Below are 60,948 nucleotides of genomic sequence, written 5' to 3'. Positions count from 1 at the left end.
CCTGCAGACGGGCTAGATGGTGCATTGCAGATAAACGGAAAATAAGTGCACAGGAAGACACACACGAACAGCCGAGAAAGACTCACTACAGGCGCTGTCTTGTGTCTTTCTCGGCTGTTCATGTGTGTCTTCCTTTGCGCTTATTTTCTGTCGATCTCAAAAGGGTGGGTTCTCGGGCCAATGTCAATGTTTTTTCTGCACCCGATAAATTCTCAGAACTCTGCCACATTGTAAACTCCAGCAACGCAAGGAAGGAGAGCTTTACCAAGAAGCGACAAAAACGTTTTGTACCCTGTAGCAGCAATGTTGTGTACAGATTTCCGCTATCTTGTGGCAAGCACTACATGGAGCAAACTGGCCGATGCCTTAATGACTGGCTATGGGAGCATAACAACGACGTGAGCATCACCGCAACCGGTCATCTGGGCATTCATTGCAGAGACTGCACGGAAGAAAGAAAAAAGATTAAGGAAGCATCTTGCTATCCCATTTTCAGTCAGTGCAGCGTGTTGTCAGATAATCGCACAAAACTCACTGGAGAGATAATTGAAGCCCACGGAATCCACAGATTCAAAGACAAATGCGTAAGCGTTGCCTCAACAGCTCTGTTAGAAAAAGAACTGTGTTTGCTTGAAGATAAATAGGAAACACATGCACAGCTGTTCATGTGTCACTGTAGCCCTGTGCTCAGGTGCGGGTCATTCCCACCAATTTTGTGTGTCTGTGTATTATTATTTTATATTGGTTGCCGCCGTACTCCATACTTAAGCAGTGGAAATCGTCTCAATAAAACAAGTTGTAAGTCAGAGCTGTGTATGCGTCCTTGTTCCTTGCACTGTTAAAAAAGAATGTCACACCGACTTGCCCAAGTTCCAGCAGTATCTTTAGCCTATATTTATGTCCACTGCAGGACGAAGTCCTCTCCCACTCATCTCCAATTAGCCCAGTCTTGCGCTAGCCAATTCCAACTTGCGCCTGCAAACTTCCTGATTACATCAACGCATTGACTGCCTTCTAATGAGCTCCTCCCAGACATGGTGCCGTTAAAGGGCTCACTATTTGATTCACCGTAGGGGTGAGGCACTTGCATGTTGCATGGTCAAGTTTGAATTATCCAGTGAAGGCGAACTTTATGATTTAAATAACGAAAGTTTAGCCCATAGAAGTGTGTGGGTGCCAGCCAGGACTTTTGGTTGGGATTGAATTGTTGAAAAAATTGAAATAACCGGAGTCAAATCAACGGAAGTGTACTGTATCTATATAAAATAAATTGCAGTAGCGACAAGGGAACAACTTTAAAGATTTGTTGCAAAGGTTTATTTATTGAATTTGGAATGTCAAGCATCTTCTGTAGACTTTTGTTTTGATTATGCCGTAGTTTAGAACACATGACTGAATATTACGTCATTTGATATTTACTTCAGTTTGAATTTCACTATTTGGAATGTGTGCTCAGCTGCCATCCACCGCTAGCAAGCTCTTCTCCTCCTCTACCCTGGCCGTTGCTGTGATAGAGCGCATATGCGGGCCACGTACTCTGCATCTGGGAGGTAATTTGCGGCAAGCACAAAGAGCGATCCGCTTTGTGTTGGCGGTCGCGTAATCTCAAGTTCCCGACACATGATAAACCGAAAGGCAGCACAAAGCATTCACTCCAGGTATCCTTTGCCACACTAGCCTTGCAACAGGTTTCTTTCTGGGAAACGGTTTGGGGGTTTCTTGTGTAGCTTCTTGTCACTTTTGGGTGGATGACAATTTTTCCTTTTATGAGCTTTTCTCCGCCTTGCAAGATCTGCAGTACTGATTTGACATATTCATTGTGCCTGTCCTACGAGTTGCAGATTAATTCACCCTCGTTCTAGAAGCAGTCTGCTAGTCTCCTGGTTAGCTCGGATGGCGGAAGGCCCTGGACCCTGACCCTTTTTCGTTTTTCCTAGTGCATGATGTGCACAGCACTGTTGTGCTGTACACATAGTGGATTACCAGCTAGCCTTCTCTAATCAGTGGGAAATCTGATGCATATAGGCAATTACATCAGTATGGTTTTATCTGAGCTAATGTGCTTGCTGTTGTACAACCATATATTGTGACTCAACCTATGGTGTGAGGAAGCAGCTTGCAACCTAGGATTCGCCATGGCAGCTTGTCTTTTGCCTTGTACCAGGAAACACCGTTAGCAGAAGCTTGTGGAGAAGCATAGAAGCATCATGGAGGATGAGGAAAATGACTCCACTTCTGGGAGCACCGTTGAGGTGGATGACGAATTCCGTGTGCCCAAGGCGATCTGGAACAAATTGTACAGGTGGGGGCACTTTTTTATTCCTAAATTGACTAGATTGCAACAGCATGTCAAAAGGTAGGCAATGTTTCAACGGTCAAGTACAATTGGACAGGTAGGGGCACTTTTTTTATTCTTGAATTGACTAGATTGCAACAACATTTCAAAAGGTTAGGCAATGTTTCAATGGTCAAGTAGTACTTGTTTTCTATTGGGCAACCTTATGAGGATGTTTCTGACAGCTGACTTCCAGCAGTGGCGGCCTCTACTGTCTCGGCATCCTTGTGAATAGCCAACATCAACATTCTGCAGACGATCTGCTGACGGTCGTGTTCGCTGATTCTGACCGTCAAGAGGCTATCAGATTTTTCTGTAAGACGGCACCAACATAAAGACTTTATGTCGATGTCTTCATGGCTGCTGTGGAGTTTGCATCCACTGATTTCTGCATGTCTTGCCAGCTTTTTTTATCTGTTTTACCCTTTTCTCAAAAATAATTTATTTTTGCCTGGTAATGCATTTTATTACCCAAGTAAATTGTAATATCGCTCGGTGCATAAATTGTAGGTTCTGAATTAGTGCGCCCCAGGCTCATGCATTTACTGAGTTCTCTCTAAATAAAATTTATTCTACTCTTGCATACTTTTCTTCTTTTCCTTTGCACATCACACAATTAGAGCCCCCAAACGACATGAAACTTGGCAATTATGCTTCAATATTGTGTCAGTAAATTGCGGAGATTACAAAATAGCAGACAGAAAATAGCATTTCTGCATGTTACATTCAATTTATTTTTTGGAATCACATATTAAAAACGAAATTATGGGGTTTTACGTGTGAAAACTACGATCTGATTATGAGGGCAAACACAGGAAAGGCGGGAGATGGAAATTCAAGACGATGAGCAAAACGAGAGCAAGGCATAAGTAGGAGCCATTTCAACAAGTGGACTTGTCTTCTACAAGGCGACATAGGCTTTCCTCACCACAGTATATATAGGTGGGGTTCTTCTAAAGGGGAGAGGGCGTAAGGATGGTGGGAGTGGAAACGCGCAAACGTGTTAGCGGCGAGGGTGTCGAATTTAGAATAAAGGAGTGCTTCGCCAAGGGCCAAGGACACGGCCGTCTGTCAATCACATGTCGACACCTGTGCGTCAGCTGGCATGTCAACGGCATGCACAGCAGCCCTCTGTGATGGACATGGGCTATCGTGTCTCTGAAAGAGGTAATAGAATGACTGTTGTAGTCATCACCCGCGACACTGCAAGCAAGGAATCCGTGTCTGACAAGCGAAACGAATAAGAATCAGCACTAAGGGCCATGATTATATCCACCACCTAAATTACCTTAAAACAATGTTAGCAGAAAGAAACTATCCACAAGTTGCTCTCGATAGAGCTTATGATGTCGCGTCAAGATTGGAGAGACAGTCGGAATTAGCGAAGGAACAGCCTACACGAGAACCTGACAGACCGCCGGCCTTTATAACAAAATATTCGAATGCACTTCCAAACATGAACATCCTACGAAAATATCACACAATATTATTACGATATTGTTGGGAGATACTCAAGAGACGAGCCGCCGCGAGAACGATGACGAAGTGGATCTGTGCCCTTGGCGCGAGTGAATGTCGGCCTGGTGCTCTGTCTCCAGTCCAGTGTAAATAGCCTGTAAATAGCCTCTTCCGTCTGTGTCTTTCTACACGGTAACATTCTGGTGGAGGTGAATGATCCCCGTCCTTGCCATGGAACACCGGAGTGGTCGGTACATCGAGCCTGTCACCATGCTTCCCGGTGACGAGACTGCCTCTGCAATGGCTTCGGCTTGTCCGACTGCTGCAATCATCACGGTTGCCCAATATTGCGACCCTGGTGTGTTCTCTGGCCTGCAGGGACAGGACGTTGACAAATGGATCAAGCTATATGAACATGCCAGCGCTAATAACAGGTGGGACCCAACCATTATGCTCGTCAGTGTCATCTTTTATCTCGGCGGCACCCCACGCGTGTGCCACCAGACGCATGACGACGAGATAGCCAGTTGGGACAGTTTCAAAGCAAAGCTATGGGAACTGTTTAGCAACCCCATTGGCCGCAAGGTTGCCACGAGAAAGGCTCTTGAGTCTCGTGTTAAGACATCTACAGAGTCGTACGTTTCATACATCCTCGACGTCTTGGCTCTATGCCGCAAAGCTGATGATGCTATGTCTGAAGCAGATAAAGTGTCACATGTTCTAAAAGGCATCGCCGCCGACGCTTTCAATTTGCTTGTTTTCGGCAACGTCTCGACAATCGACGCCATCATCAAAGAATGCCATCACCTTGAAAAGCTAAGAGCCGCCGCATCACACACCACATCACGCGGCTACCCAACACTGCTGCTACGTCGACATGTGAGGGTCGACCATGTCAGGCCACCACCTGAGACGATGTCACCCATATTGTTCGCCGCGAGCTTGAGGCCTGTTCGCCAGCTTTCACTGCGACGCGTCCCGATCCGCCAGCAACCAGAATTGCGATGATTCAGGCCGTCATCCCACAGGAATTTGAGAACGTGGGTCTGAACTCCGTGTGTTCAATGTCTCAAGCCAGCGCTCCCCAGTTCTCTACCGGCCCTCCCCGTCTCCGGCAGTCCTTTTCTGCCATATCTCGCCGTAACCCGTCCGAATGGCGTACCCCTGATGACAGGCGCATCAGCTTCCACTGTTGTCGCATCGGCCACGTCGCTCGTCACTGCCGCAACCTATGGCCACCACCTCCTAAGACATACGCTGCCATTTATTCCCGCACCTTTGGACCTTCTGTTCCCTATGCCACCCGTGATGAACCCACTGCCGCTGATGCCCCTGCTCCGAACCTTCGCTACAGCCGTTCGCCCTCACCTGGATGCCATCAGTCTCGTTTGCCCCAACCCCGGCGCTTCTCTTCGCCACCTATCGCCTCCTGGACCCAGCCGGAAAACTAGGCACTGCAGCTTCTGGAGGTGAAGCTGCATTGTCGACCCTGCCCTCAAATCTTCTGCTGACGTATGCTGACCTATGAACCAAAACCTTCTTGACGTTGACGGCTATCCTGTCACTGCACTGATCGATACAGGTGCACATCTTTCTATTATAAGTGTTGCCTTCCGACGACGACTCAAAAAGCTCGTCACCCCAGTGTCGGCACGCGTAATCTATGTCGCGGATGGTGGTACTGTGCCTACCGTCGGCATGTGTACGGGGCGTGTCAGCATCGCCGGCCGCCACACTTCCTCTTCACCGTGATTGCTCAATGCCGCCACGACCTAATTCTCGGCCTCGACTTTCCCTCCGCACATTCTGCCCTTATTGACTGCTCTGCCAGTACCCTTCGACTTGAGTTGCCGATTCTCACAGAACCTTCTGACGCACCCTAGTGCCGCTTACGCCCCACCGTCTTTTTTCGCCTGCCGCCAAAGTCAATAGTCTTTATTGAACTGTTGTCTTCCGCACCAGTTCCTGATGGCGAGTACCTTGTATCTCCACCTCAACTTAGATTCTTTATTTCAGACTGACGTAATTTACTTAGATTTTTCAAAGGCTTTCGATCGCGTCCGTCATCACCGACTAGTGTCCAAACTTTCATGCCTTCACCTCAACCCACTAATCCTATTATGGATCATTTGCTTCCTGACAGATCGCCTCCAGTTTACCTGTGTTGGCGGTCGCTGTTCAGATACAACCAAAGTAATATCGGGTGTACCACAGGGATCCGTCCTCGGCCCACTCCTTTTTCTAATATACATTAACGACCTCCCAACAGACATATCATCCACAATATGTCTATTCGCCGATGACTGTTATTTACTGTCGTGTCCCTACTAACACTGACCAATCCATTATGCAAAATGACTTAATTTCTACTGACAAGTGGTGCTCACGCTGGATGGTGGAACTAAATGTCTCCAAATGCAAGTTAATGCATGTATCACGTAAACGCTTTACATCCAAATTTCGATACTCTTTGGGCTCTGTGAATGTATCTGAGGTTGACAGTTACCGCTTCCTTGGCGTTATCATCACTAACAATTTAAATTGAAGCATAACTGCGAGTCGGCCTAGTTCATCTTAAAACTTTTTGTGCCCAAACAAACAGGGACGAAGAATAGGGGCAACACAAGGACGAGCGCTTTCTAACAACTGGTTTTATTTTTGAAGAACCACCTGCTTAAATACCCACAGATCTGCGCGATCAAGTCAAGCGAGCACGTCAATAGTACATATAACACTTGTGATAAAAAGACGTGGACAAAAGCCACCCGGTCAACATAAAAGCAGCAAGGTGCATAAAACAACCACTTACAATAAACTGCATTGAAGATGTGATGATAGAAGCGAATTTCTTTATCCAACAATGAAACAGAAGGATGGCTGATGCATTTTTCTTTTTGTTTTTCAATCCAGTGTGCTATAGGCGTGCTCTGTTGACTAGATCGCGCAGATCTGTGTGTATTTAAGCAGGTGGTTCTTCAAAAATAAGACCAGTTGTTAGAAAGCGCTCGTCCTTGTGTTGCCCCTATTCTTCGTCCCTCTTTTTTTGCGCACAAAAAGTTTTAAGATGAAACTAAATTGGTTGAACTACATTCTACAAGTAACAGCCGATGCCTCAAGATCCCTTAACTATATTAAAAGATTCCTATCCTTGTCTCCTCCGTCGATTCATAAACTAGCAAATGAAATTTTCATCCATACCAAATTAGAATATGCGTCAACAATTTAGAATCCACATCAAAAGTACTTGATTGACACTTTAGAAGCTACTCAAAGTCGTGCCTCCTGCTTTATCTTATCGAATTATGACAACAATATCGGCGTTGCTAACTTGAAGTTATCTGCTGGTCTACTCCTTTCAGCAGCAAGATGCATAATTTCGCAACTCTGCCTATTCCATAAATTGTACTATAACTTTCCTGACCTTCATTCCTCACTTTTATTTCCACCCGTGCGCCCATTGCACTGTCTATTCAATTCTTTATGTATCCAACGCCTTCATGGTTCTACAAACGCTTTCAACAAATCCTTCCTTCCCTTTGCAATAGAACAAAGGAACTCGCTCCCGGAATCCATTGTTGTGGAGCGAAACCGTTCGAAATTTCGAGAGTTACTAACCACCCATATGTGCAAGTAATTATGCAAAAACCTGTTGTTTTTAGTGTCTTTTCAGTTGTTGCCTTCTTTTGCCTTGTACATGACCATTCCTTCGATGTTTGTATTGTTGTTTTGCCCTCCCCCCTTATGTATTACCCCCCATTGGGCCCTTAAGGGAATAATAAATGATGAGGATGATGATATCCCTTACACGCAAAATTATGTGCTTAAATATTGACCAGTTTTCTTCAACAAAACAACTTCTAAAGTCATGCTCTAAAGGTGACAAGGAATCAGTAAAAAACCTACTGATTACCGAGATATTTGCTTTAGAATATGGTATGGTATGAAGAACTTTATTGAGGTCCTGAGGGATCAGTCTGGGACTGATGCGGCATAGCCATAAATATATTTTCGCTAGATTACTTGTTTAAGTTAGCACTAAATCGATAATTAAACTTGTTATTGCTGATTTCTTCTAGAACAGTTGCGGAAATAGTATCTGCATGCGTGGCACATACAAGGTCAAGAATGGAGTGTGGAATGTGGGTTCTTTCACGATCTGGTGTAATGAAAACAGGTTCAGAGTGTGAAAAAAATTGTGACTTTCCTGTTTGTTCGAGTAGAGCTGGAAACGGAATTAGTGCTCTAATCGATTCCAGGGTAGTTGAAGTCTCCTGTTAAAATTAGAGGGACGCGAGGAAACCTGTTTCGGATTACTTCTAATTCAGATGTCAAGCATGGATTGAAATTCGAGTGAGGGACCGCAGGACGATTGCAAACACCGATAAGAATGGAAGAATGTGATGAACAGGAGTGTACAATGACCCAGCATATTTCAATGGAAGATAATGGCACAAGCACACATTCAGAATGAATTCATTTTCGAACAGCCGGAAGAAGACCACCACCACGTGCTGTAATCCTGTCTTTTCTGTATATGTTGAGCTCAGAATGAATAGTGAATACACAGTACGTCTGATGCGTCACTACTGAGCCATGTCTGAGTGCCTATTAAAATGTCAGTTGCACATGCAGTCATAGAACAGACAAGATCATCTTGCTTAGATAAAATACTGCGGAAGTTGGAAAACAAAAATGAGTTTATGGGCGTAGCTGTGTGCGAGGGCTTTGGCCAAGCTCTTGGCAACCATAGACTGCTCCTGATGGCATAGCAGGCCGAAGCTGCACACTCCGTCTACAGAAATCAACAATTATCTGAAGTTAACGTAATTCGATAATGAAGCAAACCTTAGGAAAAATTCCAATAGAAATATTTAATTGGTGTCTGTAGGTTTCATCTTATTGGATTATGAAACGACAGACCTGATACACTAATAAAACTTGTAGCCTCTATCGGTCTACGAACATAACATAATAGTCCTGATACACTGGTAAAACTTATAGCTTGTGTTGGTCTGTAAGCTTACAGGTGTACATAGTAGCACTGTGTACCAAAGTGGTTTGTTCTACGAAATGCATTAACTCTTTCTAAAGCAAATCTTTCTATGTGAAACCCTGCCAGACTTTTCTGGCCATGGTTGCTGCTGCTGCCAGCAGCAGCAACACACAGGACACTGCGTATACACCAAATCCTGGCCTATATATAGCCGCATCTGTTGTACCCCTACAGATCTGCTGTTGGCCAGCTCTGATTTTTATGAAATTATGCATTGAAACAACAAACGGTACCTGAATATCCTGACTATAACAAATAAACAGCTTGGAATGCATAAATCCTGTATCAAAGCGACGCCTTTTATAGCTTCATTCTTGATGTTTGTCTTGTCTGCTTTGTCGTCTTTCAAGCAATACTACCAATACAAGTTTATATGATAATCACTACTTCTATAGCATCTATTGTGACCAATAAAGCATTTTATTTGTCCAATACACGTTTATATCACTGCTTCTGTTGCTTCGATTGGGACCCATTAAGCATTTTATTTTGCTTATAGAACTCTGTTTCCCAGATACAGGACTGGCAGAAACCTTTATGAGACCTGTACACTTTGCTATGAGACTTGCGGGTTTTCCTATTGGACCTATATATTTTATATAAAACCAGCAGAGATTTGTATTGGAATTTTCCCTAGGGAATGTTGCAAGATAATTGCAACATGGCCGCCAGGGCGGCACCACATGTCAACAAAAACTCCTGTGCTGGCCTCCAATAGTCTCATTCACATTGCACAGCTCACAATCTGAAGACACAGTGTGTGGCATGAGGTGAATGTACCTGCGCATAAATGCCACTCCCAGCCTAATTGTATGCAGAAGACTGGCACAGCTGCATTGTATTTTTGGTGGTAGCCTAGATTTCAAGGTAGGGTCCATTCTTTGGAGTCGTCTGTGGTGATTATCTGAATTGTCCCAGTGCTTTTCAGTCACTTTTTGGATGATACTTGTGAGAAGGCAGTTGGCGTCTGCTCTTGAAAAAGGAATTGCAAGCAGTGGCTCTGGTTCTTCAAGTGCCTTTTTTTGCTTTGGCATCGGCCAGTTTATTGCCACGTACACCACAGTGACTGGGAATCCATTGAAATGTAACGTGGTGACCGTTCTCTTCCGCTTGAGCGTATAGCTCGGCAGATTGAAGTCTAGGTTACCCCTGTACCTGCCTTTCTACATTGCAAACCTCTTCAAGTATTCCTGCAGCTGCTGTGCCATTACAGACGCCACCCCTTATCGACACTCAGCGACATATTGCCAGACTCCACTTTTTCTAGAGCCATTTAACACCAGGAATGTGCCATACCATCATACTTTGCCCCTAGGGACCTCCCACGTATGTCCTCAAGGATAATGTTCAAAATATGGGTACGTCTCCCTATTCCTGAAATTGCTAAAAAATTTCAAATACCTACCGTGGGCCTCAGACATATAAGACTTGATTAGATGTCGAAAGAATATGGCTCCTTAATGAACGTGTAGACAGACGGATCAGTCTTGTCGTATGCGTCCGGTGTGGCTGTCGTCGTGCTTGCATATAGTCATTGGACGGTGTGATCTGCATGACAAGACGACACCAACATGCATGGAAACAGGGGCAATAAAAGAGGCAGTTCACTATATTTCGGGACAGCCTCCTCAAGTATGGACAGTCTTTAGTGATGTGAAATCGGCTCTGCAACTACTTGGAGTTGTAATGAAAGAAAACTCTTATAGAGGGTTTGGCTCTTCGCGAAGGTGAACTTTCTGGTAGAAACATAGTTTCTTGCATAGGCCGATCCCAGAGGTAGCGCAAAGCCTTGCCAAAAAATTGCATCATTTTGAGATTTATGTTATTGTTTCACACTTTTAATATTTAGTCTGAGAAGATTTAACATAAAAGGCATGCACTGGCAGTGTTCCATTTCATGGCATTGGTTTGTGGGCAGTCATTCTCAAAATTCTGAGGGATAACTTTGTCAAGAATATAAGACAAGGTATGAGCAACTTCAGTTTTAGAATGGTGTGGCAATATTGTCGCATATACCCAGCTGTAGTATACACGCTGAATGAAGATCCAGGCGCTTGCACTTTATAAAATATTAGCCGCGACGCGTGATCCGAGACGAACTTCGTTCTCCTCTTCCTCAGTCCCGTTGCTGTGCCACACCATGTGGCGTTACCCTCTCTTCAAAAAAAGAAGGAAAATGTACAGAGGCTTGACGTGAGAGCGCTGAGATGGCCTAGGACGGACACATAGGCTCTAGTCACAATGACTGTGGTTTGGGATATAGTCGCAAGGCACTGAGGGCCGAGCAACAACAGAAACTAACCTAAGCGGCTGAAAACGTCGAATATTAGGGGCTATAGTACGGTTTCAACCGCACGACGTGCACAATCTCAGATTGCAGTTGTTGACTTTGGGGAGGCTGGCTTCCGTCAGGAAGGACTTTGTAATTTACGTCACTAATTCGCTGCAACACTCTATAAGGTCCGAAGTAGTGACTCAAAAGCTTCTCAGGTAGACCTTTTCGGTGCACGGGAGTCCAGACCAATACTTGGTCACCAGGTTGGAACTCGACTTGTCGATGGTGGAAATTGTAACGATGCGCATCGATGCTCTGTTGTTTGTTTATGTGCACTCAGGCAAGCTGACGGGCTTCTCCCGCACGTTGCACGAATAGTTCGGCATCTTGGGTGAGGTCGAGATGATCGATGTTGTCGCATGGCAGCGTTGCTTCTAATCTAGTCTGCATTTCACGACCGTAAAGGAGGTCAAACGGCGTGAAGCGTGTTGTTTCTTGCGTAGCAGTGTTATAGGCAAACATTACGTAAGGGAGTATCTCGTCCCACGTCTTGTGGTGTGCTTCTACATACATAGACAGCACGTCAGTCATCGTTTTGTTTAGTCGTTCGGTCAAGCCGTTTGTCTGCAGATCATAGGCAGTTGTCCTTTGATGGGTCGTGCAGCTGAGTTTAAAAATGTCTTCAATGAGCTGTGCTGTAAAGGCTTTAGCTCGGTCTGTGATGACATGCGATGGGGCGCCATGCCGTAGGATAATGCTCTGTATGAAAATCTCGGTAACCTCGGAAGCTGTGCCTCGAGGCAGTGCCTTTGTCTCAGCATACCGCATTAAATAGTCTGTGGCGATGATTATCCACCGGTTGCCAGAAGATGACAGTGGAAACGGGCCCAGAAGATCCATGCCGACCTGGTCGAAAGATTTGCCAGGTGGGTTAATCGGATTCAGCAATCTCGCAGGCTTCACAGCTGGCGACTTTCGGCGCTGGCATTCACGGCAGTCTTGGAGGTACCGCTTAACACACTCGGCAAGTTTCGGCCAGTACTAGTACTTGCGCACTCTATCAAGCATTCGCGTAAAAGCCAAATGGACAGACGGAGGCTCGTCATGACCGGCGAACAAAACTTCGGCACGGAACGACCAAAAGTTAGGTCTTCTTGGTGGCAGCGGAGTTCTTATACAAGATGCCATGTCATAAACAAAAAGACGACAATCCTCGAGCGATATGCCGGGGTATTGATGGGTTTCGTCCTTCCAGATGTTCGAATATAGGCCTTAGTGCGTCGTCTGCGCGCTGTCGTGTGAACAAATCAGTAACGCTTATGGCCCCAAGGAAAGCGCCGTCGTCCTCACTGTCTTGATTGGTAGTGTCGATAGCGGCGCGCGAGAGTGCATCAGCGTCTTTGTGTATGCGGCCCGACTTGTACACGATGGTCACGTCGTACTCCTGCAAACGTAGTCTCCACCGTTCCAGTCGTCCAGAAGGGTCCCGCAGATTTGCAAGCCAGCATAACGAGTGATGATTGGTTGCAACTTTGAATGGGCGGCTGTAGAGGTAAGGTCGAAATTTGGCCAGCGCACATACGACGGCAAGACACTCTTTCTCCGTGGTGGTGTAGTTGGTCTCTGCACGCGATAGTGTGTGACTTGCGTAGGCGGTTACTCTTTCAATACCTTCCTGCCGTTGTACAAGCACTGCACCATGACCAATGCTAGTGGCGTCTGTATGAATTTCCGTGTCCGCCTCCTTGTCAAAGTGGGCTAAAACTGGTCCTGACAGCAAACGCTGTAGAAGCTTGGTGAAAGCAGTCTGTTGCTCTGAGGCCCAGATGAACGATACATCGTCCCTCGTGAGGTGAGTCAGCGGCTCTGCCATCTTCGAAAAATTTTTGATGAAACGCTGATAGTATGCGCAAAGGCCCAGGAAGCGTCGAACACCTTTCTTGTCGGTCGGTGCTGGAAACGTGGCTACAGTGGCAGTTTTCACGGGTTCGGGGCTAACGCCTTCCGTGCTGACCTTGTGTCCCTGAAACATCAGCTCCTTGTAGCCGAAATGACACTTCTGAGGCTTAAGGGTGAGGTTAGCCGATCGGATGGCTTCAAGAACTTGCTGCAGTCGTTTCAGGTGGTCATCAAATGTTGCCGAAAAAACAACTACATCGTCGAGGTAGACGAGGCACCTTTGCCACTTCAGACCAGCGAGAACAGTGTCCATCATTCGCAGGAAATTTACTGGTGCCGAACAGAGACCGAAAGGAAGTACTCTGAATTCGTAAGGGCCATCTGGAGTGACGAAAGCAGTTTTTTTGCTGTCTCATTCATCTACTTCAATTTGTCAGTAACCACTTTTTTGATTGAGAGATGAAAAATACTTAGCTCGCCACAATCTGTCTAAAGAGTCATCGATACGTGGTAATGGGTACACGTCCTTCTTGGTAACATCATTGAGGCGTCGATAATCAACACAGAAACGAAGCGTTCCGTCTTTTTTCTTGACCAGAACGACCGGGGAGGACCAAGGACTGCGTGAAGGCTGAATGACACCATCATCTAGCATCTCCTTGACTTGGCCTTGAATCGCCTCACATTCTTTCGGCGCCGGTATCTACAAGTGCACTCAATTTTCTGGCGTCGATCAACACAGATATGTCCAGTGAAATCTTGTTCGCAGAAACTCGTTTTGGCATCATCATGTTATCGTTGTTCTGCGGTCGGCACGATACGACGTCCTGAGCGCGTTGAGTATTAGCGGCCCCGCCTCGGAAAGTCGCTGACGTCAGTTTTCCCGGCGTGGACTTGGTGATCTTCTTTGTGCCGTCCTCGAGGTGGTATCACGAGCAGGGAAATATCGCCGCGGTGAGAGTGAGCGTGACTGCCGCTGCGATGTGCCCGGCCTGCGGTGCTGTTCGAGGAATTCTGCGATGTGTGGAGGCCTTTGGCCGAACCTAGATCGAGGCGAGTCGGTAGAAAAACCCAGAAGTCTGAGTCGTCGGTAGGGGCACTCCCAATACACATGACCAGCTTAACCGCAGTGGTAGCACAGTGGTCACCGATCGGGTTCTCGCCAAACCTCTGATTTCCTCGTGGGTGTTCGGCGGTCGTCGAAGTGCGGTAGCGGACTTGTCGGAGCGGCTTGTGCCGATCGCAACACGACTGGCGACGCAACATAAGTAGGTGCGAAAGCTTGGGCGGGGCTCAGTAATGTTTCTGCGTAAGTCTTGCGCGGAGACTCGTTTGGCAAAGGCGGTGCTTCACTGGTGGAAAGAGATGCCTGCAGTGCCTGCTGTACTTCGTTGAATACGACGCTGGTGAGGGAGCTGACTGGAGGTGGCGGCGTACCGTGATGCTTCTGCAGCTCATCACGAACCACCGAGTGAATCAGCTCGCAAAGCAAGGTGACGTTGCACCCAAAGCCTACCGGCGTATTTGGAGTGCAGGCGGAATTTACTTGTCGGTTGTACATGTTCGACCGTTGCTGAAGTGTCTGCTCCATCGCGATGGTTTCGGTGAGGAACTCCGCAACAGTCTTGGGTGTAGTCCGAACAAGACCGCCAAAGAGCTGTTCCTTTACGCCACTCGTCAGATGACGCACCTCCTTCTCTTGCGACATGCTCGGATCGGCACGCTGAAAAAGACGCGTCATGTCCTCCACGTACATCGTGATGCTCTCGTTGGGCTTTTGAATGCGGGACTGAAGGGTTCACTCCGCTTTTTCCCGGGGATCGGGGCTGGAGTAAGTCTCCAGTAGCTTGCGCTGGAACTCAGGCCAGGATGATAGGGCACTTTCGCGGTTCATAAATCATGTGCCAGCACCATCTTCGAGGCTGAAGTAGACGTTCCTGAGTTTGGCGTTGTTGTCCCACTCCTTAAATGCAACCATGCGCTCGAACTCCGCCAGCCAGTCTTCCACGTCGTCAAATGTGTCGCCATGAAAAGCTGTTGGCACTAGGGGGTTCAGCAGCTTTAGGTAAGTCGGTGTCACCCTTTCCGTGGAAGTCACAGTGGTCGCAGTCATCACTTTTTCCTGAAGGTTTCCAAATTCTGGGGCGAGGTCTCGGATTCGTCAGCTTGTGCAGTGAACTGGAGTAAACTCCAATTGTGGGGCGAGGTTCTTGCTGCCCAGTGGGGTCTCCTGCATAAGTTGAGCGTACCCAACACCTCCACCAAATTGTCATGTGTACCCAGCTGTAGTATGCACGCTGAGTGAAGATCCAGGCGTTTGCCCTTTATGAAAGATATGCGGCGACGCACGATCCGAGACAAACTTCGTTCTCCTCTTCCTCAGCCCCTTGCTGTGCCACCCCATGTGGCAAAATAATCCGCATATACTGCATGTGATATAGCAAGGCGTGGAATATACATATACCTAACTACAGTAGAACCTCGATTATACGTCCCCCGGTCATGCTACGACCCGAATTTTATGACGAATTGGTTTTGGCCTGGCGTAACCCCCATAGAAATAATGTATTATATGATATAATGTATTATATGATGCAATTTTATGCCAGCGCAGCCTTGTAAAATGCCTCTCCGGTGCCGTCTGAGGGGAAAAAAATCTTAAGCAAGCGCAGGCTGGCGTGTAAGCACACTGCAGCCGGCTGATAACAGGTTACATTTGTGTTACATTTGAATAACAGCAAAACTCGCAATTTTAAAACAAATATCCTAAATTGCGCTTTTGGCAACATGTCCCATTACGTCTCGATCCAATCCATAGCCAACCGAAATCAAATCTTGTTTTTAGTTGGAATCAACGCCATTTTTGCTGTTCAGTACTTGGTGTTACATTGTACTAGAGTACCTTGGGTAGTGGAAAGAGCAGCAGGCAGGGCGTGAGGCACTTGATGTTAACACTACCAGGCGGCACTGGCAGCACTTAACAGAGCACTGGCAAGCGACTGAAAAGGGCCAGGCAGCCGCAAGCACAGGAGTCTTCTTTTATTACGATTGCAATTTTATTACTGCATGTATGCATCGTACTCCGGCTGCAAATGTTATTACTTGTTTATGAGCAAACTAATCAAAGTAATAGGATTTCAACAGGGCTAAGTTTTGATCACATTACCTCTGCTGAGCAGATGGTGCAGGGTATGAAGGGCGTGAAGCTTCATATTTACTTCAGTAACCAGTCTTCTTAGAACTTGCGCTGAATTGCGATGTGTGCATCATCTTACTGGCGGGTTAGTGTGAGCAGCTCCTATGAGAATTAAACAGCGCGTCCCGGGCACTTCGATTTCTGGCCAGTTCTCTCATCCCAGACACGTGCCTCTGCGGCACTAGCAGACAGCATCGCCAGTAAGGCAGTGAATACACGAGAATTGCGCCAGTGTTAAGGGCAGCCACTGTGCGTTACTGATCTAATGTCACTGCCAGGTGTTCTCCATATTTTTTTGAATATCCGGTTTTTGGGGTGGCCAACCTCTCCCCTTTTGTTATGATTTTGTCCTATTGCTCAAACACACAAGATGAAGCTGTCATTTCATTTAGTACTAAAGCAGATAAATACAATATTGAAGAAAAAAATTTACGGACCAACTGTTTATTTAAAATTATTGGTTCAAGACAAATGCAGCAGGTATAATCATAATTTGTTCAAAGCTGGTATTCGAAAACTCTTCACACGAAAGCATGAAGTAAAGAAATAAGGTTCCCTGAAAAACAAGCAAACACGCTCATATGCAGCGGCTTAGCTTTAGATAGTTGGTAGGTTCCCGTTTCTGGCACCTGGAATGATTAGGAGCCCTTACAAACAAGTAAAGACGTGGTCACATCGAAGGCAACCATTTGCACTGTCATTGGCTCGGAATGAATAAAACATCCAATTCTCTCTTGCTGCTATTTCTTTATCAGATGAACAATGTCCTAACACTGTCATGATGAAGCTCCTGTAAGCTGAAGCAACTATTGAAGAGGTATTCCAGTTTACAGATGAACCAGAGCAGATGACCGTGAGGGTATAGGAGACAACCTTTGTCCTTCAGCCTTGTGTACTCAGCAGCACCCAGCAACTTGACTTAATTGACTCTACACTCTCCTTGCGTGTAAGGAGCTATGTGTGGCACTCTTCGCAGTTTGTTTTGAGAACAAGCTTCCTTGCTACATATCCACAGGTGTAAAAAATTAGTCCTGCATTACTTTTTGACACAACACATGGGCCATGGTCTAGAACAACATTACTGAGGTCTTTGATGTGTTGCTCTGCACCAGTTAGCCATCTTCAGTCAACCTTCCAATGAGGTCCTGCTTGATCTGCTTACTAAGGCCTACTCCATCTGGCTTAGGAGGGACGTCAGCACACCTGGCTCCGCATTCCCATTTGGCAGAGACTTGTCTAGCCCATAGAAGCTTCAGCAGCTAACAGTTGTTAAAAACTGTTACGGTATGGGATGACTGTTGCACCAGCTTGCGATTCTAAAGAGGTTTTTGACGGGGTCTTGACTCAGCTTTGATGTCATTATATTATCGTCATCATCAGCCTAGATACTCGACACAGTGACTCGAAGCCCCACTGCTGTAGATGTGGACAGGAAGCGCCCCTGTCCCCCAGCATGAAGTTCCACTCTGTGAGGCAGGCCAGGAAAGACAGCAACCAAGCCTCATCAACAGATCCAGGCTACAGGGCTTTGGCAGGGAACCGGGACGTCATCATTTCTATCGAGTGTCAAATGATTCTGCAGTACAAATGCAGGATAAAAACATATTTAAAATACTGAAGATAATTATTTGTTGTTACACTAAACAGCACGGTATTCAGTTTGATTGCAGTCGACCAAAATTGGCTTTCATGCTTAGAAATTAAGTTCATTGAGGAACGGACTTACCCAATAAGTTTGAGCACTGGCTCAAGGCTTCCCCAGCATGTTTCAAGCTCAGTCTTGTAGAGGCAGAGGCCATTGAGGACAGTATCGCCAAACAGCTGAAATGCATAATTGACTCATTTTTTTCAAAATTGTTTGGGTTGGTGGGGCAGCTTCTCATCCCAGGCATGGCTTGAAGAGTAACATTAGTTCCATCGTGCTTCAAGGCTTCTCGCACAGGCTAAAGCGCCACCTGTAATACACATAAAAGATAATTTTTTTATGATAAATACTATGTACATAGGTGACTACACATATGGCTCAATGCTCCTTGCTTCCAGCCCTTAGGAAATGAAGAAAACGGAAGGCTGCTATCGCTTTGCCTGCTGGGGTGTTGAAGCTCGACTTCAGGAGTCCATTCCTTGGGCACTTCAATAGATGAGAAAAATCGGACACAAAATGAAATGAGCAGCTGGGATCCACTGGGTACTGCACCTTGCTCCTAGTGAACGATGGAAGTTTCCTGAATACCCATGAGTGTCCACATCCTTCTATGCAGCATGATATGCAGCCATGCAGCGTCATTGGTAATAAAATCGACAAATAGGCCTGCTTGTGCCGCAATCATTATAGCCTCTGTCATAATTTTTGCCAGTATGTTTCCTTTGACATCACTGTGTGTAGCAAACACGGCAATAATTTGTGTCCAACTGCCGACAAAAGGCACAAAGACAATTACCATCCCATCGTCACACAGTGCATGTTTGTCGACGTCTGGAGTAAAAGCGGCCAAATCAACAAACCCATCAATGTGGCGGGCAGACGTCACAGAAAGGTTCTCTGAAAGTTTCATTTCGTCAAATAGGAGTCAACCGTGTCTCTTGGAAGATGTCCATTGAGCTCCTTTTGCACACCGAAAACCTTTCTGCTGAATCCAAATCCTGACCTGTGCTCCTTAGTGTAATTGTGTAGGGTGGCTTTTGAGGGCAGAACAAGGATCTGGCTGCTTGCGCACATGTTCATACAGCTCTGGCCCTTTTATTATAATAATGATGCATTCTATCATCCACTCCTTTAAGTATACCATACCTCCAGTGGCATAGCCAGAAATTTCGTTAGGGGGGGGGCTCACTTTGCAGCTTGGCCTCCTCCTTATAGGAAGAGTCGATGGATCAAATACATTAAACATTAATAATAACTGCTTTGCCGTTGCCAAAGATGCTGCAAAGGAATTCTTGAATTCCATGCACTGTCAAGACAAGTAAAATATGTATTTTTTCATAAAAGAATATACTCGTATATGTCAAAATTGTGCCCGAAATATCTTATATCATGTTTTCTGTATACTTAATAAGTAAAGCAAATATACAAACTTTAGAACTATATCAGTTTGAAACAAGCAAAGCAGTGCATGCCGCTGATATGAAAAATGTAAAGGCCATGAAATGTACAAGTTGAGGGCAAATATTTTAATGAAAATTTGTTAGCCTCCCGGCATTTCTCTCATTTGCATCCCTCTCTCTCTCTCTCTCTCTATGTCATTCAAGAACCTTGTTTACATTTTTGTACATATGCAACAACCAGGGAAAAATCTGTCCCTGGCTGTCCTTTGTTCCAATGTATTGCGCAGGAGCAGCTGTCCCCGGTCATGTATTCTGAGTAATTGCACTGAAACTAGAGTCAAAACAGAGAGCACGTATAAAAAGCAGGAGTTCTGCTAGATATAAGAAGGCGAGTCAAATGAAAGTGAGCCAATGCGAATATGTGACAAACGGGGTACCTTATTTAAAAGTAGTCTCCATGAGCATTTAGACATTTGTCCCACTGACTAACGAGTTGCATAATTCCAGTCTCATAAAACTCCTTGGGTGGTTGCTTCAAAAATCTGTAAGTGACTCTACGTCATCGTCCGACACGAATCTGGTTTCCTTGAGCAGTTTTTTCAAATGCTACCAACTGTGGAAGTCGCAAGGCGACAGGTCTGGGCTGTATGGCGGATGTTGCAGCGTTTCCCCCTTGAACTTTGCCAATTTTGCATTAACCACATCAGCGACTTGGCGACGGGCCATGTTGTGGAGCAAGATGATCCCATTGCTCAATTTTCCACGTTGCTTGTTCTTGATTGTGACGCGCAGCCGATCCGACGTTTCACAATATCAGAAATTATTGATAGTCTCTCCAGGTTCAACAAATTCGACCGATAATGGCCCCTGACGATCGAAAAAAAAAAGTCCAAAACACCTTTCCGGCAGAAATGACGGCCTTTCCTTTACTTCAAATATTTCCACTGTAAGCTTTGCCGTAGTGTTTGACGCTAGTAGTACCGACACCATGATTCGTCGCTGGTCACAACTGCAGGCAAAAATTCTTCACCCTCATCGGGATTAGGGATTAGATGAGTCAGGGCATTGCCGAACTTCTCCGCGTTCTGGCGATGGCTCAAACTTTTGGGCATTCATTGGCCACACAAGGGCTGATAACCGAGATGTTCATGAATTATGGTGTGACCCTAACCGTGACTGATGTTCACACGCCCTGCCAATTCATATCGATGCTTATCCTCCGTTCTTGTCTAATCAGCATTCGCAATTGGGTTGGGGGTGACTGCACGGTGGCTTTGGCCCGGTCATAGATCGTCTTTGCAACTTTCACGTCCTTCTTTGAACCGTTTGCTCTAACGCTAACAGTGGCTAATCAAACGCAATGTTCAACGCACATGGCAGCCATACGGTGACTAATTTCTTTTTGGGAAACATGTTCATCTGTCAAAAACCTCACGACATCGCGCTATTCAACTTTTGGGGCATCCATCATGTGACGCAACCATATTCAACCCAGTCTATGAGAGTATTAAAGAACATTTATCCTCACCCCTGCAGGTCTCTTTTGTAAATGAGATGCCTATGTGCTATGCGCATGCCTCGCAAATAATGAACCGAACCATTATTGCGCGGAGAAGTTGGCTCTCTTTCAACTGACTAGCCCTCGTACGTAGCGTCACTGTCTATACTCCTAGTTTTCCTATTATACGACACCTGGATTATACAACGGTTTTGCATGGTCCCCTGAATGTCATAAAATCAGGGTTCCACTGTATATACGAAAATTTTCGCTTATGGACAACTCAGCCAACACTAATATTGACACCGTATTTTCTGCGACATGGGGCCCTTAACGCTGTTGTGTTAAAGAAGACTCTTCCACGTCCGCTCTGGTGCAATCTGGCCGCCATAGTGAAGTCTGATATTTATTTATTTATTTTTGTTTGCTTCTTGTCTGCTAGCCTACTGTTCTGGCTGCCGTCACGAGAAGGATACATGGAAATATAAGAATCCCCTTATTTTTGAATATTCATTCGTAGTACTAATTTATTTATTTATTTATTTATTTTAAATACTATCAAGGCCCGCAGGCGCTACAGAAAGGAATGGTACATATACATAGAAAAAAATGCAGATGAATGAATAAAACATTTGTTAGATGGCATGGAGAACAGCAGTCTTGAACCCCGATGAGTCTACAATAGTAGCGACCGATGCGGGGAGGTGGTTCCAGTCATTGCAGGTGCGAGGTAAAAAAGAGTAATAGTACGCGTTCGTGCGACAAGATGGCACGAAGACTTTATGAAGGTGATCGCTGCGGGATGAAAAGTAGGAAGGACGAGTAAGAAGTTTTGCTTTTAATACCGGGTTGTGGTAAATCTTGTGGAAAAGGCAGAGGCGACTGTATGCACGACGTACTGAAAGTTCCGGTATGTTAAGGGTTTGCTTCATGAGTGTTACGCTAGCATGACGAGATAATTAGATAGAATAAAGCGGCACGCGCGGTTCTGAATGGCTTCGAGGGAGAGGGTTAGTGATACTTGAGGGGGATCCCAGATGGCCGAGGCATACTCTAATTTTGATCGAAGGAGTGTTTTGTAAAGCGTCAGTTTTAAAGATGCAGGAACGGCGTAAAAGTTGCTGCGTAGGTAGCCTAGCGTGCGATTAGCGTTAGAAGTTATAAATTCAAAATGCTTGTGCCATGATAGATCGTGAGTGATGTAAAGGCCGAGATACTTGTAAAAATTAACTTGACTGAGAGGAGCGCTATTCAGAAAGTACATGCGTGTGTCAGTATTGTTAGAGCGGCGTGATATGCGCATATATTTACATTTATTTACGTTTAGTTTCATGTTCCACGCATTGCACCATTTAGATAAATTGTTAAGGTCTTCTTGTAGTTTAGTGGAATCGGCGGGGTCACTAATGCTATGATATATTACGCAGTCATCAGCAAATAGGTTAATTGAAGATGATTTCACGCAATCAGGGAGATCGTTAATATAAATTAGAAAGAGCAGAGGCCCGAGGACGGATCCCTGCGGGACCCCTGATGTAACTGATGAAAAAGCAGAGGAAGCGTTATTGGCAGTTACGTACTGAGTTCGATTGGAAAGGAAGTCCTTAATCCAGGCTAATACTAATGGATCAATGTTAAGCTGATCGAGTTTAAGGTTTAGTAGATCGTGTGTTACGGTATCAAAGACCTTAGCATAGTCCAAGAAAATACAGTCAACGTCAAAGTTATTGTCAGATGCAGCAAAAAGACCATTAGTAAAGCAAGCTAGTTGGGTTTAGCACGAGTACATTTTTCTGAAGCCATGTTGACAGGAATGAAAAAATGAATTGGTTTCCAAAAATTCAACAAGATGAGAGTAAATGATGTGTTCCAAAAGTTTGCATGAGATGCTTGTCAATGAAATGGGACGGTAGTTCTCGGGAGCATGCGCATTGCCTGATTTTGGGACTGGAACCACCTTTCCTTTCTTCCAGTCACGCGGGAGCGAAGAATGCTGCAACGACTGCGCAAAAATTTTAGAAAGAATAACAGATGAAAACACCTCAGTGCATTTCAATATTTTTGAATTAATACTATCAGGCCCACTGGCAGACGAAATCTGCAGATTATTGATTAGCCGGCTAATACCAACCCAGTCAATTATTATGGGATCCATCACAGGGAAGTTTGAACTTGGTGCACTCGGTAAATCGACGATGATATTGGCATTAAGGAAAGAGACAAATGCCTCATTCAAAACGCTGCAACATTGATTAGATGGAACACTGGTGCCATCAGGGTATGTTAAGAGTACAATGTTTGTTTTAGTGCCATTAACAACACTCCAAAACTTGCGCGGACTCGTTTGAAGAAACGAGGGCAGTGTAACATTCAAGAAGGTAGTTTTAGCGTTACTAGAAATTTGGATGTACTCAGTTTCCACTTGACGGTACGTTGACCAATGAGCGGGGAGATGTGATTGCTTAGCCCGGCGGAATAACAGTTTCTTTTTGTTGCGCAGGCGTTTAAGAGAGTTGTTGAACCATGGTGATCTAGTGTTTGAGGGTATCTTTCGTTGAGGTATATAACTGTCAATTAAAGATAGTATATTTTTGAAAAGTTGCCAGTTATCCTCAACTGAGCGTTCGTCAAAACCGGGGATGTAAGCGGCTGTGAATTATTCCATTTCTGTCGTGATAGAAGCCGTATCGGCGTGCTTGTAATCGCGAACAACCTTAAAGCTCTTTTTAGTAGAAACATGGGCACGCAAAGTGAAATGAATAATCAAGTGGTCACTTAAACCAGGGATATATGTAAGTTTGGAAACCAGATCAGGTGTAGTAGTAAAAACGAGATCAAGGATATTAGCGGAAACAGCAGTAGTACGAGTAGGTTCATCAACAAGTTGTGCGAGGTTGAAATCCGAACAAACACCAAGAAACTGTGCGCATTCCGAAGAATTTTTTGTGATAGTGGCGGTACCACTGTGCCATGATATGTTTGGAAGGTTGAAATCTCCTAACAGAAAAAAAGGCAACGTGGGGTATCGCGTAACTATATTATTTAAGACGTCATGAAGTTCATCACAGAAAGAACGGGGTGCAGTTGGGGGTCTGTAACACACGCAAAAAATGCAATCTCTAGTGTCAATGGTAATACGCACGCACACCACTTCTAAAGCTGACATGACTGGGACACTTGAAGAAGGAAACTCTTCATTAACAGCGATCAAGACACCCCCACCGATACGAACATCGCGGTCATAGCGATAAATAGCGTATTTCTTTTCACAGTCAAAGATTTCACTGCTTTGAACTTTTGCAGAAAGCCATGTTTCGGATAGAATAACAATATCAGCGGAACATGAATCAATATGAGCCGAGAGTGCTGCTCGCTTGTTGAGCACACTACGTACATTGGTAAAAAGAAGAGACACATCATTTGCATGGCGGGAAGATAGCTACGCAGACGAATTGCCAGTATTGTTTAAAGGTGGGTTGCGATTACCATGTGACTCACGAGGGAAGTCAACTTCACAAACGTTATCTGTGGATGCGCAGTAGATGTAGCGCTTTTTGTTGATGATAAGTTTGTTAAAGCGCAGTGAAAAAGGTTGACCGCTAGATTTTCCATATTCAATTAATTTTTTTCGTGACAAGCGTGTTGATCTGCAGATGTCTTCGCCTACAGAGATGCCAGCTGTTTTCAGCTTCGCTTTCTGAGAAAGAACAAACTCTTTGGTTTTAAAAGACGCAAACTTTACGATAACTGGGCGTGTCTTTAGTTGCACAAAGGAACCCAGCCTGTGCGCTCTGTCGATCATATTATCGGTAACGTTCAAGCTTAGATGACGCGACAGTAGATCTTTAATACAGTCTTCGAACTGTGCCCACGTCTCGTTAGCATTGTCAGCTATGCCATAAAATAACAAATTGTCCCTTCGAGACCGATCTTCGAATTCGTCGAGCCTTGAGTTGAGTACGGCACCTTTAGTCCTAACAGTTTCATGAACAAGGCGGTTAATTTCAGTTGGCGCCGACGCATTTTCAATAGATTCAACAACAGATTCTAAAGTTACCAATCTTTCTGTAAGATCTGAAACTTTTTGCGTAAGTGCCCCTTGGTTTTCCTTTAAATCGGCCAAGGATTCCATTACTTCCGCATGACGCTTGTCAAATTTTGTCGACAAGGCAGTAATGGCGTCAAGCAGTTCCTTGTGCGCTTTGCTAGGGTCAGGCTGGGGAGGACCGGGGTTTTGTTCTAAGTCACCGCTTAGCATCAGAAGTTTAACGACAAATATACAGTCATTCAAGGTATCACAAACAACACTTGGGCACGGGAAGAGCAAGAGACATCGGTTGCTTGAACGTTTACAATAAAGACATGGGGCTGCACCAACCTGCATATGAAAGCAGAAGGGGATTTTGAGCAACAACATCGTCGCTGCTCTCCCGTGCCCAGTGAAGGCGGAAAGCCGATGCAAGTCCTTTAAATCCCGGCGGTAAAATGCTGTCGGTGGCAATGCTGATGCCGTGCTTGACCATGATGGGGAGGTGGCACCAGGGCAAAGCTCGTACTGGACATAATCGCTCGCTGTCGCCGAAGGTATCAAGAGCGGTGAAGATAACGGCAACGGCGTCGATGCAGGGGCAGTTGGTCCAAGCGCAGGCGCGGATAGCCATCCGAAGAATAAGGCGATGAACTGCATATGAAAGCAGAAGGGGATTTTGAGCAACGACATCGTCGCTGCTCTCCCGTGCCCACTGAAGGCGGAAAGCCGATGCAAGTCCTTTAAATCCCGGCGGTAAAATGCTGTCGGTGGCAATGCTGATGCCGTGCTTGACCATGATGTGGAGGTGGCACCAGGGCAAAGCTCGTACTGGACATAATCGCTCGCTGTCGCCGAAGGTATCAAGAGCGGTGAAGATAACGGCAACGGCGTCGATGCAGGGGCAGTTGGTCCAAGCGCAGGCGCGGATAGCCATCCGAAGAATAAGGCGATGAACTGCATATGAAAGCAGAAGGGGATTTTGAGCAACAACATCGTCGCTGCTCTCCCGTGCCCACTCGTTGCTAATGCGTTAACACGACATGGGAACTAAATTATTATCCACACCACAACACTACAACACAACACGACAACACCACAAGCACCCGTGGTGTCATCTTTCTTGTGTGTGTTGTTTTTTGGCGCAAAATCTTTTCAGTGTGTAAGATCAATAACTGGCGCAGCAGTTAACTCTTTTAAAACGATGATCATTATTCTGATAAATTTGATATTCTGAAGTTTGTAGTACTGAAATATTATTACATTGAAACTATAAGCACTCAGCAGGGAATTTCTGAAAAGTTAATGTGGTGTTCATGTTAACGAGGTTTTATTATATATATAATATATACGAGTGTGGATGTAAGCTTTCAAAACAAATGTTCAAGAATAAGCTAAAAAACTGTGTTTTTTGCTAGTTGCGACCCTACTTTAAAAAATCTAACGCAGTGGCAGCACTGTGGTTGGGCTGTAACTTAAGGACGTAGAGTAGAGCCTCATTGATATGATCCTGATACATACAATTTCCTGGCGCCAACGTTCGCAATTGAGAATGCAAGAAATGACCCCATTGGGTTATGCTTATTTTTTACCAGTTCATACTGAGACGTGGACTCGTTTGTCTTTTATGCCTGAGCGCTTTTCACTGTCTAAGAAATGTTATCGCTCAGTGCAGGACGTACCTGCATGTATAGGAAGTTTCTGGAATGTTATCGATCCTTCTATCCGCTGTCTGTTGTCGCTGAAACTTGTGTAATCTCATTGCATGTATGCGTGACGCGAATGGTGTAGAACTTTCTGGAAGACACACGGGCACCAGCGATTACTCTGGAATATTTGATGGCTCATGTATAGCAGCTGACGTGCTTTACCCACTGAACAGATTACAGATGATCGCCAACTGTGTTCGCTGCTGCCGTTGTTCCTTGAGTGTAGCCTATAGAGGGCACAGGTTCACCCAACAAAAAGCTAGTTTCGTTACTCACAGCTTTGCTACTTTCTTCACTGTTACTACCACGTGACAGTACGGACCTGCAAAACACTATCTTTTGATACCAATGCTCAGGACATTGCCAAGCTGCGATCATATGATACGTTTTCTGGCCGCTTGGTCGCACGTAAACAAGAAAACGTGTGAGGTGCTCGTGATCGAGACCAGTAACCGCTTGTGGTTGCAGCTTCACTGCAATACTCGCCTGCCCGTCTCGTGTAAAAACGATGGCGTACACTAAATTTCTTTCTCAGGCATCAGCAAATTTTGTCCTAGGTCGTCGCCTGCCGCATTCATAGCTACCTCGATCAACCCTGTTGCAATAAGCATCTTCACCTGTGTCACAGTGCGTGCTGCTGTTGGAAGCGTACGCACCCTCTTTATTGGTGATAACTGAAATGCGCCGCCATTCTCTGCTGCAGACTGTGATTGTATGGGATGTTGGGATGTATGATATTGCATGGATTTTAAGGAAAAGGTGCGTGGAGTGCGCGATCGAGAGCAGTAGCAGTGAGCTGCAGCTGCTACCATGCAATACTTCCCCGGCCGTGTCACATGTAAATGCCGGCTTATTCCGGCATCAGCAAATCTACTTCCCAGTCATCGCATGCCACATTCACAGCTATCGCTGCTAACCCTATTGTGAAAAGCAGCGATCTTCAGCTATATATTTTACAGCATGTGGGGTGTGTTCTTGAGGCCTTCAGTACGGGGGGGGGAGGGGGGATGAAACTAAATAAATGTGAGGGTAACCTGCACCACACGCATCTTGACGGTATCGTCTGCGTAAGAAGAAGACACCAACATGCACGAAACTATAGTGGCTATCACAGAGAGGCAGTTAATTATATTTCGCGGCAGCCTTCTCAAGTATCGACAGTTTTTGAACACAGGAAGAGATGAACACAGTGGTTTTCTCTGGGCACTGCTGATTGTCGTACACACACTCAGGGCGGATGGACGAAAGTGTTCTTTTTGTATGTTGTTCCCTCATGGTAATTTTACTACAAACTCAAATTGAAATTCTTTATTTCTGCTTTGTACAAATACAGACAGTGGAGGCGCAGGAAAAGCTGTCAGAAACAGCTTGACAAAGCCGCAGCCCCCTTTCGCTTGGCAGTGGCTTCACAGCAAGGATTTTAAAACAAAGGTAATTGCAGTATAATAACACTGATACAATAATGAACAAGTACAAAAGAAAACATAACGAAATGATACAATATTTGACGTTGTAGTTCTGCGGAAACCCGCAAAGTGGAGAGAAGTAATGAATAAACGGAAATCAGACATCCACCCGTTCGTAGCAATTGCTACAAAGGGAACCCATATGGGTTCCTCGAAAGAAAAACCTCATAGGTGAAGAAGAAAAATTTTTCTTCAACTATGAGGCTTTTCTTTCGAGGAACCCGTATGGGTTTCTTTTGTAGCAATTGTTACGAACGGGTGGATGTCCGATTTCCCTTTATTCATGACACAATATTTAAACAATATTCACCGCAAAGAAAAACAGAACCTACATGGTAACATACATAGCATGCAAAGCACTGTTTGACGCACTGAAAAAATCAATATTATTATATACATAAGCATTTAAGAGGGAAGGAAGAGTGAATTGTAGGCGTTCTCTATCGGAATTTAGTCGAGGGGTCGGCACTACCCAATTCTCCGCATGCCTTGTTGGTTGCTTCTTGGGTACGTAAATCAGCAAGGTAACATATGTGGTTTACGTTTCTTCCTGTTTCCAGTTTAAACTGAACACTTAAGCGGTATTTGAACAAGTTGTGGATGTTCAGCACACTACTTTGCAGAAAGAGATCCATGCTCGGTGAGCCTCAGGGGACATTGTGAACATGACGAAGGAGGTTCTTTTCCAAAATGTCGATGCGCAGAAGACAGCTAATTGTGGCTGTGCCCCATACTAAATGACAATAGTTTATATAGGAGTAAAGAAGGGAATTTTAGAGGAGTAACTTTACAGGCTTTGGAAGAACGTATCTGAGCCGGCCTACGATCCCAGTTATTTGAGCCAGTTTCGTTGTGATATGGTCCACGTGATTTTCCCAAGACATATAGGAGGAAAAAACTACTTCGAGACATTTAAATTGCTCAACCACATCTATACGTCGTGAATTCACCTTAATCTCGAGAGGGGAGGGAACTGGTTTATTTTTAGGGCTGAATATGACAGCTTGTGTCTTCTTTTAATTTATACACATTCACTTGGATTCGGCCCATTTTTGTAATTTGTTCATAGTGTCATTGCATTCCCGAACAAAAAGACCTAAATAATTTCTAGCAACAAAGATGCTAGTGTCATCAGCGTAGATAACAAATTTAGCAGTGGAGTTAATGTTGGAGATATCATTAAGGTACATATTAAATAGTAATGGTCCCAATATACTGCCCTGTGGAATGCCAGAAGTAACAGATTTTAGTTCAGATTTCATATTGTCTACGCAGACAGCCTGTTTGCTACGTGATAAATGTGATTTAAGAAGCATTTGAGCCTGTTCCCGAAAACCACAACACTCCTTATGTTATTTAGGAGTATAGTGTGGTTCAATAAATCAAATGCCTTCTTGAAGTCCACGAAGACACCAATAACGAAGGCTTTCTTTTCAAACTGTGTTAGTATGTATTCCTTTTGTTCGAGTAGTACTTATTCGGCAGACTTATTTTTACAAAACCCAAATTGATTCAGTGAGAGAAGATCATGCTTATTAATAAAATTAGACAACTTAATATGTAGAACTATCTCAAAAGCTTTTGAGAAGATTGGGAGTATAGACACTAGTGTATAATTTCCTAAACCATTGCAGTCTCCTTTCTTATATATAACTCTTACTTTGGTTATTTGCATTTTATTAGGAAATCTGCTGGTAGCTAAGCATAAGTTAAATATATCTGCAATAACAGGCGCAATGACTCCCACAACATGCTTCACAGGCCTTACTTGAATTCCGGCAATGTCATAGCTATGGCTGTTATTAAGGTTTTGTATTACTGATATAACTTCTTTTGTAACCGAGTTCAGAAATATCGATTCATTATTGTAAGAATTAATGTATTTATTCGAATCACGTTGCGGGTTGCTATGAGCTAGGGTTCTAAAAAAGTTGTTAAAGGCATATGCTAACTCTTCTCCAGATATGCCTTTGTTATCTAGCTTTAGCGTACTTGGGGCAGCTTGTCGTTGTTCACGTCTAAGTAGAAAATTCAATCTTGACCAGAGCAAATCGTGTCGACCATTTTTAACTTCAAGTAATGTAGAGTAGTTAGCGGTAAGAGGGAAAATAGAGGAATTCCAGATCAAGTTACAAAACAGGTATTCGGCTTTAACTCAGGAAAAGGACCTTAGTGTTGAAGCAACGAACGACAATCTTGTGGGCATCATTAAGGAGTGTGCAATAGAATTCGGTGGTAACTCCGTGAGAGAGGATATCAGTAAGCTATCGCAGGAGACGAAACGCCAATATGTGAAAGCCTCTAACCCTACAGCTAGAATAGAACTGGCAGAGCTTTCGAAGTTAATCAACAAGTGTAAGACAGTTGACATAAGGAAGTATAATATGGATAGAATTGGACATGCTCTCAGGAACGGAGGAAGCCTAAGAGCAGTGAAGAAGAAACTAGGAATAGGCAAGAATCAGATGTATGCTATAAGAGACAAAGCCGGCAATATCATCACTAATATGGATGAGATAGTTCAAGTGGCTGAGGAGTTCTATAGAGATTTATACAGTACCAGTGGCACCTACGACGATAATGGAAGAGAAAATAGTCTAGAGGAATTCGAAATCCCGAAGGTAACGCCGGAAGAAGTAAAAAAAAGCCTTGGGAGCTATGCAAAGGGGCAAGGCAGTTGGGGAGGATCAAGTAACAGCAGATTTGTGGAAGGATGGTGGGCAGATTGTTCTACAGGAACTGGCCACCGTGTATACGCAATGCCTCATGACCTCGAGCGTACCGGAACCTTGGAAGAACGCTAACATAATCCTAATCCATAAGAAAGGGGACGCCAAAGACTTGAAAAATTATAGATCGATCAGCTTACTGTCAGTTGCCTACAAACTATTTACTAAAGTAATCGCAAATAGAATCGGGAACACCTTAGACTTCTGTCAAGCAAAGGACCAGGCACGATTCCGTAAAGGCTACTCAACAATAGACCATATTCACACTGTGAATCAGGTGATAGAGAAATGTGCGGAATATAACCATCCCTTATATATAACTTTCATTGATTACGAGAAAGCGTTTGATTCTGTCGAATCCTCAGCAGTCATGGAGGCATTCCGGAATCAGGGCGTAGACGAACCCTATGTAAAAATACTGAAAGATATCTATAGAGGCTCTACAGCCACCGAGTCCTCCATAAAGAAAGCAACAAAATCCCAATAAAGGAGCCAGGCAGGGAAATTCGATTTCTCCAATGCTATTCACAGTGTGTTTACAGGAGGTATTCAGAGACCTGGATTGGGAAGAATTGGGGATAAGAGTTAATGGAGAATACCTTAGTAACTTGCGATACGCTGACGATATTGCCTTGCTTAGTAACTCAGGGGACCTACTGCAATGCATGCTCACTGACCTGGAAAGGCAAAGCAGAAGAGTTGGTCTAAAAATTTATCTGCAGAAAACTGAAGTAATCTTCAACAGTTTAGGAAGAGAACAGCAGTTTATGATAGGTAGCGAGACACTGGAAGTGGTAAGGGAATACATCTACTTAGGACAGGTAGTGACCGCGGATCCATATCATGAGACTGAAATAATCAGAAGAATTAGAATGGGCTGGGGTGTGTTTGGCAGGCATTCTCAGATCATGAACAGCAGGTTGCCATTTTTGTTGAAAAGAAAAGTGTATAACAGCTGTGTCTTACCAGTACTCACGTACGGGGCAGATACCTGGAGGCTTACAAAAAGGGCTCTACTTAAATTGAGGAGGACACAATCAGCTATGGAAAGAAGAATGATAGGTGTAACAGTAAGGGATAAGAAAAGAGCAGATTGGGTGAGGGAACAAACGTGAGTTAATGACATCTTAGTTGAAATCAAGAAAAAGAAAAGGGCATGGGCAGGACATGTAATGAGGGGGGATGATAACCGATGGTTATTAAGGGTTACGGACTGGATTGCAAGGGAAGGGTAGCGTAGCAGGGGGCGGCAGAAAGTTAGGTGGGCAGATGAGATTAAGAAGTTTGCAGGGACGACATGGCCACAATTAGTACATGATCGGGGTTGTTGGAGAAGTATGGGAGAGGCCTTTGCCCTGCAGTGGGCGTAACCAGGCTGTTGCTGCTGCTTCTGATGATGATGATGATGATGATGATGATGATGAATGTAGAGTAGTATCCCGCGCGTGCCTGGTGCAGTTTTTTTGTTAACCTGTTCCTCTATTTCCTAAACATCCGCAAGTCATCTGTTGAACTGGATTTTAAAAACATGTTGTAAAGCTTGTTTATCATTTTAATTTCTTGGCGTAACTCAGAAGTTACCCAAGGTTTGCGAATATTACGTTTTGATCCACGCACTTTTAATGGGAAGCAGGAATGGTAGAGCTGTTTGAAGACTTCAAGAAACTCATTGTAAGCCTCGTCTGCGTCACTAGCAACGCCAATGTTATCCCAATGAACTTGTGCTAGTGAGTTGCGAAAGGAATTCAGGGCATCACTAGTTATACAGTGCAGTCCACTTATAACGATATCGAGAAAGACGAGAAATATGGTAGTTATAACGGATCATCGCTATATTTGGACTGCAGTTTTTAAAAAAACTTTTTAAGAATAAAAAACGCGGAACATTCCTTTGCAGCTCCGAACACGAATTCGCTACTTGCTCTAAAGAATAGATGATGTATAAAGTAGGCTGTGAAAAACAAACTCTATTTCTAGCGCCAACGACCGTGTCAAGGGTTAGGCGCGCCAAAATGGTCCGAAATCTACGCTTGCTTTTGCGGTAGTTTTAGCTTCACAACCGCAGTGTGCATGGATTCCTGCGGCTGCGCGAACACTGGCGGCAATCCTTTAGCAAGTACAGAATCAATTAAGGAGTCGATCGACGACAGTACACTTTGCGTGGACATCGAGGTCGGGGTCAAGGAGCCACTGTCAATCTTCTTGTCACTGTCACTGCTGTAGTCGCCACCGTCACACAACTTTGCCGTCTGTCGAGACAGCAGATCTTTGGCGATCGCCTCGTCGGTGACCTCATCGCAGAACGCGGCAGCACTGTCTGCAGTCAAAAACTCCTCCTTCGACGCACCACCTGTGTCACCAGTAGGAACGAGCTCCCAGAGCTCAGTTATGTCAGCGGCTTCCACCGTGTTGGTCTCAATGGGTAGGGGAAGTCCGTCCTTGCGCACAAAGCCCGCCTTTTTGAAGCAATTGGTGATGAACCACTGGTAAAGCGCCCCTTCAGCATCGGCGTACAAAGGGTCTCCAACCCTTTTCCGCTGATCGGCATGGCCGCTGATAGCTCCTGCCTTCATAATCGCGGTGCTCCCGGTTTTCAAGATGGTTGGTATCGTTAACTGGGCGAGCTCATACTTCTTCACAAGGGCGCTCACCTTGAAGCCGCATCGAGAGTCCTGCAAAATATCCATCTTTGTGTCAAGCGACACAGCGTTGCGCTTAGTCGGCGCCATCTTCGAACTGGGTTGAACCGTTGGTTGTACGCTGCTTCGGTGGCGATGGCCTGCTATCACGAGAGAGAGAGTGACGGGACATAGGGAAAGAAGTGCAGGACGGGCTTCACTGCGTCGCTTTGCTTGTCGCTTTCTTTTCTTTCTCTCCCTTTCGGAGCGACTGTGGCCGACGCGCATGAAGCAGCTAGCGTCATCTCGTGGCGTGCGGCGCCTACTCAGGTACTCTCCAGTGTGCGGTCGGGCCGAGACGTGCTGCGCGGTACTGGCGGCAGATACGAACTTACGGAGGGAAACATCGCCTCGTCTCGATATCGTTCGTTTGAGGGAACTAAGCAATGCAAATGTTACGATTATTTGGCACGGAAAATGCCATCCAGACTGCAAAATTTTGATCGTTATATCGGATACGCGGTGAATAACCTATCGTTACAAATGTTTTTTTGCCCCATAGACCTAATGCATAAAATGACATTCTCATGTCGACCCATCATTATAACCGATATATCCTTATATGTGGTATCGTTATAAGTGGACTGCACTGTACACTGGTACTTTGCTTTTTCCTGTCGGTACTTTACCGCTCCACTCTTATTTATGCTCATGAATACTGGAAGGTGGTCGCTGATTGCGCGTGATATTACGCTTGTTTCAGCTATTGGTTGGGAGGAGTTCGTAATCAACAGATTGAGAAGAGACGCACTTTCTGGTGTGATCCTTGTTGGTACTGTAACAAGGTTAACATATCTGTTCGGAGACAAAACAGTGTTAAAGTCTCTAGTAGTAACACTATCCTTCAACAAGTCAATATTAAAATCCCCTCCAGCTATTAGTGTGTATTTGCCATCTGCTATGAACGAAAGAAAATCATCATTAACTTCCGAGAACCTAACCATATTTTCCTTGGGAGGACGATAGCAAACCGAAAACACGAATCTGCCAGTACAGACTAATACGATTTCAATATCATCAGTAATTAGTACGAGTCCAACTTGTCACAATCAATGCCATTAGACACCAGTAAAGCAACACCTCCCCCGCGGTGGCTGGAACGGTTCAAGTAAAAAGTTTTATAGTTAGTCATCGTAAAAATGTCGGAATCATTGGTGCTCCAAGTTTCACTGAGCATTATCAAAAAAAGTAAATGAAAATTCGCCAAGAAATTCTTCTAAACAAATTGCCTTGTTCTTTACAGAGCGTGTATTTAGGTGAATAGCGTTAAGCAATGTCGGCGCGATACATGAAGTAGTGTGGTTCAGGTAATTCGGCAGATAATAACACATCTACGGCATTTTGATTATTTTTCAAGAGGAACACAAAAGACAATATGAAACAGTGCTACAATCGATTCAAGTCGCTCTTTCCCTTCACAGGGAGGCACTCACACCCTCACTTTTACGAACGAAAACTTTTCCATTGATATACCAAGTAAACTTATATCCTTTATCTTTGGTGCATTCTTCCGTTGCCTGGAGCAATTCTCTATTGCGGCGTGTTAGGTTTTCTTGCACGAAAATGGCTGGCTTGCTGTCCTTAAGGTTCTTTCTATTCGTGATCCATTTATCTCTTATTGCTTGCTTCGAAAAACGAGCAGTGATGCCTGGCCCCTTATCATGTTTAGCGGGAATTCGATGAACAGTTGCAATGTCTGATTCCATCAAGTGAGGCACTCAAAGTTTATCAGCCACGTTATTTAATAAGACTGTAAGATCCTCGTTCGCTACTTCTTTAATCCCATGCAGTTCCAAGTTCTGCGGCCTGCTTCTAAATTCAAGGTCATGTATTTCTTTTTCAAGTTGAGCTTGGGCGACCTGATTTAAGTCATCCTTCTTCTCAAGCTCTGACATCTTCTTTTTCATGTCCTTTATATCGGCCTCTTGATCGCAGAACTTTTGCTTAATTTCATCGAACTTCGTTGCTATGAAGTTAAGAGACTCTTTCTTGCTCTCAATTTTTCGTGCCAGGGGCATCAGCTGTTCTAGTTCTTGGTTAATTGACAAGAGGGCAAGTTTAATATCTGTTTCAAAGCCATTACTCTCTTTACTGCACATGTTGCTACTTCCAGCACTTCTGCATGATGGGCATTGCCACGTTTTCTTTGCAGCCTCGTTCTTTGATTTGAAGGATTTGATTTGAAGGCGTGCTCGCACTTGGAACATTTCACAAGTGGCTCATCCTCGGTGATGAGCAGGCTACATGTTTTACAAGAATCAGACATTGTTCCAAATGTACAAAGGTAATCGCACGATGCAGTTCAACAATACTAAGGCAAAACAAATGGCAGCAGCAGCAGAGAAAATACTATTGAAATAAATATTATGGAAACACAGTGCCGCTAACCTGCAAAAAGAGCAGTCTTCTTTAGACATTGTTCATGGCATGCTGTCACTGCTGCCAAGTGGCCGGCCGCTGCATGTGCTCCGCTTTTCTTAGGTTGAGCTGGCTGGTGGCGCGTGTGCAGACAAGACTGGCAGGCAATCCCTCGTCGCAAGGCGAGGGATTCTGAACCAAAGCAGATCCCCACACCTGCACTGAATCAGCAAAGAGGATTTTTTTTTCTTTCGGTCATCAGTGAGTGGCGTTGTGTGGTGGTGAAATCTGAACTACTCGCAAGATGGCTGCCGCAAGATGGACGCTAACATAATCCTAATCCATAAGAAAGGGGACGCCAAAGACTTGAAAAATTTTAGACCGATCAGCTTACTGTCAGTTGCCTACAAACTATTTACTAAAGTAATCGCAAATAGAATCGGGAACACCTTAGACTTCTGTCAAGCGAAGGACCAGGCAGGATTCCATAAAAGTTACTCAACAATAGACCATATTGACACTACTATCAATCAGGTGATAGAGAAATGTGCGGAATATAACCATCCCTTATATATATCTTTCATTGATTACGAGAAAGCGTTTGATTCTGTGGAAACCTCAGCAGTCATGGAGGCATTACGGAATCAGGGTGTAGACGAGCCGTATGTAAAAATACTGAAAGATATATATAGTGGCTCCATAGCCACCGTAGTCCTCCATAAAGAAAGCAACAACATCCCAATAAAGAAAGGTGTCAGGCAGGGAGATACGATCTCTCCAATGCTATTCACAGCGTGTTTACAGGAGGTATTTAGAGACCTGGATTGGGAAGAATTGGGGATAAAAGTTAATGGAGAATACCTTAGTAACTTGCGATTCGCTGATGATATTGCCTTGCTTAGTAACTCAGGGGACCAATTGCAATGCATGCTCACTGACCTGGAGAGGCAAAGCAGAAGAGGGGGTCTAAAAATTAATCTGCAGAAAACTAAAGTAATGTTTAACAGTCTCGGAAGAGAAGAGCAATTTACAATAGGTACCAAGGCACTGGAAGTGGTAAGGGAATACATCTACTTAGGGCAGGTAGTGACGGCGGATCCGGATCATGAGACGGAAATAATCAGAAGAATAAGAATGGGCTTGGGTGCGTTTGGCAGGCCTTCTCAGATGATGAACAGCAGGTTGCCATTATCCCTCAAGAGAAAAGTGTATAATAGCTGTGCCTTACCAATACTCACCTATGGGGCAGAAACCTGGAGGCTTACGAACAGGGTTCTATTTACTTGAATTGAGGACGACGCAACGAGCTATGGAAACAAGAATGATGGGTGTAACGTTAAGGGATAAGAAAAGAGCAGATTGGGTGAGGGAACAAACACGAGTTAATGACATCTTAGTTGAAATCAAGAAAAAGAAAATGGCATGGGCAGGACATGTAATGAGGAGGGAAGATAACCGATGATCATTAAGGGTTACGGACTGGATTCCAAGGGAAGGGAAGCGTAGCAGGGGACGGCAGATAGTTAGGTGGGCGGATGAGATTAAGAAGTTTGCAGGGACGACATGCCCACAATTAGTACATGATCGGTGTTGTTGGAGAAGTATGGGAGAGGCCTTTGCCCTGCAGTGGGCGTAACCAGGCTGCTGCTGCTGCTGCTGCTGATGATGATGATGATGAATGTCGAGTAGTATCCCGCGCGTGCCTGGTGTAGTTTTTTTGTTAACCTGTTCCTCTATTTCCTAAACATCCGCAAGTCATCTGTTGAAGTGGAATTTAAAAAGATGTTGCGAAGCTTGTTTATCATTTTAATTTCTTGGCGTAACTCAGAAGTTACCCAAGGTTCGCGAATTTTACGTTTTGATCCACGCACTTTTAATGGGAAGCAGGAATGGTAGAGCTGTTTGAATACTTCAAGAAACTCATTGTAAGCCTCGTTTGCGTCACTAGCAACGCCAATGTTATCCCAATGAACTTGTGCTAGTGAGTTGCGAGAGGAATTCAGGGCATCATTAGTTATACAGTGCAGTCCACTTATAACGATATCGAGAAAGACGAGAAATATGGTCGTTATAACCGATGATCGCTATATTTGGACTGCAGTTATTAAAAAAAAAATTTAAAAATAAAAAAAAACGCGGAACATACCTTTGCAGCTCCGAACTCGAATTCGCTACTTGCTCTAAAGAATAGATGATGTATAAAGTAGGCTGTGAAAAACAAACTCTATTTCTAGCCCCAATGACCGTGTCAAGGGTTAGGCGCGCCGAAATAGTCCGAAATCTACGCTTGCTTTTGCGGTAGTTTCAGCTTCACAACCGCAGTGTGCATGGATTCCAGCGGCAGCGCGAAGGGGTGCATTTAATAATTTATCTGGCAGCGTCAAGCGTAACTAAGAAGTCGGGCATCGCAGAGCAGGAACCGCTGGATGGCCGAGAATGCTCTCTCTTGTGCGAAGCAGTGGTGATCCAGCTGGCTCAGCGGTTGCACAGCAGGCATTGCATCTGGCTGGCCCTGTCTGTGTGCTCTCCTTCTTCCTTGCAATTACCCCCCGGTGCATAGGCGGGGCCACACTGGCTACTTACGGTGTGGAGATGAGGGGGACATAGTATTGTTTCAGGCTGTAAATGCGAATGACATCTCAATAATGGCAGCGCCTGTTGGATGTCAGTGTAAGTGGCTCTATGACATAGTCGACCGGACAGGTGCATTCGACGAGGTGGTATGGTCCATCATACTTTGAGAGAAGTTTTGTCGATAGTCCAGGTGTGGTACAAGGCACGGACAGGAAGACAAGTGTGCCAGGGGCAAAGTTCGGATTGGTAGTGTCACCATCGCGATTGCATTTTTGTCGTTGGTGGTCATCGGCGGTGAAATTTCAGCCTAAATGACGGCATTCCTCAGCATATCTGGCGATGGCTGAAACGGGAGCACATCCTGATGTGTCTGGTTGATAAGGTAGAACCGTAGCAATGGTATGGGAATTTACAAGCCGTGTCCACACACGCTTGTAAATTGCGCGAGTGAATGTTTCTCAGTAGCATGCCTACTTTTAGAACTATCAGGAGATGTTGAAGAGAATCCAGGGCCTCTTGAGGATATGGTGGAAGAAATGCTAAACACGCAGAAAGAAATCTTTGCTAAAATTTCTGAAATTCGGGTGAAGCAGTTAACCTCAGAGACGGCCATTTCGGTTGTCTAGAAACGACTGGAAACAATCGAATCTAAACTACAGTGCGTTGAAGACACCAACACCCGACTTGTTACTGTTGAAGGTTGTGTGAGAAATTTTGATGATCAATTCCTTCAAATGTCAGAACGAATCGACGATCTCGAAAATCGTTGAAAGAGCAATAACAATATTGTTAGAGGGATAGAAGAGGCCAGACTTGAAACAGGAAATGCTCCTTCGAAAGGTTAATGACGATGTGTTTGGAAACATTTTAAAACAAAAAGTTAACGCTGTCGAAAGAATTTATCGGTTGGGCAAGAAGGTCCCAGGAACATGTCGACCAGTGATACTCCGAGTAGGGGACTTCAGGGAAAAATCTAAAATATTTAAAAACTGCTCAAAATTAAAGGAAATCCCGTTCAGCGTGCGAGATTTTTCTAAAAGAGTTGCTACTGCTTGCAAAAACTTGTGGAAGTCGACAACTGAGGAGAGGAAAATCGGAGCCAAGGTGGCATGGGCTTTTGACAAGATAAAGGTTAACAATGTGCTCTGCCGCCAATGCTAACAATGTTAACAGCCGCCGATACGCTCACCAGGCTCCTGCGGCCGCACTTCGTTCGGCTTCGGAGTGCCGACTGACTCGACCAAAATCAACCTGCATGCTTTGAGATCATTAACCTGAATGCAAGGAGCGTACTTCACAAACAAGATAGCCTAGAAAGCAATGTAATAGAGCACGATCCAGATACAATGGTAATAACAGAAACATGGCTGAACGCGGATGTGACTGATATTGAGGTAACGCCTCTTGGATATTCCATATTAAGAAAGGATCGGTGCACTAGAGGGGGTGGGGTAGCTATACTTCTTAAAAGCGACATTCCTTTTACGGTACTTAAAGATCCAAGCAATCTCGAAACAGTCTGGAAAAAAAAAACTACCTTGAATGACCGTCATTTGCTAATCGGTGGTGTGTACCGGCCTCCCAGCTCCTCTGTAGCAGTATCATAAAACTTGGAAGCCTTTATGAACTTGCACATGCATCCAGATGACAACATATGCCTTGCGGGCGATTTTAATTTGGCTGGAATTGATTGGGCGTCGAATTGTTCAGGAGGAACCGAAGTACGGAGTTCTGATCAGTTAATAAATATTGCATTTAATTATAACCTGGCTCAAATTGTGTCTGGCTTCACAAGCATGGGCGCGGAAACTTCAACAATTTTAGATCTTGATTTCGTTTCAAATCGCCTATGTTCTTTTATTATGAGCTGTGACATCGAGGACGGTATTTCGGACCATCAAATGGTAGTGACGTCTTTAAATTTGTCTGTGCGCAAACTCTTCCGCACATTAAAAATACCGTTCTTGAATTTTACAGTAGCCGATGATGTATCTATTTTAGATTACCTCGAAGTCTCGTTAGATAAGTTCCTAGGTCTTGTCCACTCTGGCGCAAGCGTGGATAAGCTATGGAATTTCTTTTCAAACATGGTCGAGCACTGTGTGGAAAGCTTTGTCCCAGAACGTTTAAAAACAACTAAACGAAAAAATTTCTGGATAACCAGAGAGATAATTCATGCAAAAAGAACGCTAAAACGGAAGCGAAAGTCGTCTTCAAAGAATTTCCAGGCAATTGACAAAAGCTGCATTTCTAGTATGAGTCGCGAATTAAAGGGCTAATCAAAGAATCTAAAAATATATTCTATAATGTCACATTACAATCTTTCCTGAAAAACGCCCCCCCGGAAAATTTCGGCGATATATTAGCCCCCCAGCTGCTTCTCGTTCACATGAAACTGGAGATAGCGCTTTAAAGAAGGCACAGGATTTCAACTCTTTCTTCTCGTCAGTTTTCACACGCGATAACCGCTTCCTGCCCGATTTCAGAGATGAATCTGGAAGGCCGCCTTTTCAAGATGTAAAAATTGACGAGCAGGGTTTATTTAACCTCTTACTTCACATGAACACTAAAGAAAAGTACGGGGCCTGACGGAATTCCTAATGAATTTTTACAAAGGTACGCAAAGTGGGTTTCTAAATTTGTAACTATTATTTTTCAGGCATCTATTAACCAGTGTTCCTTTCCCAGGGCATGGAAGCGTGCTAAAGTTATCCCAATTCATAAAAGTGGCGGCAAATCAGGCGGTAAAGATTATAGGCCGATCTCCCTTACTAGCACTTGTTCGAAACTACTTGAACATATCATATCTAAGCAATTATTGGTCTACCTTGACAACTGCCATATCCTAAAGAAATGCCAACACGGGTTCCGTCAGCGACTCTCTACAGTGACTAAACTAATAGAGACCGTTCACGATTTCACATATACAATAAATAACCGAGGCCAAACAGACGTAATATTGTTAGATCTGGCCAAGGCTTTCGATAAGGTGTCGCACCCAAAGTTGCTATTAAAAATTAAAATTATATTCAAAAACCTTCGCTTATCTGAATGGTTTTCGTCCTACCTAAGCCATAGAGACCAATTTGTCGCATGTGAGGGATACCGGTCTTCCTTTTCGCCTGTGGAGTCTGGAGTACCCCAAGGAAGTGTATTAAGCCCCCTGTTATTTTTATTATTTATCAATGACATGCCGCACGACATTACAGTTCCCATCAGACTCTTCGCAGATGATTGCGTATTATATAACCGTGTCGAATCACCTGCCGATCAGATGGATTTAAATTCAAATTTGCAAAAGGTAAAAAACTGGTGTGACAGCTGGCAAATGGTTCTGAACTCTGACAAAACGGTTTACATGTCTATCACTAGAAAACGAAGTATTATTGATTATGATTATTCCATTTAAGGTGTCGCGTTAAAAAGAGTGTCAACATTTCAATACTTGGGTTTAAAGCTTACCTCAGATTTGCGTTGGAATGAACACGTTGATTACGTATCTACCAAGGACCAGAAAGCCTTGTGGTTGCTCGGACGAAATCTGTATAATGCTACCCCTGAAGTAAAATGCCTGGCATATAAAACTTTGATTGGACCAGTTATGGAGTATGCAAAAATTGTTGTGTGGGACCCATACACTTCATCTAATGAGTCTAAACTGGATAAAATTGAGCGGCTTGCTGCACGTTTATAATTAACAAATATTGTCATTCCCACTCTCCTACTCAGTTATGTGAACTTGCTGAACTTCCTTCTCTAGAGTTTAGAACTGACTATGACCGTTTGAAGTTTCTTTTTCTGATTATTCATGGCCATGTTAAAACTGATAAAGATGACTATTTTCACTTCTCTCCTAGTAACTATTTTCGTCATCGCCACAGTATGTATATCCCTCCTCCAATTACTCGCAATGATTGTTTCAAATACAGCTTCTTTCCGAGAGAAATAAAACAATGGACTCTATTATCAGACTCAATAGTAAGGACATTAACTGGACCATAAGAGTAAGGACCATAACTTGGCCTAATGGTTATACTGTACACCTGGGTATTGTATTACATGCTGTATTTACTATGGTGCTACTATCAGCGCAACCCCTAAAATGTTCTTTATTTTTCTTTATTGTGTAAATATATTTTTGCTTGTATTGTGACCTACCACTCCTGTAATAGCCCAAAGTCGGGCTGACAGTATCAATAAATGAAAGTGAAATGAAACGAAAAATTGCGACCGTAGAGGAGAAAGTGTGGGGAAAATCCTCTAGTGCTTTGCATAGCCGTATTACATGCATATGGGACAAAAGGGAAAATGATGTCCTAGTTTGTATGATCTGATGAAACGCACATAGCGAGCTTGTCACCGATGTTTCGATTGAAATGCTGCATGCTCGAATCTTCATACAGACAAGGACATGTGGCAAGTCCATCGTGTGCGTCTTGTGGCTGCTGCGAGACATTTCAGCGTGTTATATTTGAGTGTCTCGCTTTCAGTGCACAGGGCATGTCGCTAATGAGAGACTATCATCTGCTTGGCCTTCGGTGTACGATACTCGACGAATGTTTGTACCCCAGTGGTTGTGCGTCTAAACGTGATGAGGCTCATCGAGCTCTACTTACTTGTCTAGAGTTAAATAACTTAGGTTCACGTTTGTAGCGTCGAAACTATTCTATTCAACATTCTGTAGTAGCGTCTCCTTCAGTGACCGGCCCTACTGTCTGTGATCTGTACTGTGTTCTACATTATTCTTTAGATTTGGCCTGTTGCTCTTCCTTTCCTCTTTCCTCCCCTCCTTCCTATCTTCCGTCTCTGTGTTTCTGGCGCCTCCGTTCTGAAGAATAGGCAGGAGTTGTACCCCTTCCGGTGGCAGTTGCCAGCCTGCTCCTCGCTTTCCCTTTCCTGTTAATTGTATATATATGCTCAAAACAAATAATAATCAATAATTGAGGGTAAGCATAATGTCCAATATGGTGCCTCCTGGGGTGGAGCAACCATAGTTGAGCTCTTGCCAATTAATAAAGGGCAAATTAAAATCACCAGTTATTATTAGACTTTTTCCATGAAATTGTAGTGCGTGATCGTACAATTGGTACAAGTACGGGTCATCAGTATCGGGAGTGCGAAAAACAGCAACAAGAACAAACGTAATATCAAAAAACGCAACTCTCAAAAGCAGGCCTTCATGGTTATCAATTTGGTCAAGTGCTTGTACGTCGACCCTCTTTTGTGCAACGACAGCTACGCCGCCACCACGTCAGCCTCTATCCTGTCTGTACAACTGATAGGCCGGTGAAACAACTTCATCGTCTCGAATTAACTCATTTAGCAAAGTTTCTGTTATGACGCAGACATGTGGATCATACAGCAGAAGCAAATCTTCAAGTTTATCCAATTTATTCAAAACACTTCGAGAATTCAGAGAAAGCAAGCGCAGCTGGCAAGGCTGTAGTCGCTAGCTAGGTGCAACCGCTGCAAGGTTTCGGCAAGCACTTTTTGGTTTTGGCACTGCTTTGCGTAAATGGGAGCCATCGTCCCACGTGTAAGAGCAGTCGTCAACCCAAAGTCGACCAGAGACACCTTCTTCCCGGCTTCCTTATCAGTTTTAGCACTGTCCCAAAGTAGCTTACGCCCTCTGAGTGTGTCTGCGCAGTAGTCATTTTGATTAGAAATTTGCGTTCCTTTCAGTTTTTTTACGTTGTTCCAGACCGCTTGCTTTTCCCTGTAATCTTGGAAATAAATAATAATTGGACGATTCGGCTTTAGCTGGCCAAGCCTGTGAATGCGGGCAACCAACAAGCAGGTGGCGCCCATTTTATCTTGAAATAGTTCTTTTATAATGGTAGTTAGCAGGGTTTCTTCCAATTCTGCAAGTGTATCAGGAACACCGAATACAGTCATGTTTGACCGGCGGCTTCTATCCTCTAAATCAACTAATTTTTCTTGCTGCATGTAAAGCGTCTTTTCTATTTCCACTAAGCCAATACCTTCATTCAGGGAAGTTTTGTTTTTTCATTCTTTCATTTCGTCTTCTAGTCTTGTCAAACGGGCACCAAAGCTATATAGAAATTTTTCCGTAGTCTCCAGGCAGTCTTTCAAGTAGGATATATTAGATTTAATCAACTTCTGACCTTCCACAAGCATTGCTAACATCTCCTCTACCGTAGGTCCAGGACTTTCCTCTGCATCGCCACAAACAGTTTGCAAACACAAAAACAGTTGTACGCAGTGCATACGCAAGTGTGTGGACACGGCATGACAACCAGGAATCTGTTATCACTTCTCAATGAACTACAACTAACCTTTAAGATGACAACTAAATGCATGATGAGTGATCTGCGCCCATCGCCTTCGCCGTGCCGACTGAATTTACGACTGTCTTACAGACTGAACGCCTGTAACACAACAACGAAATGCATGATGAGTGACCTGCGCCTAGCACTTTTGCCGTGCCTGTGACATATCGGAATGCAAAGTTGTCAGGATAGTCACTGGCGACCATCAGCCTGGTAGTTGTGTCGATACAAGAGGTTGTTTCGGGCAGTGAAATGAGCAGCTTGGCGATGCCGGGGATGGGAGATACAGGCAAAACACATAGGAGATGCAAAAGAGGCCAGCCAAGGATCCTTGCGCTGTTTTGATGTGACGGTGTCGATATCGACCGAAGACACGACCATAAAGGTGGAGAGCTAGGTGGTGTCACTGGCAGCGGAGAGCATGACAGAGTGTCGGCGTCAGTGTGCTTGCGGCTGGAGCAGTGGACTACATCTGCCTCATAGTCTTGAACGTGAAGAGCCCAGAAGACGAGGTGTCCAGATGGGTGTTTTGAAAAGGATAACCAATGAAGGGCATGATGGTCAGTTACCACGTTGAATGGCTGGCCACATAGATAAAGGCGAAACTTTCGAAGTGCCCAAACGATAGCCTGACATTATTTTTCGGTGATGCTATAGTTGCGTTCCGTTTCTGTCAATCGACAACTGGCGTAAGCAACGATGTACTCAGAGTAGCCAGATTTGTGTTGCGCAAGGGCAGCGCCAAGGCCACTACCGCTGGCAGGCACTTCAGTTGGGGCAGTGGGGTCTTAGTGTCGCAGTATAGGTGGAGACGTGAGGAGATGGCATAAGATCAAGAACCTGGTGTCACATGTAGGAGACCAGGAGAATAGGTCATTGGCACTACTTAAGAGTTGTGTCAGAGGTGATATAAGCGAGGCAACGTTGCAAACAAAGCGTCTGAAATAAGAACAGAGGCCGATGAAGGTGCAGAGTTTTTTTAGTGTCTTAGGTTTTGGAAACTCTGCCACAGCACAAAGTTTTTATGGGTCGGGGCAGATTTCATCTTGCGGTACAATATCGCCCTAGAATCATGAGCTTGCGAACGGCGAACTGGCACTTCTTCAGGTTCAGTTGCAGGCCTGCATTGGTCAAGGACGTCAGCACTTGCCTAAGGCAAAGAAAATGTGTGTTGAAATTGAGTGCGAGCACAACAATGTTGCTGAGCTAGCATAAACACGTGCTCCATTTTAGACTGTGCAAGATATTGCGATTCATTCGTTCAAATGTTGCAGGCACATTGCGTAGTCCAAATGGCATCACATTAAATTTGTATAAACTGTCTAGAGTAATGAATGCAGTTTTCGGGTGATGAACTGCTGACAATTGGACCAGCCAGAAGCTACAGCATGAATCCAATGTAGAGAAGAATTCAGAACCTTGCAAGTTGTTCAGAGCATCGTCAATGTGCAGTAGAGAGTAGGCGCCCTTTCATGTTATCTTATTAAGATGGCAATAGTCAATGCAGAACCGAATGGAACCATCTTTTTTTTGTGATGAGAACCACCGGTGATGCCCACAGACTATTGAAAGGTAGAATGACACTGTGCTGAAGCATGCCGTCAACGTGCTCACTGATGACCTGACACTCCTTGGCTGAGACACGGTACAGGCGCTGCCGCAATGGCACATTGGAGCCAGTGTCGATGTGATAGCTGATGGTCGATATGCGGTCCAAAGTAAGCCGAGTTATGTCAAAAGAAGAATGAAACTGGGCAAGCAGCTGAAGAAGCTGGGAGCATTGCTAGGAAGTAAGGTCATTGACAATAAAAGGAGTGAACACATAGGTGATGGCGGAGGAGACGTGAAAAGTGCACAAAAGTCAGTGAGCTCTGCATCCGAAGCATCCGGCACGTTAGTAATAATCATGTCATCAAGGGGCTGAACACGGCCAAGTGCTTCGCAGTAGAGAGCTGTCAGTGGTGTAGTGTAATTGGATTGCAAACAACTATGGAGCTGAGGCCGGCTGAAATGTCAAGTGTGTTCAAAGGAAGGGCAATGTCAAGGAAGCATGCCATCGTTAAATTTGCATGACAATGAATTAGAATTTTTAAGCTGCCTCATAGTGTGACATTAGATTACAGGGTTTTGCGTTTTTTACCTGCGCACAGAGAATGACGCCATCGATGGGAGAGCACGCTTGGGTTGTGTACATAAGTTTGTGTATGCCTTCGAATAAAGCTAGTTGTGAGTTCAGTGCTGTCCTGTGTGTTCCTGCCTTCTGTCTTCGTCCTATTGCGCTGCCCCTTAAGATGTTCAACAGTTCCTACGTCGTGAACTGCGGCGCTTAGCTTCCCTCTTGAGTGGGTAAAGGATGCTGACGCGTGGGAGACAACGAGCAACGATGCGGGGAATGTGAACGATGTGCAAGTAACGGGTGCTTGGCTGGTGCCCTGCTTGACTGCTGAGTAAAATAAGCGTCATGGAAAGGTTGCGCGTCGGTGTAGGGAGGTTCCGGCATACAGCCATTAGAGTGCAGCATGTGTCGGTGGCAGAATCGTGCAACATGTCCGGGTATGCCGCAGGCATAACATATGGGTCTGTTGTTCTGCATGCGCCCAGGATTTACAAAGGCTTACAAATAATTACAAAGTTAATTGGCAAGCCGGTTAACGGGATGATGAATATGTGGCAGCGGCCGTGGATGTATCATATCAAGTGGTTGGTGAGGAGGCTACACGGTGACAGAGGTGTAAGTGAGGGGAGCGGCAACACGGTGCTGCTGATTCTACATTAATAGTGTTTCATCAACTTGCTGTTCAATAACTCGCCGGAGCGTCGGGGCGAGCTGTGTAGGAGGTGGTTGCGGCAGTGTTGTTGTTGGGGCAGCTCAGCAAAGGGTAGTTGAGAAATCTGAGCCACAATGGCAGAAATATGGAAAATATTTTGAGATCCGTGACATCACAGTCTCTTAACAAAACCTTAGCAAGTCTCATTTCATGAATTTCATAACAAAACGTTAGCACTGGTGCTAAGGTTTTGGCATGAAATTCATGGAATGAGACTTTGACCTTCATCTCCTCCTTTATTAATTGACCAGTTACAGCAGAACTGAAGAAAATTAAGTTATAAAGGTACTGTTTACCACTTTGAGCTGATTTAATGTTTCCTTTAATACCCAATGAGGGTTGAGTGCCAGACTTTGTTTGGACAGTTATCAAGCTTGCCTTTGAAGAAATTGATATGCTTCTAAGCAGTGCAGTTGCCAGCATAGTAAAGCACCAAGATATTTGGACACATCTGTAGACTTCAAAGCAGCATGTTTTAGCCAGCTGCTCGCTGCCACAGTGCTGCTGCTAAAGAATGGATGTGTGAAATTTTCAGCTTAGGTGATGGCATAGTCGAAAAAGCTGTTTTCTGTAGAAAAAATGTGGTGAGTGCTAATAATGTAGTGCAGGTACCAGCAGACCGGTGTGCGCTGGCTGTGGGAGCTGCACAGGCAGGGCTGTGGGGGCATTGTGGGTGACGAGATGGGCCTGGGCAAGACCGTCCAGACAATTGCCTTCCTGGCGGGCCTGAGGCACAGCCATCTGAGCACTCCTGGCGACAGGTAGGCTGCATCACTGCTGGACTATGTGGACGACTGGTGTGTGGCAGTTAAAAAACAAGGCTGCCTTACTGTGCATTACAACGTACACTTGGTTGGTGCTCTGCCGCGTTGTTCCTTTCAAGCGCCACTTAATTGAGTTCATTGAAAATTTAATTGTATTACATGCTGTGCATCTTTAGAATTACAAGTGCAGAATCATTTGAGAATTTTCATTTCGTCAGTGAGCTGAATCAAGGTACAGAATATGGACACCGCGCAAAAGCTCTCGAAAAGACATCAGCCTTATTATTCAGGGTGTCTACCAACCGTGAAAGCTGGGAATTCTCAGGGATGTTGAATAGTCTAGAAATAATACTCAGGGAAAACTCGGGGAACTTGTGCTTCTATCAGGGAAAATGAGCAGTAATTTTGTTCGGGAGCAAAAGTCACGATAATGCCGGCTCGACTGACAGAGAAGAATCGTAACGAATCATCTTTGACACCGAGTCGTGCGCGCTGGAGGAGTTGCCAGTGTATAGTCAACGACCGACTTTCCGGACGCCCGATAATTCGCACGGCTTCGCGGCACGATCACGTGCCCCATAGAGTCAATGTATAAGAACGTCTGAAATTTCGGACGCGAGAACCCTTCACCGCGTCCGATGTTCCGAAAGGTTTGCCATGACCGAAGGTACGAAATGAAATTAATCAAATCCACCTCGGTCGCCCCCGTTTTTATTACCTTGTCCCCTTCGAACCGGTGCTCTCGCATGCAGCTCCGCTGGGAGCCGTAGCCACCACTGCGGCAACGCTAGGCCTAGCTGCTTCGACATTCGCTATTATGCTTGCCGTTCTGTGCCGTGTGTTTCATTGAAATAATTCGCCGCTGTCAGCAATGGTACCAACACCGCCTTTTGGTCCTCGCGATTGGCTTCGAAGCTAGGAAAGCACGGCGCGATGCATGATGCCGGTTCCAGAAAGTCAGCTTCGTCTCGATACATTAATGTTACGCGGTGAAGCATACGCAAAAGTATTGTGGCGAAGCATAATTGGTGTGAGAAGGGGCAATTGTTACGGGACACAGTATGTATTCCTTAATTATACACGCGTGCACCCGGTATTTCCTGTCAAAGTACGACCACCGATATGCCTAATACGTGTACCGACTGGCCTTCAGAGCATTTTCGAATGTGCCTGTGGCGGTTTGAGCTCTTAAGGTCAGTAAATGACATGCATTTTTTTTCCAACTGGCCGATTTTTCGGACGTTCTCGCGGCCCCTAGGCAGTTCGAAAAATCAGACGTGGACTGTGCAACTGACCAAGAAGATGCTTGAAATGGTCCGTGGGGCGGACGAGTGGTGGAATGAGGACCTTATTTACTTTATTTATTTTATTTACAGAATACTGCAGGCCAACTTGTGACCCAGGCAGGAGGGAATTCGTTCATAGAGTAATGCAATTAAATACGTTCAAAGAAAAGAAGGGCATATGAAATATGAAATACATTGAATCATATGAGGTACATTGAAGGATGTATAAATACATAAAAACACATTCCACAAGCATACAATGCAAACGATTGAATTGAAAGGATGGAAATGTTTACAGTACCAGTTTACACAGTTTTTTTTCATGCTAACACGCATGAAAGTACTCATGCGGTCACACGTTTATTTGAAATGCAGTTTTTCAATGGCATGTAATATGTTATTGGACAGGAATACATCGGCCGGCAGAGAGTTCCAATCATTTATTTTTCTAGGAAAGAAGGAATATTTAAAGCAATTTGTACTCCCGAAAATAAGGGTTATCTTGTCGGGGTGATAATTTCTGTTAGCTCTAGCTGGTAGCGGCTGGAGACAGGTTGAATGACCAAGTTGCAGTTCCCTTTTACAAAGGCAAAAAAAGCAATGTTAGGTGTGCTACCTTTCTTCGGGATTCTAGGGTGGCATTATTTTCAATAATCAATTGAGAGGCGGAGTCATCGCCCATAACAATTATATAATTAGCGGACGGCAAGCCTGTTTATGTTTTCCAGTTTGTTAATATTTTTTTTTCCTGAATGGGTCCCAGACGACGCAAGCATATTCTAATCACGACCTTACGAGTGTGTTGAATGCCAATTGTTTCACGGATGGAGGAGAATGCTTCAGCTTGTGTCTCAGTAGGCCGAGTTTACGTCGAGCAGACGCACAAACATTATCAATGTGTTGCGACCAGGTTAGACGATTGTTGATGGTTACACCCAAATATTTAAAGGAGTCTGTTTCAGAGACCGCGGATTGATTAATAGTGTATTGATACGCTAGAGGGTGTTTTTTGCTGGTAATGCGCATAAAAACCGTTTTTTCTTCATTAAGTTCCATTTCCCAGGTGTCGCACCAGTCAGAAATCGCAGTAAGACTTTTACTCAGGATCACTTGATCATTGGCATCTTTAATCTCTTTGTAAAGTAAGCAGTCTCCGCGAACAATTTAATACTCACACTATCGTCTATGTATGCTGTTATGTCGTTAATGTATACTAGGAAAAGTAGCGTTCCTAGCACGCTTCCCTGCGGCAGTCCCGAATTTACGGGGAGACATCCGGAGTAATGGCCCTCAACATCGATGAATCGTCCGCGCATGCTCAAATATGCACAGATCCAGTTTACAATGTTAGGTGGAAACCCATAGTTGCTTAGTTTTGTTATCAAACCGAGAGACCCTATCGAAGGCTTTGCTGAAATCGAGGAATATAACATCAACTGGCCGGCTTTATCAAAAACGGAGGCAAAAGCGTAGACGCTAGAGAGAAGCTGAGTAGTGGTAGACAGCCCCTTACGAAAGCCCTGTTGGCACGGGGACAGAATACCACGTTTTTCAAGAAATTGCGTCATGTAATTTGAGATAATATGCTCTAAAAGCTTGCAAGATGATAACCATCAGTGATATAGGGCGATAGTTTGATAGTAATGTAGGGTCACCTCTCATAAATACAGGCGCAACACGAGCGACCCGCCAGTCTGATGAAACGATGCCAGAAGATATGGACGAGCGGAAAATTACAAGAAAATGTGAAAGCCACTCGGCATAGCGACGAAGAAAAGCATTAGAAATGCCGTCAGGACCGCATGTCTTTTTTGTGTTTAGATTTAAGAGGATAGAAAATATACCCTCGTATGTTATAAAATCAGAATTTACGTTTTCCACATCTTCAGCAATGACCGGAGAGCACTGATTAGACTCAGAGAAGATAGAATGGAAGTAATAATTAAATTGGATGCCAGGTGTTGCTTATCCTGAATTATCTGACCATCAATCTTTAGGTGGTCAAGAGCTTGCCTCTTCTTATAGTTCAAATGTCGCCAAAATTTTTCAGGGTCAGTCTTAAGAAATTGGGTGAGCGTGTGGGAGCAATAAAACTGTCTACCTGCTCTATTTCTTTAGTGAGTGTTTGTTTTACCTCGTCGAATACTGGGCCAAATTTTTTTGCCTTCGGAATGTTTTTACATTTCTAACGAGGTGGATTATATCTCGAATGATCCAAGGATCTTTTCGGTGCCCCTTCTTCATTTTACTAGGGATGAAGTTATAAATACAGAAGCGGCAAATGGATTTCAGCTTTAGCCATAGGTAGTCAACATCATCGCCAGAGAAGTCTTCCAGTGCTAGTTCAAGGTAATCGATAACGGACTCGTCATTTGCTTTAGTATAGTTTTTGACGGATTTTCATTCTTTAAGCGCGTTATTGTTTGAACTATCTGTTCGATATGTGAAGCACACAAGCCGATGATCTTATATGCCTTCCTCAATGGTTATTTAAACATCTTGAGGAGATCCGCTGTGAAAACCAGATCAAGAATAGAGGGTGCAGATCCCTGCGCCCGTGTTGGAACGTGAACTGCTTGGCCAAGATCGCAAGCTAACATTGTGTCGAAGATAATTTCGTCCACTAGAGTAGGTGGCGAAAGTTTCTTCCAATTTATGCTGGGAAGGTTAAAATCGCCAGCCACTATTATGGTCTTTCTGCAATATTTAGCAATATGTTCATGAAGTTTGGTTAGGAAATCTGACGTGGCACTGCTACAACGTTAAACAAGAACCCGTTCAAATTGACCTGTAGGAGGAAACTTTCATGATTATCAATTTGGTGTAGTAACGATACAGACGTGTTTTTGCTCACAATAATGACCACACCACCGCCACGGGAAGTTCGGTCCCTTCTGTATATATTGTTGGATCCAGGAACCAAGTCTTCGTCTTTAATTTCTTCATGGAGCCATGTTTCGGTTAATACTACTATGTGAGAGTCCTGACAAAGGAGTATAGTTTCTAGTTCTGCAGTTTTGTTACTTATACTTCGTACGTTTACGTTTGAGAGGCGCAAATGCTGTGGCCGAGAAACACGTGGTTGTCAATTGCGATCCGCGTTGACGCGTCTAGCAGGGAGCCTAACATGCGTGTTTTTGCACTCGTCCCACACAAACGTGTCGTTGTCAAACCGTAGTTTATGATTGACAAGATAGTCTGTTTTTCCATTTGCCCTATCTCCCCTTGCACTCTCATACAGAAGCCGGCGCCTGCGCCGAGTGCGACGGGAATAATCATGCTCGATGATGATACGCGTGCCTTTCAGTTTCTTAGCATTTTTTAGAATGCACTGCTTTTCATTGTAATCCTGCAGGTACAAAATAGTCGGCCGATTTTTGTTATGACTATGACCAAGCCTATGAATTCTACCAACGGAGGAACATTTCACCCCAAGCTTCTGTTCGAATATTTCATTTACAAATTTATTTTTTATTTGATCTGCGGTTTCATCGGGCGCCTCAGGTACGCCATAAACAACCAAGTTGAAACGATGGCTACGGTCTTCAAGGTCGACCAACTTCTCAGACTCCTGAGTGACAGAACCGCGAAGTGAATCAATAGCACTATTAATGTCGTTAATTTGGTCTGCAGACTATTTGACTTCTTGCAGAAGTTTATCAAGTTCCACTACCCTGGCACTGACTGCAACTAAAGCAGCCTGTGATGCCGTCAACTGGGATTTCAGTTCTGCAATAGCTTGAATTATTGCATTCTGGCCTGCCGCGATATCACTTAACTTGCTCTCGTATCAGGGCCAGGATTTGACTCAACATCTCCTCAAACAAGGAGCTCGCACACAAGAAAACATTCATACATGATATGCATAAGAGTGCTTGGGCATGGCACAACTACAAGAAATCTGTTACTAGATTTTACAGAAGAATGCGAGTAGCTAACCTGAATTACAAAAGGAAGACGAACGGTCAGCGTTATTGACAATTTCATTTCGCCATTCCCACTGATCCAGGAGCATTGAAGTTCAGGCTTTATAGCTTCGGAAAGCTGTGACGTCACTGATTGCCGCGCAACGCTGATACGGACGGGTAGATAAACAGAAGAGCCAGCAAAATGGGTCGGGGAGAGATGGCATGTTGATGCGGGATCCAGGCATAGAATGGGCAGTGGTAGACCAGCAGAACCGGCACACGCTCCACCAAGAAGAAATGCCTTAATTACAAAAGGAAGACGAACGGTCAGCGTTGTTGACAACTTCATTTCGCACTGAGGAATTAGCGGGAAATAAAGCGTGCTGCCGCAGTTTCAAAGGAGCTTGAACTCAAAAAACAGTGTTCACTGATGCCGAGATGCAGGTGTCTCTCATACAAACCAAAATAAACTTTTTAAAGCAGTGAAACACTACACTGAGGCATCATGCATGGGCTGAGAATATGTCAGGACAGCTAGGGTTGACTTACGAGCTGTTGAGAGAGAATCTCAATTATGACAAAGTTCGAGCCTCATACCACTGAGCTTGCTATCAGTTGATAGAAATAGCTCATATTCGAAAATATTTGCTTGTGTATCCATCTCCTTCTTATTTGTATTTGTGAATGTCCGACTCGATATGCCTACTAGACAGTGACAGCATCAGGCGATATGGTTTCAGCCCTTCTTGACATAAAACGTAGTTCTGCATCACTCAGGGAAACTTGGAAAGGCACCCAGGGAAAACCTGGGAAACTCAGGGAATTCTCGATATATAATATCACATAAAAGACACTTAAAAGCTTGTACAAATCAATCACTGAACCAATCATGACGTGGTAAATACTCACTTGAAGCTGCACACAATGTATTTCTTTGGATGATAGTACTGCAGCAGTGTAGCCTGGTTCTTATTTGCAGCTGCATGATTGACCATGCGATCCTCAACATAGCCTAAATGATCCACAAGCCGGTGCCTTCTATTGTGCTGCAGTAGCGACATAGGAGGGCCAAAGAAGCTATAGCCCCAGTGGAAGTCGGGAGTGGGGCAACATCAGCTCTTGCAGGATCAACCTCAGCAGCGTCTTTGTTAGGCTGCTACTTCTAGTGCAATCTCCATGTCCCTCAATCAAAGCATTTTAAAACACTGTCAACAACAAAGTATTAAGTGGCGTCTGCCATGGCATCTATGAGTGAGCCCAGTGAATGCACTTTGTTGTGTGTCCTTGTAGAAGCAAATTGCCATTCCTCGCGAGGCGCGGCAGGCACAGAGTGTGGCACTGAGCAGGAGTCAGTGTGCCAAATGCAATGCTTCGTTGATGTCGAACTAGCCAAGCTGCTGCGCGCGTATACGGCTACATTCAAATGGAGCCCTCGGTGCAATCGATGTGTGGAGCTATAGTGTGCAGCAGTAAGCAACGCCCATCACGCCACCGGTATCTTCTAGGGTGTTGCGGGAAAGCTTGCCGCCTGTCAACGGAGCGCACGGGGTCAGGGGTGGCAGAGTTTGGTAGTATATCCATTCCACATCCAATCCATTCGAAAAAAAATACATGCCATTTCCCATGTGGTATAGAAAGTGTTCAATATACACAATTATTCGATATATCCGTGTTCGACATATTGAGGTTTGACTGTAGATGATTAATGTCTATTAGGATGGGGCCAAATGCAGAGCCCTGAGGAATGCCTGACATTATGGGTGGGGGCTCAGTAGTGTTGTTATTGATATATGCCATGTACATGCCATTTGGAAGGAATTGTTTGATCCACGTTAAAACTGCAGGATGTAGATTTATCCGTGAAAGCTTTAGGAGGAGTCGCTGATGAGCTACTTTGTCGTATACTTTTGCGAAGTCAAGGAAAATTGCATCAGTTTGTATGGCAATATTGAGATATGAGTGTAGGTCATGAAGAAATGTAGCTAGTTGTGTTTTGCAAGTTAGTCCCTTGCAGAATCCGTGCTGGAATTGGTTAAAGAAATTGTTAGCATCAAGAAAGTTAGTTATATGGGTGTATATGACACGCTCCATGATCTTACAGGGGACTGACTGGGTGGAAATGGGGTGGTAGTTCGAAGACAAGCTCTTATTGCCCGATTTGTATACTGGAACAACCTTGCCCACTTTCCTCTCTTTCAGAAGGTTTCCAGAGGATAGTGACTGAAAGCAAAAACGTTAGATATGCAGAGATGAATTAGGTGTTTTTAAAAACATTGATGAGATTTCGTAAAAACCTGCAGATGACGAAAGTTTAGTATTAGCTACAGTAAAATCTTGTTACTACGAACACCACATTAACAAACTTTTCAGATTTACGAATTTTTTTAAGATCCCCGCCAAAATGCCTATATTTTCAATGTAAAAAACTTTCACTACTGCGAATTTTCAGATTACCGAATATTTCAGAATAATGTACGCAATTTAATCCCATAATCACCAAGATGCTTCGTTAGTACGAAGTTCCGTTGAAGTTTCGGTACCGAATTCCTGAGGTTTACACCTATCATCATCATCCACAGCAGCAGCAGCCACGCACTGGGGAATCTGTTTCAATGGGTATAGCCCCAGCAGCATCGGCATCAGCGTGAGCGTCTCATATGATCATGTTTGGACTCTTCTACTATATCATAGGCCTCGTGTCACCTCATTGATAGTGATCGGCAGGAGCTGCGAAGTTATCGGTGCTGTGATTGTGTTGTGCGTTTGCTTTGCTGACAATGAGTTCTCCTGGCCCCCGCGTTAGAAAGAAGCTACGCCAGTTCATCGCTCAAAGATAAAGCCGACAAAAAGTGCTAAGCAACTACCCAAACGTCGACGACGCCGACCTCACGTGGTTTATGGGTGCCAGAGAAAACAATGCGCCCTTGTCAGTCCTGATTATTCAAGAGAAGATGCTACAGTTTGCGGCCGTCTTGCACATGTCCGGTTTCGATGCAAGTGATGGATGGCTTTACCGCTTCTGGCAAAGGAATGGCATTGCGTGGCAGGTTGCTTGTGGTGAAGAAAAGGCAGCAAATGCCGACAGTGTTGTAGCCTGGCGGAATGAGCTCTTTCAAGAGATTGAGTCTTTCTCTCCAGACAAAGTTTTCAACGGCGATGAAATGGCGTTCTTTTATCAGTTGTTGCCTGATAAAACAATGAATTTCAAAGGTGACGAGTGCAAGGGCGGAAAAAAATTACGTCTCCGTGTTTCGGTTCATTTCTGCTGCAACGCCACGGGCAAGAAAAAACTGAAGCCGCTAGTTGTTGGCAAGTCTGCTAAGCCACACTGCTTGAAAAACATCTCGTTGCCTTGCAACTACCGAGCCAACAAAAAAGCGTGGATGACGCGAGAATTGTTCACTCAGTGGCTGCTGCAGCTCGACAACACAATGAAGAAGAAAGACAAAAATATTCTCCTCATCGTTGACATTTCCTTGGCGCATATCGTGAACGTGCGATTGAGCAATGTGCAACTTGAATTTATGCCCCCAAATTGTACTTCTTTGCTCCAACCTTCGGACCAGGGCATCACCAGATGTGTGAAGGCCGAGTTTCTGAAGCGTCTTGTGCAGCGCCTGCTGATCAGTATTCGACTGAAGCTGCCCACACAGGCAAACGTCTGTCAAGCTGCAGAAATGCTTACAGGGTTGTGGTGGATTGTGAAGGCAAGCATGATCAACTACTGGCGAAAGGCAGGCCTTTTAAAGGCTTCACCTACGCTACAAAACGGGAGGACACAGAGGAGCTCAACCCAGAAGTCTGGAATGAGCTTACCGAGAAGCTTCCCGTTGACACCACCGTGGCCTTCGATGATTACACTGACAGCGACATCATGATAGCTACATCCGCGGAGCTCACCAATGAAGACATCAGGAATAAACAGGGTGTCTACCAACCTGAAATTCTCAGGGAATTTGAATAGTCTGGAAATACTAAGGGAAACCTCAGGGAATTCGGGCTTCTATCAAGGAAAATTAGCTGTAACTTTATTAAAAGGGAACGAAAGTCGTGTTCATGCTGGCTCCAGCGACAGAGGAACCGCAACGAATCGTCCTTGACGCCGTGTCATCGGCACGAGGCATTGCCAGAGTAGTTAATGCCCGATTTTCCAGACGCTCGATTTTTCGGACGTGCTTGATAATTCGCACGGCTTTGCGGCATCACCACGTACTCCATAGAGTCAATGTATATGGCCCTGACTGCAGGTCTCGAATGGGATTGGATGGATGGAAGGTAGGAGAGTCCCCTTTGAAACGGGGTAATGGCAGTTGCCCCCATGCTCAGCTTTCTTTTTTCTTTTATTTTTATTTACCTGTGCTGTGTGTTATGAAAAATTATCGATTTTCTTTAAGTACGTCTTCGTACCCTTTTAACCTTATGTCACCTCTCTGCTTTTGAGCCACCAATCCTCCAGTCGCCTTTTGCTAATTTCCACCGCATATTTATTTACATCACTATTATTATCTCTGAACCTTAGGGCCTCAGGAAGCGTGACTGTGGCCGCATCGACATTGGGATTGATATCATCACATTTTAGTAGGAGGTGTTCTATTGTTTCTACAGAATTACCACACACAGTACATGTGTGTTTTTCTGCGTTAAATTTCTTTTTGTAGCTCTGCGTCCTAAGCCATCCTGACCTAGCTTCAAAGAGAAGGGCACTGCCTCTTGAGTTATCATAAAACGCTTCCTTCCTGATCTGCTGTTTCCAGTCTCGATATAGTTCAACACTATGCTTCTTTTCCATTGAATTTGTCCAATTTTTACCTTCCGCGTTTTTAACCTGTCGTTTAATGCTCTTTCTTCGTCCTCGTGTCTGGCATACTTACTGGTTAGCTTCCTAGTTCTTTTCCGCGATTGTGAGTCAACGCTCTTTCAGTATAGGTATTTAGATACCTTAGCTGCCCATCTTTTATCGTCCAATTTCCTAAGGCGTTTTTCATATAGGATTTTACTCTGAGCTTCGCGTGCTTCGAACGATGCCCAGCCCATATGCCCCTGTACTGCTTCGTTTGTGGTTTTCCCGTGGGCACCTAGTGCTAATCTTCCAACAGCTCTCTGATTTACTTCTAGTCTCGACTGAACCTCTTCCCTTAAACACAGGACTGCCTTCCCAAAAGTAAGCCCCGGCACCATTACTCCCTTCCAAATACGTCTCAGTACCTCATAACTGCTGTACCCCCACAATGCCCTATGCTTCATTATTCCGACACCTCTTCGCCCTTTTGCTATGAGATACTGTTCGTGCTTTTCCGTGTACATCTGCCCTTTGTTTATCCATACCTCGAGATATTTGTATTCGGCCACTCGGGGTATTTCATGGCCTGGTAGTATTGTAAGCTCCTGATCAGTTGTATCATTGAAAAACATCACCCTGGACTTAGCTGTATTAAAACTGAAACCTAAACTGTCTCCTTCGTCTCCACAGTAATTAACCTGAGTTTGCAAATCTTCCTGGCTCTCTGCTACTAGTGCAATATCGTCCGCATACATTAAATCTGGTAGTCGTTGCTCAACAACCTTTCCGCCTAATCTGTACGACAGGTTATACCCTAGATTGCTTCGTTGTAACCTCCTTTCCATACTTGTCACATAAAGCATGAACAGCAGCGGTGATAGAAGACGACCTTGCCTTAATCCTTTCTGCACCTCGACAGTTGTCATACTCTTAATTCCTTCCCATGTTATTTCAACATTATTTTCTCGATATATTTCCTGTAGAAAATCAATTACCTGATGAACGATGCCTTGATCTTTTAATATGTTCCACAGGAGTTCCCTGTTCCCGTTGTCGTATGCACCGCATATGTCCAGGAACGCGAAATACAGAGGTCTGTTTTCCGCTTTAGCTATTTCTATGCACTGGGTAAGCACGAACAGGCTATCATCCAAGCGCCTACCACTTCTGAACCCATTCTGAAGTTCTCCGAGTATTCTATTACTTTCTACCCATGACTGCATTTTTAATTTTACCGCCTGCATCGCCAGCCCGTATATAACTGATGTTTATGTAATTGGTCGGAAGGATTTTATGTTCTTCTTATCACCTTTTCCTTTATAAATCAAATTCATTTTACTCTGTTTCCAGCTGTGCGGGATTTGCTTACTTGTTATGACTGCCTCCAATGCTTTTATCAGCGTTTCCTTGCTTCTTGGGCCAAGTTCATTAATTAACTTGATTGGAATTTTGTCTATCCCCGCGGACGTGCATTTTGGAACATTTGCTTCCGCCTTTTTCCAGTTAAGATGGGTCAGTTCTAAGCTGTTCTCTGTTGTGCTATCCTGTGTTGCTCCCTCATTTGGGGCGATTACCCTATCGTCTTTGCTAAATGACTCTACTATAACTGAACCGATGTAGTTGACAGCGCCATCTTCCTCTAAACCATTTCCTTCGGCATCGTGAACCTGTTCCTGCTTTCTGTGATTAGCTTTACCCAGCCAGCTTACATGGTTCCAGAATTTTCTTGACCTCCCTTTATTAGTTGCATCGCGAACTTCAGCCAGCCAGTGATCAGAGGACTGCTTTATTTTAGCCTGGACGAGCACCTGCACTTGTTGTTTCTTTTGCTTATAAGATTTCCATTTTGGCTTATTTCCTCTACAGATAACTGCGCCCTCTTTGCTTCTCTCTGTTGCCGACATGCCAACCGTCGTTGTTCCATGGCCTCCCTAATTTCTTTATTCCACCAACTTCGTGGCTTCCTCTTTTCTCTCCAGCGGTTTACTAATATTAATTCTTTTATTTTTGTACTAATTAGTAGTTCTGATTATATTCCCACCTTTCCATGGGATGTTTTGCTATTGCTTCCTCTATGCCAGCCGCTATTTGCGCTGCTTGTTCGTCATTTAATTTTGCGTAGTCTTTTTGACTTCCCTGCATTTCTCTTTTGAGCAGGGCTCCCAACTGTAGACTAATACGTTCATGATCACTTCCGAGGCTGTACTTCCCCTCTTCGTCTATTTCCATTATTGCGAGCTTGCTATACAACCCCTGCGACATTAAGCAGTAATCAATGGTCGTTTGTCTGTTACAGGACTCCCAAGTTATTTGTCCCTCACACTTAGTTTCTCTATTTACTATAACTAGGTTTGGTCGCTCACAGAAGTCTAGCATCAACCCCCCATTACAATCTGTGTATCCATCCAGATCCTCGATGTGGCCATTCATGTCACCCAGCAGACAAATATCGGCACCTTCTCCAAACTGCTTTATATCGTCATCGAGACACTTCACTAGATCCTTCTTCTCTTGCCTGGGTTTGGCCCCTGTCCCTAAATAAACTACTCCTAGCCATGTTTCTTTACCGGCAATTGTGCCTGATACCAGGACATGTTCTTTGCAAGTTAACTTTATTCTTTTCCAATTTGTTCCTTGATGTATCAGGATACCTACTCCTCCTCCCTTCCTCTCCGTTGTTGTTCTATTGCTCCCTTCGCAGACGTAGCCTTCAATAAATGGTGGGTCTTCTAGATCCCTGAGATGTGTTTCGCATAGCGCGTATACACCTACTTCTTCGTCCTTTAACTGCT

At 44.5% G+C, this 60,948-nt stretch overlaps 1 protein-coding gene across 1 annotated transcript; it reads left to right on the top strand.

Annotated features, from left to right (window-relative positions):
* The first annotated feature begins 2,181 nt into the window (after positions 1-2,181).
* Positions 2,182-53,162, top strand: LOC142575068 (DNA excision repair protein ERCC-6-like). The gene is made up of 3 exons (XM_075684030.1): positions 2,182-2,302; positions 48,027-48,179; positions 53,102-53,162. The coding sequence occupies exons 1-3, from the start codon at positions 2,208-2,210 to the stop codon at positions 53,160-53,162; spliced, it is 309 nt and encodes a 102-aa protein (XP_075540145.1). The 5' UTR covers positions 2,182-2,207.
* Positions 53,163-60,948: the final 7,786 nt, after the last annotated feature.

This window comes from Dermacentor variabilis, chromosome 3 (assembly GCF_050947875.1).
Source record: "Dermacentor variabilis isolate Ectoservices chromosome 3, ASM5094787v1, whole genome shotgun sequence".
In the NCBI taxonomy this organism is placed as follows: Eukaryota; Metazoa; Arthropoda; class Arachnida; order Ixodida; family Ixodidae; genus Dermacentor; species Dermacentor variabilis.
This window is presented reverse-complemented; position numbering and strand designations above follow the sequence as displayed.

Coding starts and splice junctions, on each gene's coding strand:
- LOC142575068 (XM_075684030.1), top strand. CDS start 2,208: ATGGAGGATGAGGAAAATGACTCCACTTCTGGGAGCACCGTTGAGGTG. Junction 2,303..48,026: donor ATCTGGAACAAATTGTACAG/GTGGGGGCACTT, acceptor AATGTAGTGCAG/GTACCAGCAGACCGGTGTGC. Junction 48,180..53,101: donor CTGAGCACTCCTGGCGACAG/GTAGGCTGCATC, acceptor TTTGGTCTGCAG/ACTATTTGACTTCTTGCAGA.